The sequence below is a fragment of the Rhodamnia argentea genome, chromosome 8, assembly GCF_020921035.1.
Source record: "Rhodamnia argentea isolate NSW1041297 chromosome 8, ASM2092103v1, whole genome shotgun sequence".
Classification (NCBI taxonomy): Eukaryota; Viridiplantae; Streptophyta; class Magnoliopsida; order Myrtales; family Myrtaceae; genus Rhodamnia; species Rhodamnia argentea.
The window spans coordinates 15696317-15768405 of NC_063157.1; the positions used below are offsets into that span (position 1 = coordinate 15696317).

Consider the following 72089-nt stretch of genomic DNA (forward strand, 5'->3'; position numbering starts at 1 on the left):
CAAACCCTATTTCAAATTTTCAAATAAGCAGATCGGCTTTTGTCTCTCCAGCTACTCACCGTCCGAGAGGGTGCCATCCGAGGACCTAGGTTGACTAGTATACCTACAGAAGCTCAAACCCTATTTCAAATTTTCTAAAAAGCAGATCGGCTTTCGTCTCTCCAGCTACTCACCGTCCGAGAGGGTGCCATCCGAGGACCTAGGTTGACTAGTGTACCTACAGAAGCTCAAACCCTATTTCAAATTTTCAAATAAGCAGATCGGCTTTCGTCTCTCCAGCTACTCACCGTCCGAGAGGGTGCCATCTGTGGACCTAGGTTGACTAGTGTACCTACAGAAGCTCAAACCCTATTTCAAATTTTCAAATAAGCAGATCGGCTTTCGTCTCTCCAGCTACTCACCGTGCGAGAGGGTGCCATCCGAGGACCTAGGTTGACTAGTGTACCTACAGAAGCTCAAACCCTATTTTAAATTTTCAAAGTGGAGGATCCGAGGACACGGGGACTCTAGAAGACCCGCAGAAAATCCAAGTTAATCAAATCTTTAAAATGTAACTTTTCTGAGGATGCGGGATCACCAGGGAACCCGCAGAAAGTTTAATCAAACATCATTAGTATGACAACTTTAAGCTCTGGGAGGAACTTAAGAATTCCAAACAAATTTTCAAAGGGTATTTGCGAAGGAAATGTGTTCAATCACAATTTCAAATTTTCACTGAGGATGGATTTTAAATGACACATCCCGAGTGTTCTACAAAAAGGTTGTTTTAAAAGTTCTTCAAAAGGGTTTTCCTTCATCGAAGAGGGTTTCTCACCGTTTGGGAAGGCTTTTCTTAAAATTCAAATCCGCTCAAAGGAAACCTAACCTCGAGGTTTCGGGATCATTCGAGATGTATACAATCCGACTAATCAGAGAAGGCATTTTAAAAGGGACCGTAATTCGGGCCGGGTCAAAGGCTTATCAAAGGATATTTATTTTGAGGTTTAGAAATGAATTTTGATCAGAAATAGCTTCTTCGGGTCTACAAGTCAAGAACCCCGAAGACCGATAAGACGGGATTGTACTTACCTCTTTAAGCGGTAGCTTCCTGTATGATTTCTTACATCAACCTGAAACACTTCTTAGATCAGAAAAGTTCGGGTGACGGGTTGTATCTTGGCTTAAGGTGGGCTCTTTAAGAATGGCCATATTTTCAAAAAGAGGGGTGAACCTTGGTGATCACCTTGACATTTTTCCAGCATTCATTTGCTTGTGCAGTAGATTCATGATCATTCTTTCTTCAATTAACTTTGAGGACTTTCCTCTTTTCATCTTGCTGATTTTTCTTCAGAATTTGCCCCTTTTCGGGGTGCTCTTTTCATGGGCTTTGGCCTTGCTTTTACCAGGCACTTTGCTTTTTCTAGCCCTTTCATTCTTCATCATTTTTGCACTGACCGGCTCTTTTGAGACCAGTATCAAAAATTCTTCCGATCATGCTTTTTGACTCATTGCTGGTTATTCCTTTGTTTCCCCCCTAGTATGGGGAGGGTGATCACCAACAAGGGTTTAGAAATGAATATTTAATGGCTCAAATTGGCTTTTCAAAGGGTAAGTATTTGGGATATAGAAATGAAATGCTTTTCTTCACTTTGAGGTGTTCCGAGTCTCTGCCGTAAATTACCTGAAGCTATCACAAAAAGATTGATACAGGTTAGCACAATAAAGTCTTACCCGATCTTTTCTCCAAGGAATCATCCAATGAACCTCCAAATATGCCCCGGCGTGGGGTGGTTCTTGACGGGGTTATATTCAGAAAATTCTTCCTTTTTGGCTCTGGTTGGTTATCAAGGGATATAAATGTGTATGGATAATTTTGAAATGGAAATGCCTTTCATCATTTCAATCCATGTAATCACCGCGAATGATCCTTACGTCCCAAAATTAAGTTCCTTCGCTCCATCACTCTCACTCATCACTCAAGTGTATCGGGGACGTGTTTGAGGATAATGCTTGCCTCTTCTCATCCGAAGGATCATTCTTTTGAAAAGCTTTCAAAACATGCCCTTTTTATAGAAACTCAGGATATTTTCATCAAAATTCATCGTTTGCAAAATGTTCTCATCAAAAGATATATTCAAAAGATGTTTCAGTAATTTGCAAGGAATGTCTCTTTGAAAGGGCCTTATGGCTTTATAAATCCAAGTTTTTCAATTTCAAGCACGACGGTGTATGAAAATACTTTGTAGAGGAGGAGAACCTCAAACCTGTCTTCTTCAAATATTGACTTCTGTCCCTTGTAAAAACAAAAGGAAACAATCAGTTCAAGATATTCAAAATTTCAAATCCCGAAGCGATTTCTTCTTGTCTCCTTCGGATGCCGACTCCTGTCTCCTGTAAAAAACAAAAGGAATCAATTAGTCAAAGACATTCAAAACTTCAAATTCCGAAACGATCTCTTCTCATCTCCTTTGGATGTTGACTCCCGTTTCCTGCAAAAACAAAAGGGATCAATTAGTTCAAAGATATTCAAATTTTCAAATCCCAAAGCGACTTTCTCCTTATCTCCTTCGGATGTTGACTTCTGTTCCCTGTAAAAACAAAAGGAAACAATCAAAAGATATTCAAAATTTTAAATTCCAAAGGTGACTTCCCTCTTTGGTCCATCGCTCTATAGGATTCTTCGTGACTCCCAATTCACCCGCAAAATACAAACACATGCAAATGTATGTATGCAAATGTCATGTGAATGCAAAAATTCTATGTGACTCGGATCTGCTCATCAATCGCTTTGAAGCTCAATTTTATTTCAAGGATAATATCTCTTCACGGCGTCGCATTTTACTGGACTTGCCAATTCTTCTCCATCCATATTTACAAGTATAAGAGCTCCCCCGGATAAGACCTTCTGAATCACGTAGGGACCTTCATAATTTGGCATGAACTTGCCTCCCGGATGTTGGGCATTTAGGGGCATTTTCTTCACAATTAGCATCCCCGCTTCAAAATACAAACACATGCAAATGTATGTATGCAAATGTCATGCGAATGCAAAAATTCTATGTGACTCGGATACGCTCATCAATCGCTTTGAAGCTCAATTTTATTTCAAGGATAATATCTCTTCACGGCGTCTGCATTTCTTGGACTTGCCAATTCTTCTCCATCCATATTTACAAGTATAAGAGCTCCCCCGGATAAGACCTTCCGAATCACGTAGGGACCTTTATAATTTGGCATGAACTTGCCTCCCGGATGTTGGGCATTTTGGGGCATTTTCTTCACAATTAGCATCCCCGCTTCAAAATTTCTAGGCTTGACCTTCTTGTTAAAAGCCCTGGCTACTTTCTTCTGGTAGCTTTGACCATGGCAAATAGCCTTCAATCGCTTTTCATCAATCAGATTCAATTGTTCATGTCTCTGCCGATTCCACTCATCTTCCGTGAGTTCTACCCGAGACAAGATCCTTAAAGAGGGGATTTCCACCTCCACTGGTAGGACTGCTTCCATACCATATACCAAAGAGTAGGGCGTTGCCCCGGTTGAAGTACGAATCGAAGTTCGGTAGGCCATGAGAGCATATGGTAATCTCTTATGCCAATCTCTATATTTCTCAGCAGCCTTAGCTAATATCTTCTTGATGTTCTTGTTCGCCGCTTCCACGGCTCCATTCATTTGTGGGCGGTAAGGTGAAGAATTAAGGTGTCGTACCTTAAATTTGTCCAATAGGTGATCGACAACCTTGTTGTTCGGATTGGAGCCATTGTCGGTGATAATGGCTCTTGGAACTCCATATCTTGAGATGATATCTCGCTTGATGAATTTAGCCACGTTGCTCGCAGTGACATTGGCATATGAGCTAGCTTCAATCCACTTGGTGAAGTAGTCAATAGCCACCAGAATAAAGCGATGACCATTGGAGGCCTTTGGGTTGATAGGGCCAATCATATCAATTCCCCACATGCGGAATGGCCATGGTTCTGACATTTGATGTAGCTCGGTTGGTGGCGCATTTATCCTGTCGCCGTATACCGACATTGATGACATGATCTAACATGCTGGTTGCAATCCGACTCGATAGTCATCCAAGAATACGCGAGTCTCATAATCTTCTTGGCGAGGAGGTGACCATTCATATGCGGTCCGCATTCTCCTTCATGAATCTCTTTCATAATAAGATTGGCTTCTTTTGAGTTCACGCACCTCGGCAGGATTGAGTCAAAGGATCTCTTGTATAGGATTTGTCCGCTGAGGAAAAATTTAGATGCCATCTTGCTTATGTACTTCTTATCTTCTGGTTGATCGTCTCAAGGGAATTCGCCCTTCAGCGGATAATTCTTGATGTCGTGATACCACGGTTCTTCATCGAGTCCTTCTTCAATGACCATGCAGTATGCGGGTTGCTCCAATATGTCAATCCTTAACGGTTCTATCTCAAGGCCATCTTGCACTTGTAACATGGCTGATAATGTGGCCAGAGCATCAGCAAAATGATTTTGAGTTCTTGGCAAATACTCGAAGGTGATCTCCTCAAAATGTTGGATCAGCCCTTCGAGGAATTTATGATAAGGGACAAGCTTGGGATCCTTTGTCTTCCACTCTCCTTGAGTTTGTAAGATAATCAACATGGAATCTCCATATACCGGTAGCTTCTTTACCTTTAATGATACGGCCAACTGTAACCCAAGTATGCGATCTTCATATTCGGAAATGTTGTTGGTGCAGGGGAATACCAACTTGGCTGAAACTCGGATAATGTTGATCTTCGGGGGATATCGAATCGCTCCGAAGATTCGATCCAGTGAGGTTCACTGCGCCGTCAAAGTACATTGTTCATTTGTCTTCAGATATATTCTGGATTTGACCTCCCTTGTTTTGCTCTCAAACGTCCTTAGGAGGGTTCTCGGCTAGCATATCAGCAATTGCTCTTCCCTTGACAGACTTTTGGGGAGAGGTTTTGATATCAAACTCTGAAAGCAGTATTTGCCATTTAGCCATCTTCCCTAGCAATGTTGGCTTCTCCAAAAGGTATTTGATGGGGTCATTTTCAGTGACCAGCTCTATATGATAATGCAGCGTATACCGCCTCAATACGTGAAGGACCCAAACCAATGCCACGCACGTCCTTTCCACTACTGGGTACTTGGCTTCGGACGTTGTGAACTTTTTGCTCAAATAATATACGGCCCGCTCTTTACGATCCTTGGCGTTAGTTTGGGCAAGTAAAGCCCCCAAGGATTCATCGTTAACTGTTAGATATAGAGTTAAAGGAACGTTGGGGATAGGAGGTACCAACACTGGAGGTTGTACTAAGTATTCCTTGATCTTCTCAAATGCTTGTTGGCATTCCGCAACCCATTTCACCTTCGCACCTTTCTTCAAGAGCTTGAAAAAGGGTTTCGCCGTTTCTGATAATTGAGATATGAATCTGGATATATAATTCAACCTTCCCAGTAGGCCCCTTACCTCCTTAAGAGTAGAAGGAATCCCTATTTCCCATATAGCTTTGATCTTGGAGGGGTCGATTTCGATACCACGATTGCTCACTACAAATCCTAGCAGCTTTCCGGATCTTGCGCCAAATACGCATTTCGCAGGATTCAGCTTGAGCTTGTACTTTCTCAATCGATCAAATAATTTCTTTAACACTTTAATATGGTCTTCCCCGGGCTTGGACTTGGCAATCATATCGTCCACATAGACCTCAATCTCCTTATGTATCATGTCATGAAAAAGGGTCACCATAGCCCTCGATATGTTGCCCCCTGCATTTTTCAATCCAAAGGGCATTACCTTGTAAATGAAGGTTCCCCATTGTGTAGTGAATGAGGTCTTGATCTTATCTTCTTCCTTTAGCATGATCTGATTATATCCCGAGAATCCATCCATAAAGGAAAATAATTCAAAGCCTGCATGCTCGTCGACAAGCACATCAATGTGCGGTAAGGGAAAGTCGTCCTTGGGACTAGCTTTGTTCAAGTCCCGATAATCCACGCATATTCCGATTCTTCCATCCTTTTTCTTAATCGGGTACGATGTTGGCGACCCAATCAAGCATATGGGACAGCCTCGATAAATCCAACTTTAAGGAGCTTCATGACCTCTTCCTTAATCTTATCTCGCGATTCGGGATTCATTCTTCTAGGTGATTGATTTACGGGTGTGCAAGAAGGATTGTTGGGTAAAGCATGCTCCACAATTTCGCGATCTAAACCCGGCATGTCAAGATATGACCAGGCGAAAATATCTTGATATTCCTTGAGTAATGCCGTCATTCTTAAAACATCTGCTGTGACACAAATGTCCTCCTATCTTCACTTCCTTGACGCAATCGGAATCTCCCAAATTAATAGTAATGGGTTCTTCGGAGATAGGGGTTCGAGATCCTTCAAAACAATCCCACTCTTTCTTGATATCGCTCACATCGACCTCTTCTATATCCACTTCGCATGTATAATCATCGAGCTGATCCGAGTCACATATTAACCTGTTATGTATGGGTGGGATGACATGCCCGAAATGCATCATGAAAGGTTAGTATTCAAAGGTGATAAAATTGAAGAATGCATGATGATTTTTATCATGAAAACACTTTTCGAATTCGATTTTGAAGAAAAAGGAAAGAGAACTAGTCCATAATTTTCCGGACATCCTTGTTCTTAAAAAGCTATTTAAAACCCAAGATCATATGGCGGATCGGGCCTCATGTTTCATGGTAGAATCAATTGTCATCATCGGACCAATCCGTTGCTCCATATGTCTGTAATCAAATTTGTGATGATTTTCATTAATAGATGCAACTAAGAGCAATACAAGATCGCACTTCTCGGATCACAGCGTGCGACCCAAAGGGTGCTAAAACAACGAAAATATTAAAACAAATGCAGTAATCAAAATGCATCAAAAGATAAAGTTCGTAAAGAGCCTTTTACTCAGGGGTGGGGAAATCATCGTCCAGCCACTCAATTATCACGTTCACCCGATTATCCGAGAACAGGTTGAATATGTCCGGCTCTGCATCTTCAGAGATGTCCTCATCTTCCAGCCATTTGCCTCCTTTAGAGAACACTTCAAATAAGGGGTTTAGGAACATCTTCCCTTTGGTCTTCCATGCATCGGTGCCTATGAAATGGCCACCTTGGTGTCCACGGCGTCCACGGTCTCCATAACATTTGTTTCGACCTCGGCCTCGACCCGTATCATTCTTTATCACTCCCTTATAACCCAAACCAACCCCGTGGTCATTTGAGCCCAAATTCAAAGGGTTACGGATTCCCTGACCGTGTTTCCCTAATCCGGCACCCGGAATAAAACCGTTTGAGAGTAGCACTCTCCCCGCCATAGTCGCAGGTCTCGAAAGCTCCGGTGCAGCTATTTTTGCATCTGGTGATACATGCATGACAGATACAATGTCGAAGGTGTGATAACTCAGCTCCTCCTCCTTTGAAGGCTCGACGTATGGGACCATCCCTTTTAGAGCGGCTCGATGTCCCGTCTCGCCATGGACAGTGATCAACCGACCCTTAACCACAAATTTTAACTTTTGATGCAGAGAGGAAGGTACCGCTCCAGACACATGAATCCATGGTCTTCCCAGGAGCAAGGTGAAGGCGCTTGGAATGTCCAGTACTTGGAATGGTATAGAGAAAGTTACCGGTCCAATGTCAATGTCCAGCTCAATCTCTCCTACAACATTTTTGGAGACTCCGTCAAATGATCGGATGGTGGCTTTAGACGTCTTAACAAAGTCTTCGTTGATCCCCAAGCTTCTCAAAGTACTCGGAGGACATAGGTTGAAAGCGGAACCATTATCAATCAAGACGTGAGGCACTTCTTTTCCGTGACACCTCACAGCTATGTAAAGGGCTTTGTTGTGGACCCGCCCTTCTTTCGGGAAGTCTTCATCCGAGAAGGATATCTGATCTTTTAAGAGGATAGCTCCTACGAAGTCCTCTAGTTGAACCTCGTTGATGGTTTCTGGGACATGAACCTCATCCAGCACTTTCAAGAGGGCATTCTTATGCTTTTCAGAATTTTTGAAGAGATCCAGTAAGGAAATCTGTGGAGGCATTTTCCTCGGTTGATCAACGATCTCATATTCACTGGTCCTTACGACCGATTGCAACTTCTCTACATCTTCCGCAGTTGGGATTCTCTTTTCAGAATCTGCCTCTCTTGGTGGATAACACCTTCTGGATCTCATTATGGCGTCAATCTCGCCCATTCCATAATCCCAGTGAACTGCCCTTGAATTATACTCCTCCATGGGCGGCAACTTAATCTTCACCGGTATGATCTTTTCAGGTGGTGATTCAAATGTTGATGGTTTTTCCGAACTAGAAGCTTCCAACTCCCAACTATCAACTTTGTTCAAATCAATCACGAAACGAATCGGGGTATCTACCATCCCTATCATTTCATCCTCATTATGTTTCGGACCTGGCCTCACCAACGTGGCATTTTCTTCATCCGGATCCCTCTGCCTTTCCCTTCTGACTCTTAGGATAATCCCCTCAATTCTCATACCAATCTCCACCAGATGTTGGAATGATGAGTACGTGTATGCATACATGCGGTCAAAGTATTCGCGGAAGTGACTTCGATGCGAACTCCAGCATTTCTCTCTCTCGTCGGCGGTTGCACCATCACAAGATGTTTCTTCCATCTCCTTGCAAAGAGTTCAAAACTCTCGTCTTCACCTTCCCCGATATTCAGCAAATTGGCCTTAGTGAAATAACCCCTAATTCCAGCTTCAAAGTGTCGTATGAAATGCTCCGATAAATCTTCCCGGCTCGGGACCCGGCCTAGGTCAATTAACTGAAACCATGCTAGTGCGGGGCCTGTTAAACTATGTCCGAAATTCCGGATCAGCGTTTCGTCATCTTCATGGTGGCCAACCATTTGGAGAAGATAATATGAGATATGCGCCGAAGGACACCCAGCGCCATTATACTTCGTGCGGAAGACCACTCTCGGGTTCGCGCCTTGAGGCGGAACATTTCTTGCTTGGGTGAGTGGCGTAATCAGCTCCTTCAACTCATCCATTTTCCCCAAGACATTGTCTTCTTGCTCTTCCAATAGAGCGATCTTTCGATTTTGTGTGTCTATAACCCGCCGTATCTCCAGAATCTGCATATTCTCTTCTATTCTCGTGTCGCCATTCTTAGCCATCGGTTGTGATAATTCCGCTACCATGGTTGTTAAATGTCGCATATGGGTCTCCAAATTGGAAAGTCGCACGTTGGACTCCCGATTCACCTGTTCATTCCGAGGAGCCGCTTGGTCTTTGGCTTCGTTTACCGTTCCCACAAATTCTTCACTTTCGGGGTCGTCCATTCTACCCCATCCATCGGGGATTATTTCTCCTGAATTGATGAAAAAACTTGGGGGCGCTGAATACGAAACTTTGAAGTTGTAGCCACCACTATCTTCTCCGAGGTTATCCACTATTTCGCCCCTCTATAGGGCTTTTCGCATAAATCTTCTATCACCTCTGCGTGCTTTATCCAGACGGATCTCATATTCGTCTATCTCTTCAATTTCTTGGCCATCTTTAATATCCATCAAATATCTTGAGGGTATTTTCAAAGCAGCTCCCCTCGTAGGTTTCATCGCAAATTCCTCAAATAGCATGTCCACCGCCACGTAGGTCCCTTTAAAGGCAGTGTTTTCCATTCTTCCCATAACGCCCAGATTGATCAACTTTTCTAAGCAAGCTTCCTTTTGCTCCCGGGAAATATTTTCTCCTTCCGGGTATTATGAGGCCAATGTCAAGACATCCCGTATTTTACTCATATCCACTATGAACTCCAGAACCTCTTCCTCTTCACCTCCAAAAATCGCGTTCACCTTGCGATGCTCGGGTAATGGGTTCTGCTGCACATTTGGTTCAGCCTTATCGAACTCTAGAACTTTTCCATCGATCAATGCTTGCACCTTGAACTTGAGAGCGAGACAGTTGTCGACGTTATGTCCCCTTTCTCCCATATGGTATACGCACGTCCGGGTCTCATCATACCCAGGAAATCTTGGCGGGTGAGCTCTAGGTGGCTCTTTTGCAACTAAACGGTTTTCCAACAGCATGGGTAATAATTTGGATAAGGGTCGGGGTAGTGGGGTGAAAACAACTTGGTTCTTTTTTCCGAATTCTCGTGGTTTGGAAGCAGTCCGGGAGGACGTTCCTTGGGTAGGGATTGCGGGCGAGAAATTTCTGGGCTTTGGCGGGTTAGGGATAAAGGCTACTTCTCCGGTTTGCTCCCTATTATCCCTTCTCAAAGGGTATTGGCATTTGAAAGGCGCCTCGGGTATTTTCTTCTCTCTTAGTGCCCACTCGTGGCGTTACGCCGCCTTGATCGGGTGCGCAAACGTCCGACACCCGGAGGTGTTCAGCTTGTCGAAAAACTCAAAGGGAAGGGCCTTAAGAAACAAGTCTATTAGTTCTTCTTCCGGGACGGGCGGCTTTACCTGTACAGCCAACGATCTCCATCTTTGGGCGTAGGCGCGAACGGCCTCGTTCTTTCCTTTCACGGTCCTCGGAAGGTCCTCTCTAGTGAGGGCGGTCAAAGTGTTAAACTTGCATTGCCGAAGGAACTCGTGCGCCGGCTTGTCCCAATCGGCGAGCCTTTCTGGCTCCAATTCAATGAACCACGCCAGGGCGCCCCGAGATAGGCTCTCCTGGAAAGTGTTGACCCGTAATGGGATGTTGTCGGAGAATTGCGACATTCGGCGCAAATAATACTTCAAGTGCGCCTTGGGACACCCGGTCCCATTATATCTCCTTACAAAGTCCGGTTCCTTATAGTCGGCGGGAACCTCTATCTTTTCGAATGGTGCAACCTTGTCGAACCTCGAAAGTTCATAACCCCGACTCGCCAAACACTCTTCGATCTTAGCAAGCCTTCTTATCTCCTCTTCCATTTTGAGGACCTGTTTCTCCTTCTTTTCCAAATCTATCACAACAGGAGGATCCTTAGATGGTCGCTCCGGATTCACGGTGGGATCGGCGGCGGGCGCCGGATTAACATTCGCTCCATCGGAAGAGCCCGCAGGGGCTTGAGAATTAGGATCAACGGGGTATCTCCCTTGACTAGCGATCATCATCGCTTTCATCTCTGCCACCATTGTGGCGGTCACGTTCATTTGGTTCTCCAAATTACCCACACGAGGTGCGAGCTCTTCTTGTTCCATCCTCAATTTGCGCATTTTGCTACGAGTCATCGTATTTGTTACTCACCTGTTTTTCAAAACATCAAATCAATATGGGAAATATTAAAGGATTTGGAGACATTGATCCGTGGTAATTGACTTTTCTATATGTATGCATGAAATGCTCATAAAAGAAATAATATGTATTTATTACAAACCAAATTGTTCAAAAGTATCTAAAAGATAGCAAATATGCAAAATCTAAATGGGGGAATGGATCTATCCAAGTCGGGGACGCTTCCACTCTTCTTTTTCTTCTGATCCATCGGAATCCCACTGGTATGGGTCTTCCCCTTCCTCCGACATCCACTGCTCTGGATCTTCGGGAATGTACGGCTCTACTCCCGGTACGTATGGTACTATGTACTCCGGCTCATATGACTCCACCTCTTCAATCCGAGGAGATACGCATTCGGGGTACATATGGCTCGACCGTTGATTGGCGATACTCCTTAAACTTCTTGATATACTCCTTAGAGGCTCTATGAATGTTCATCTCATCATCCAAATAATCCGGCCATTCAACTTGTTGTAACGGGGAGTTCTTCAAAGCGTGAAGAATAAGCTTGATCCGAGCCCGATATAACTCCTTAGCTTCCTTTGTAAGCTTTCCTCGTGTCATATCAAACGAGAAGATCCCGAGACGGACATCCGGTGGTATCTCTTGTAAAACTCCAAATTGCCTCACCACTCGAATGGGGTAATATGCCACAGCGCCGGTACACCCTAATAGGGGGATAGGGTTATCTTCAACACTCGAAATGCGAGCCTCCACGATCTTGGGCCAAGTCGGACGCCACCTAATATGTTCGGCTTTCAAATTGTCCAATAGCTCAACCCACTTTTTAAATGAATATTTAGGTACAAGGGATTGACACTTAAGGAAGGATCTAAGAGGGTGAACGTGCTCATTGATCTCATAGCACCCCACTCGGAGTTGGAAAGTCTTTATATGAGAGGTGAACCACAAGTGGAGTAATCCGCTAGACGCTTGGAAAACAGCCTTTTTTGAAGATTTGGAACGGTTTAGGGAGAGAAAGGTCTCGGCTAAAATCATGTACGAATAATCCCAGCGACAACATGCTTGTACGGCTATGTGGGCTATAGAAGGGTCAAACGTGGTCCTAGAAGTTGGGAATAGGACAAATGCAAAGAAAGCCAAGATAAACACCTTTCCCGATTTATGACCGGTTTCGGTGGGTAAAGAGGAATAATTGTCGAAAAGGAATGAGAAAGTGAACTTGTCGGAATTGGACTTGTAAACTTTTTCAATCTCAGAAATTTTAAGATGGAGAAAACTCGATAACGAACGAGTGGAGTCCATATCCAAAGGGGGTTGAGCTATACGTTCTTCAAATTTGGCCCCGATAATAGCGGTATACTCCTCAAGCGTAGGAGTCGGTTCTAATCCTCGGAAGCTGAATGTCATTGTGCGCGCGTCCCATGCCTTGACTAATGCTTGAATGAGAGCCGGTTGGTATTCCACTTTGATCAAATCTACAAGTCGTCCCAAGCGTCCTTCCACGTAGGCTTTGTTGACGATGTCGAGGCGATCCCACCATATAGCGAGTTCCTTGCGCGGTATTGGGATGACTTTGATGTCTCCATTCCCCATGATCTAAAAATGCAAAAATGATGATCCTAAAGTCAATTACCACAGTTTAATATGCATATGCATGAAATGTGATGCAAATGTGCTAACCAAATTCCATGTCATCTTTTGGTAACATGAGGTCAACTACTCCCACTTGACCCAAATAAGCCAAATAGGGTAGTTACGGACCTAATCTCACCCAAAGATTGCATGTAATTTGATTAGGATCGTTTAAGTGTAACCGGGGTAGAAAGTCGCTCACAAATTGATGACTCATGGAATTTACAAGTCTAATACAAGAAAGTCGAAAAAGATAGGACATAATAGCATCTAAAGATGTTCGGACAATAAATGTCAATGAAAGTACATAATAGACTCAAAATATAATAAAATCTAGAAAATGCCCCAAAGTCGTACTAATCTAGACAATCGGAACGGTATCCTCATCGGATGAAATCTCCACTATCTCGGGAAGCTTGACATCTTCTTCATCATCGGAGGATATGGTGATGACTTCCTTCTTCTTAATCGGGGAGTGTTTTAGGGCCGTCTTGGTCGCACGAGGCTTCTTTGCCAATTTCATGTACAACTCCCAAATTCTTTCTTTCTCGCGCTCGAGTTCCAAATATCGTCCGCATCGGGTATAATCGCAACTCTCGCTACTGATGTGGTTCTGTCCATTGAGCTCTCGTCCATGAACAAATCCAAAGACTCGGAATGTAGCGGGTACTCGGTCCTCGCGTCGAATGGTCCTCCGCTCCCATGTGAATACATCGGGTACATCAACACGACCTCGGGGCGCCATCTATCCTAAAAAAAGGAAAATTGACCTTCAACCCCGATCACTTAAACGATCTTACAAATTGTGATGATATGTAATGAAAATGCATGATATGCAAAATTTAAATTTGCAAGTTCAAAATAAAGAGGGTAGAAAGCCTTACCAACCGATGTTACTCTTTTTTTTTGGTTTTTGGTTTTAGGTATACCAACCGTCCATTTCACATGCGCATGAGACAAGTGAGGTTCAACTCTAAAGAAATCAAAAAGGCTCAGGTATGGACCTAAAAAGGCTCCCGCTATACAAATCGATGGGCCGCCCACAAGCGCAATCAAACAACAAGTGGGTAGGACCATCAATCTTACATAACGAGCGGGATCAAATATGGTCAACCCAAGTGCAATCAAACACAAGAGCTTCGCATACCGATCCCTATCTATGGCGACCTATAAGGTGATTTCGCGGCTCGGGTTTAGGCGCTTGTGTGTGCAGTGTCGTGATCCTCAAAATATGCAAGACATGCACAACAATTTATATTCAAAACACCGCTTCAATATTTGCATAAATAAACAAACAACCCGAAACTCCAAATTTGCATCAAAAAGGGTTAGCACGGACGTCACCCCTTATAACTCCCATCCGCATCAACATTTAACACTTTTTGTTAGTGGACGTACCTCATCTTCAAGAGCATCTGCAGGAAACTAGGTTAGAAAACAATCAACATTTTTATCGGCTTAAGTCCTCTTAGAAACAAGTCCCCGCCGGAGTCGCCGGTCTGTCGCGACCCTTCGGAGGTTTCCCTTCCGGGACGAGGGTTAACGAGCCAATCCACCTTTTATATTCCATATATGAGGGATCGCGGGTCTCTCCCAAGACCCATTACTCGAATCGCGATGTCGGGTAGAATTTATCGAATATCGAAATTGACCTTGTGTGGTCGGGTGGCATGTGCGATGTGTACATGCAATTTGGAGTCGCCACCGATCAATTTATTGGAAGGTACGATCGGAAAACCTTACCGAGCGGTCGGGAGAAACCGTTCGGTTCCGCGAAAAACCGTAGATTTTTGGGTCCGGGGACTTGGTTACGCCAAATTTCAAATTGACGCCCTTTCGGTTACCGATGTCGAGTGTTTTTCTAACCTAAGAATTCATGCAAATGCAATATCGGGTGGGGTAGGTCCTAAAAGTTCTAAGTGTACATGCAGATGGGAATTTTCTATCCTAATCAATCACAATCAAAGAATTTAATGCGCAATCAAAATCATTACAAGCAAACAAATCAATCAATCAAGGTTTGATATGTCTAAAATGGCCCTATCGGCCCACACAAAAATTTGGTAAAAAGTTCTGAGTGTCGGGGTGATTTGGTAAAAATTTGGGGCGGAAGACCCGGAAGGGTAGAATGGTCATTTTGGGAGTTCGGGACCCGAAAATCACAAAATTTTAATTTGGCCAGTTGAATGTGGCCATTTCTCATTTTTTGTGATTTTATGGAATTTTTCTAATTTTTTCTATTTTTTTTGGAATTTTCATTTATTTTTCAAAAATATTGGAAATTTTCCGGATCGAAATTAATCGACCCTCGAAGTCTCAAAATTCTCGATTCAGACTTTATGAGTCCCGAATCGATCTACAAATTTTTAGAAATTTTTTGTGAAAATCTGGGAATTTTTGTAAATTTTCTATGTATTTTTGCAATTTTTTGGATTTTTTTGAAAATTTCTTTTTATTTTTTTATTATTTTTTTATTAATAGTCCGGACCGGGTCAACCCGGTCAACGGCCGGTCAACCCGGTCCGACCGTCCGCGGACCTGTTCTACGTACAAACGACACCGTATATGTATTTATCTATTTATTTTTTATTTTTTTTATATATTTTCTAATATCCGAATATACAAAAAAAAAATGAAACGGACGGCCGAGATCAATTGCAGATTTGATCTCAGCCATTGACTCGCGCCCTGCCAAAAACGATGACGTTGCAGTCTATCTACTCAAAACGACGCCGCATTATCGAACAAATAAACGGCCACGATCTGCTCTCAAATCTAATCTAGGCCGTCGACTTGCTTGGCCATAAAACGACGCAGTATTACTTAGAGGTATCAATGGTCTCGATTAAATCCTGAAGTTCAATCCGGGCCGTTCATTCGCCCACAACAAAACGACGCCGCACGAGTTAACACTTTGAAAGGCTACGATTAATTCTAGACTTGATCTCAACCGTTCACTCCACCTAATATCAAAACGATGTCGCCTAGACACGAACTAAACGGCACCGTTTTACATTTTCTATTTTCTAATCTAATATATCTAATATCCAAAAATATAAAATAAAGATCCAACGGTCCGGAATCAAATTCACCTAATTATCCGGACCGTTGGATCGGATCTGAGTCGGCTCGCTCGCGCCAACGGCCGAGTTGACTCGGATCCGAGCCGGCCTAATGGGGAAGTGACACCTGGATGTTTGACCCGTTGACCACGCCATGTCGGCTCATCGTCTTCAACCTTGCGACGACAGAACGGACGGCCGACAGGCGCCGGCGAGATCTGACGGTGAGATCTCGCCGGATCGACACGAAACCAACACCGCTTGACTCGTCTGTTCATCCGGATCAACATATCCGAGAATTACACGATTTCATCCACGTAATCATTATGAATCTAACTTACACGGACCTCGGCCATGAACAATGAAGTATACAAACCAGAGCATAACTATTCGATCAAAGCTGCATAAACACTCAAATCGGGTTCGGGATACTTACCTCGGACTACGATTGAGTCCGGAATTGCCAGATTCACCCGGCCGAAGTCCGACCAAGCCACGAAATGTTGGAGGTTTGACTCGTGAGATTCAAAGCAAGTCAATGCAGAAATGAAGTGCGGACATGGTCGGTGAAGCTCAAGGATGAAAACGCACACCATAATTTCATCAATCATGCTCAGAACGGGAGGATGCCATGATCGTGCAGCATAGAAAACGAGAGCTCACCTTGTCGTTTTTGAATGTCGCGAGTCAATCGGAGTGGTACGATAGCTTCCCGGTGGCTCAAGCTAGCTTCCGGCAATGATCTTCAGGCTCGATTTGATGTGGATCGGCCGGGCGAACGTTGTGCGGTTCGAACTCCAGCGAGCTACGGTAAAGCTCGCGAAAATCTCTCCCACCTCTCGCTCTCTCTTTCTCTCTCTATTCTCGCGTGTGTGTGAACGAATGAGCCCCCTCTCCTTTCTAGAATCCTCTTCGGCCCTTTTATATTGGTTTTTGAAATCGCGCGCGCATTGGAGCTTGAGTCGGTGATGCTTCGCACGTGGCAATCTCACGCGTTTTGGTCGCCGGACGGTGACGGAATCGGTTGTGATTCCGTCAACGTCCGTTAGACCCTTAATCGAGCTCAAACAGGCATGAATTTGTCACGGTTTGAGAAACGTTGACTTTTCGGACGCCGGCGCCTTTGACCATCGATTCCGGCCGTCTCCGGCAAGCATTGGCCTCGCTGCAGGTGAGGATTGACGCTCCTCAACCCGCTGAATAAAAACCCTCAACCAATTAGTTCAATTAGGCACAAATTGGTCCTCAATTTGACCATTGAAACTCGGCGCTCAAACCTGCAAATGGCTCGTGTTCGTGGGGAAGACAACACTATTTGGACCGGTCCGACCGGTTCTACCGGCGGTCAGACCCGCTCGAACCGATTCAAACAGTGCAATTCTCATAAATTTCAAAATTAACCACAATTGACTGGGAATTTTTGCAATTAAACCTCAAAATTGAACTTAAGGGCCTGGATATTATCTAAAAAAGTGGTTTTGCCCAAAAATTTTCATCAATTTGCACAAAAACCTCAAAATTTTCAAAATTGCCAATTTGGGGAAAACCCCAATTGGATGTCAATTCGACCAAATTGGACTACGAGACCTATGCCAATTGATTTGAAATGTATGAAAACATAGGGGGACGGTCCAATTTTACCATGAAAGTCCCTCAATTAAAAGTAATTTTAAAGGTTGAGAAATTGAGGGACTAAATTGCAAATAATTTGGGGATTTGGCCTAATTCATGCAATTCATGCAATTGATGGTGCAATTGATCAAATTGAAGTTCAAAGGGACTGCAATTGAATGTCTAGACTCTAAATGTGCAAAAATTGCAAATAAAAAGACTCGATTTGTATTTTTTATGCCAATTCAACCTTAGGCATTGTGAAGAAACACCTAAGATTGAACTCAATTTTTGATTTTTCTTGAGGTCAATATTAAAAGGGAATTAAAAGAAAAATATTGGACATTTTTGTGTATTTTTGCGACCTCGAAAAATATTTTTTATGATTTTTCAAAGATTTTTCTATTTTTCGAAAATATTAAAAAAAGTGAAAAATATGAAAAATTATTTTTGGTCCCAAATTGGTTCCTCATGCTTGGCCAAGGCTTCCAATGTTGATTTTTAATTTTTTGATTTTTTTGTGAATTTTTGAGAAATTTTAGAAAATAAAACTAAAGGAAAACCGACTAAAAATTCGGGTGTCAACTGAAGGTACCGCTCCGGACACATGGATCCACGGTCTTCCCAGAAGCAAGGTGAAAGCGCTAGGGATATTTAACACTTGGAACGGTATAGAGAAAGTTACCGGTCCAATGTCAATGTCCAACTCAATCTCTCCCACAACATTCTTAGAGACTCCATCAAACGACCGGATGGTAGCTTTAAACGTCTTAACGAAGTCTTCGTTGATCCCCAAGCTTCTCAAAGTGCTCAGAGGACATAGGTTGAAAGCAGAGCCATTATCAATCAAGACGTGAGGCACCTCTTTTCCATGGCACCTCACGGCTATGTAAAGGGCCTTATTATGCACACGCCCTTCTTTTGGGAAGTCTTCGTCAGAAAAGGATATCTGGTCCTTGAGAAGGATGGCACCCACAAAGTCTCCTAGTTGCACTTCGTTAATTGTCTCCGGAACATGCACCTTATCCAGCACTTTCAAGAGGGCATTCTTATGCTTCTCGGAATTCTTGAAGAGATCCAAGAAGGAAATTTGTGCCGGCATTTTCCTTAGTTGATCGACGACCTCATACTCACTGGTCCTTACGACCGATTGCAACTTCTCTACCTCTTCCGAGCTTGGGACTCTCTTTTCAGAATCCGCCTCTCTTGGAGGATAACATCTTCCAGATCTCATTATGGCGTCAATCTCGCCCGTTCCATAATCCCAATGGACTGCCCTTGAATTATATTCCTCCATAGGCGGTAACTTAATTTTCACCGGTCTGACCTCTTACGGTAGTTCGGATGTTGACGGCTTTTCTAAAGTGGATGCTTCCTAATTATCCACCTTATTCATATCGATAACAAAGCGAATCGGAGCATCTACCATTCCAATCATTTCATCCTCATGAACATCCTCAAGGTTATGTTCTGGACCTGGCCTTACCCAGCGTGGCATTTTCTTCATCCAGATTCCTCCGCCTTTCCCTTCTGACCCTTAGGATTATCCCCTCAATTCTCATACCAATCTCCACCATATGTTGGAATGACGAGTAAGTGTACGCATACATGCGATCAAAGTATTCCGCCGAAAGTGACTTCAGTACGAACTCAAGCATTTCTCTCTCCGATAGCGGCGGTTGCACCATCACGGCGTGTTTCTTCCACCTCCTAGCGAAGAGTTCAAAACTCTCATCTTCTCCTTTCCCGATGTTCAACAAATTAGCTTTAGTGAAATAACCTCTGATTCCAACTTGAAAGTGTCGTACGAAGTGTTCTGATAAATCCTCCCGGCTCGGGACCCGGTCTAGGTCAATTAATCGAAACCATGCTAGCGCGGGCCCCGTTAAACTACGTCCGAAGTTCCGGATCGGTGTTTCGTCATCTTCATGGTGGCCAACCATTTGGCGAAGATAATATGAGATATGCGCCAGAGGACATCCAGCGCCATTATACTTCGTGCGGAAGAACACTCTCGGGTTCGCGCCTTGAGGCGGAACATTTCTTGCTTAAGTGAGTGGTGTAATCAACTCCTTCGGTTCATCCATTTTCCTTGACACATCATCTCCTTGCTCTTGCAGTAGGGTGACCTTTCGGTTTTGTGTCTCAATGGCCCGCCGCATTTCCAGAATCCGCATGTTCTCTTCTACTCTTGTGGCGTCATTCTTGGCTATCAGCTGTGATAATTCCGCTACCATAGTCGTTAAATGTCGCATATGCGTCTCTAGATTAGAAAGTCGCATATCGATCTCTTGGTCTTCCCGTACATTCCGAGGGACCGCCTGGTCTTTAACTTCATCGACCGTTCCTACAAATTCCTCACTTGCGGGGTCATCCATGCCACCCCACCCATTAGGGACTATATCTCCGTAATCAACAAAGAAACTCGGGGGCGCTGAATATAGCACTTTAAAGTTATAACCGCCACTATCCTCCCCAAGATTGTCCACTATTTCGCCCTTCTCTAGGGCCCTCCGCAAAAACCTTCTATCACCTCTGCGTGCTTTATCCAGGCAGATCTCATATTCGTCGATCTTTTCAATTTCTTGGCCATCTTTAATACTCATCAAATATCCCGAGGGTATTTTCAAAACAGTCCCCCTCGTAGGTTTCATCGCAAATTCCTCGGATAGCATGTCCACCGCCACGTAAGTCCCCTTAAAAGCGACGTCTTCCATTTTTCCCATGACGCCCAAGTTAATCAGCTTTTCTAAGCAAGCTTCCTTTTGCTCCCGGGAAATACCTTCTCCTTCCGGGTATTGTGAGGCCAATGTCAAGACATCCCGCATTTTACCCATATCGACTATGAACTCCAGAACCTCTTCCTCTTCACCTCCAAAAATCGCGTTCACCTTGCGATGCTCAGGTAACGGGTTCCGCTGCACATTTGGTTCAGCTTTATCAAACTCTAGCACCTTTCCATCGATCAACGCTTGCACCTTAAATTTGAGAGCGAGGCAGTTGTCCACATTGTGCCCCCTTTCTCCCATATGGTATATACGAGTCCGGGTCTCATCATACCCAGGAAATCTTGGCGGGTGGGCTCTAGGTGGCTCTTTTGCAACTAAGCGGTTCTCCAACAGCATGGGTAATAATTTGGATAAGGGTCGGGATAGTGGGGTGAAAACAATTTGGTTCTTTTTTCTGAATTCCGGTGGTTTGGAAGCGGTCCGGGAGGACGTTCCTTGGGTAGGGATTGAAGGCGAGAAATTTACGGGCTTTGGCGGGTTAGGGACAAAGGCTACTTCTCCAGTTTGCTCCCTAATATCCCTTCTCAAAGGGTATTGGCGTTTGAAAGGCGCTTCGGGTATCTTCTTCTCCCTCGGTGCCCACTCATGGCGTTCCGCCACCTTGATCGGGTGCGCAAACGTCCGACACCCGGAGGTGTTCGGCTTGTCGAAAAACTCAAAGGGAAGGGCCTTGAGAAACAGGTCTATTAGTTCTTCTTCCGGGACGGGCGGCTTTACCCGTACAGCCAACGCTCTCCATCTTTGGGCGTAGGCGCGAACGGCCTCGCTCTTTCCCTTTGTAGTTCTCGGAAGGTCCTCTCTAGTGAGGGCGGTCAAAGTGTTAAACTTGTATTGCCGAAGAAACTCGTCCGCCGGTTTGTCCCAATCGGTGAGCCTCTCTGGCTCCAATTTTATGAACCACGCCAGGGTCGCCCCAGATAGGCTCTCCCGGAAGGTGTTAACCAATAGTAGGATGTTGTCGGAGAACTGGGACATTCGGCGCAAATAATACTTCAAGTGCGCCTTAGGACACCCGGTCCCATTATATCTCCTTACAAAGTCCGGTTCCTTGTAGTAAGCGGGAACCTCTATCTTTTCAAATGGTGCAACCTTGTCGAACCTCGAGAGTTCATAACCCCGACTCGCCAAACACTCTTCAATCTTAGCAAGCCTTTTGATCTCCTCTTCCATTTTGAGGACCTGTTTCTCCTTCTTTTCCAAAGCTATCACAACAGGAGGATCCTTAGGCGGTCTCTCCGGATTCAAAGTGGGATTAGCGGCGGGCGCCGGATTAGCGTTCGCTCCATCGGATGACCCCGCAGGGGCTTAGGGATTAGGATCAACGGGGTACCTCCCCTGGCTTGCAATCATCATTGCCTTCATCTCCGCCACCATTGTGACGATCACATTCATTTGGTTTTCCAGATTACCCACACGAGGTGCGAGCTCCTCTTGTTCCATCCTTAATTTGCGCGTCTTGCTACGAGTCCTCGTATTTGTCACTCACCTGTTTTCGGAACATCAAACCAGTATGGGAAATATTAAAGGATTTGGAGACATTGATCCGTGGTAATTGACTTTTCTATATGTATGCATGAAATACTCATAAAAGAAATAATATGTATTTATTACAAACCAAATTGTTCAAAAGTATCTAAAAGATAGCAAATATGCAAAATCTAAATGGGGGAATGGATCTATCCAAGTCTAGGACACTTCCACTCTTCTTGTTCTTCCGATCCATCGGAATCCCACTGGTATGGGTCTTCTCCTTCCTCCGACATCCACTGCTCTGGATCTTCGGGAATGTACGGCTCTACTCCCCGTACGTACGGTACTATGTATTTTGGCTCATATGACTCCACCTCTTCAATCCGAGGAGATACGCACTCGGGTACATATGACTCGACCGTTGATTGGCGATACTCCTTAAACTTCTGGATATACTCCTTGGAGGCTCTATGAATGTTCATCTCGTCGTCCAAATAATCTGGTCATTCAACTTGTTGTAGCGGGGAGTTCTTCAAAGCGTGAAGAATAAGCATGATCCGGGCCCGATACAACTCCTTAGCTTCCTTGGTGAGCTTTCCTCGTGTCATATCAAACGAGAAGATTCCGGGACAAACATCCGGCGGCATCTCTTGTAAAACTCCAAATTGCCTCACCACTCTAATGGGGTAATATGCCACACGCACAAGACATCCCAATAGGGGGATAGGACTATCTTTGACACCCATAATGCGAGCCTCCACAATCTTGGGCCAAATCAGACGCCATCTAATATGCTCGGGTTTCAAATTGTCTAATAGCTCAACCCACTTTTTGAATGAATATTTGGGTACAAGGGATTGACACTTGAGGAAGGTTCTAAGAGGGTGGACGTGCTCATTGATCTCATAGCACCCCACTCGGAGTTGGAAAGTCTTTATATGAGAGGTGAACCACAAGTGGAGTAGTCCACTAGACGCTTGGAAAACAGCCTTTTTTGAAGTTTTGGAACGGTTTAGGGAGAGAAAGGTCTCAGCTAAAATCATGTACGAATAATCCCAGCGACAACATGCTTGTCTGGCTATGTGGGCTATAGAAGGGTCAAAAGTGGTCCTTGAGGTTGGGAATAGGACAAATGCAAAGAAAGTCAAGATGAACACCTTTCCCGATTTATGACCGGTTTCGGTGGGTAAAGAGGAATAATTGTCGAAAAGGAATGAGAAGGTGAACTTGTTGGAATTGGATTTGTAAACTTTTTCAATCTCAGAAGTTTTAAGACGAAGGAAACTCGATAACGAACGAGTGGAGTCCATGTCTAAAGGGGTTGAGCTATACGTTCTTCAAATTTGGCCCCAATAATAGCGGTATACTCCTCAAGCGTAGGGGTCAGCTCTAATCCTCGGAAGTTGAATGTCATCGTGCGCGCGTCCCATGACTTGGTTAATGCTTGAATGAGAGCCGGTTGGTATTCCACTTTGATCAAATCTACAAGTCCTCCTAAACGTCCTTCCACATAGGCCTTGTTGACGATGTCGAGGCGATCCCACCATATAGCGAGTTCCTTGCGCGGTATTGGGATGACTTTGATGTTGCCGTTCCCCATGATCTAAAAAATGCAAAAATGATGATCCTAAAGTCAATTACCACATTTTAATATGCATATGCATGAAACGTGATGCAAATGTGCTAACCAAATTCCATATCATCTTTTGGTAACATGAGAGTCAACTACTCCTGCTTGACCCAAATAAGCCAAATAGGGTAGTTATGGACCTAATCTCACCCAAAGATAGCATGTAATTTGATTAGGATCGTTTAAGCGTAATCGGGGTAGAAAGTCGCTCACAATTTTGACAACTCATGGAATTTACAAGTCTAATACAATAAAGTCGAAAGAAATAGGATACGACAGCATCTAAAGATGTTCAGACAATAAATGTCGATGAAAGTACATAATCGACTCAAAATATAATAAAACCTAGAAAATGCCCCAAAGTCGTACTAATCTAGACAATCGGAATGGTATCCTCATCGGATGAAATCTCCACTATCTCGGGAAGCTTGACATCTTCTTCATCATCGGAGGATATGGTGATAACTTCCTTCTTTTTGATCGGGGAGTGCTTTGGGGCCGTTTTGGTCGCGCGAGGCTTCTTCGCCAATTTCATGTACAACTCCCAAATTCTTTCTTTCTCGCGCTCGAGTTCCAAATATCGTCCACATCGGGTATAATCGCAACTCTCGCTACGGATGTGGTTCCGTCCATTGAGCTCTCGTCCGTGAACAAATCCGAAAACCCGAAATGTAGCGGGCACTCGATCTTCGCGTCGAATGGTCCTCCGCTCCCATGTGAATACGTCGGGTACATCAACACGACCTCGGGACGCCATCTATCTAAAAAGGAAAATTTGACCTTCAACCCCGATCACTTAAACGATCTTACAAATTGTGATGATATGTCGTGAAGATGCATGATATGCGAAATTTAAATTTACAAGTTCAAAATAAAGAGGGTAGAAAGCCTTACCAACCGATGTTACCTCTTTTTTTTGGTTTTTGGTTTTAGGTATACCAACCGTCCATTTCACATGCGCATGAGACAAATGAGGTTGAACTCTAAAGAAAATCAAAAGGCTCGGGTATGGACCTAGAAAGGCTCCCGCTATACAAATCGATGGGCCGCCCACAAGCGCAATCAAACAACAAGTGGGTAGGACCATCAATCTTGCATAGCGAGCGGGATCAAATATGGCCAACCCAAGTGCAATCAAATACAAGAGCTTCGCATACCGATCCCTATCTATGGCGACCTATAAGGGTGATTCGCGGCTTGGGTTTAGGCGCTTGTGTGTGCAGTGTCGTGATCCTCAGAATATGCAAGACACGCACAACAATTTATATTCAAAACACCGCTTCAATATTTGCATAAATAAACAAACAACCCAAAACTCCATATCTGCATCAAAATGGTTAGCATAGACGCCACCCCTTATAACTCCCATCTGCATCAACATTTAACACTTTTGTTAGTGGACATACCTCTTCTTCAAGAGCATCTGCAGAAAACAGGATTAGAAAGCACTCAACATTTTTATCGGCTTAAGTCCTCTTATGAAACTATTCCCCGGTGGAGTCGCCGGTCTGTCGCGACCCTCCATCGGTTCGATAGGTCCCGGCGGGGCGAGTAGGGTTAACGAGCCGATCCCCTTTTTATACATATTTATTTATGTGGGATCGCGGGCCTCTCCCAAGACCCATTACTCGAATCGCGATGTCGAGTAGAATTTATCAAATATCGAAATTGATCTTGTGTGGTCGGGTGGCATGTGCGAGGTGTACATGCAATTTTGGAGTCGCCACCGATCAATTTATTGGAGGGTATGATCGGAAAACCCTACCGAGCGGTCGGGAGAAACCGTTCGGTTCCGCGAAAACCAGAGATTTTTGGGTCCGGGGACTTAGTTACGTCAAATTTCATATTGACGTCCTTTCGGTTACCGATGTTGAGTGTTTTTCTAACCTAGGAGTTCATGCGGATACGATATCGGGTGAGGTAGGCCCTAACAATCTAAGGTATTCATGCGGATGGGGATTTTCTATCCTAATCAATCACAATCAAAAAATTTAATGCGCAATCAAAATCATTACAAGCAAACAAATCAATCAATCAAGGTTTGACATGTCTAAAATGGCCATTTTGGCCCATATAAAAATCAAACTCGGGTTTTGGGGTGATTTGGTGAAAATTTGGGGCGGAATGCCCGGAAGGGTAGAATGGTCATTTTTGGGGTTCGGGACCCGAAAATCACAAAATTTCAATTTGGCCAGTTGAATGTGGCCATTTCCCATTTTTTGTGATTTTCTTGAATTTTTCTAATTTTATCTAATTTTTTTCGAATTTTATTTATTTTTCAAAAATATTGGGAATTTTTCGGATCGACACGGATCGACCCTCGAAGCCTCAAAATTTTCGATCCAGAATTTATGAGTCCCGAATAGATCTACAAATTTTTAGAAATTTTTTGTGAAAATCTGGGAATTTTTCTGAATTTTCTAAGTATTTTTGGAATTTTTTTGATTTTTTTTTTTTGGAAATTTCTTTTTTATTTTTTATTTTTATTTTTTTATTATTAAACCGGACCGGGTCAACCCGGTCAACGACCGGTCAACCCGGTCCGACCGCCTCGGACTCGCTCAAAACACTAAAACGGTGCCGCATCTATTTTTCTATTTATTTGTTCGATTTTCTAAGCAATTTCCTAATATCCGAATATACTAAAATGAAACGGACGGCTAAGATCAATCCCGCATTTGATCTCGGCCGTCGACTCACACTTATTCAAAACGACGCTTCAAGCTAATCGAACGAACGGCTAGGATCCGAACTTAGATCTAATCCCGACCGTCAACATAACTAAGCTAAAACGACACCGTATCCAATAATGAAACAGACGGCCACGATCTAACCTGGATTGAATCCGAGCCGCTCGTTCTCTACACCCTCTAAACGACGCCGCATCACTCTAATAAACGGACGGTCACGATTAAAACTAAACTAGATCTCGACCATCTATCCTACTTAAAGCCGGAAACGTCGACGCTTTATCCTCCTTATGCAAAACGATGCCGTGTCGGTTAAAGCATTAAACGGTCACGATTGACTCCAGATTTGATCTCAACCGTTCATTCCTCATATAGCAAAAACGACGACGTAACTCCTAGGCTAAACAGCGTCGCTTTTCATATTTTCTATTTTCTAACAAATAATCTAATTATCTAAAATACGAAAATGAAGATCCGACGGTCCCGAATCAAACCTATCTATTAATCTGGACCGTCGGATCGGAGCCGACTCGGCTCGCTCGCGCCAACGGCCGAGCTGAGTTAGCGACGCTCCGGACCAATCAAACGATGACACGTAAGCCGCTGACCCGTTGACCGTGCCGGGTCGGATTTGTCTTCCCCACGGCGACGAGACCGGACGAACGGCCGAGGGACTCCGGTGACGATCTGACGGTGAATTCTTGACCAAATCTGATGAAACCAAGTCCTATCGACTCATCTCGACCTCTATTCTAACATATCTAAGAATCACAGCGTTCTATCCATGGAATCATGAATGATAAGCTTCACACGGTATCAACATCGCATAGTTCAATCACATGAAATAGAGCATAACTATTAAATTCAATCACGGGATTCACTCGGAGGAGGTTTAGAAACCTTACCTGCAGGTCGGATCGACCTGGTTTGGTCTAGATTAGTCTAGACAAGCTTCGGCAGTGGACGGCCATGGAGGTTGGATTTCGCGGACTCGATCGGAGGTATTTATGCAAAATCGAGGCAAAATGGATATGCGGAAGTGGTCGGTGAAGTTCGGGGAGCAAAACGCACACAACAATTTAAAGAATCATGTTCGGAACAGTGCGATGCCATTGATGCACAGTGGAGGAATCGGAAGCTTGACTTACCCGATTTGGAGATCGCGGGTTAATCCAAGTGGCTCGGTCGCTTTCTGGAGCCTTTGTGAAGCTTCCGAAGTGGATCGCGAAGCTCGATTTGCTCTAGATTGGCTTGACGAGCAATCCACGATAACCGCTCGAACCTTCGTCAATGGCGGACGTCGAGAGCTCTCTCTCTCTCTCTAACTCTCTCTCTCTCTATTCCGTTTACTCTTGCGAATCAAATGAGCCCCTTTCCGCGTCCGGAATCTTCCTCGCTATTTATACTCACTTTTCGAAAAAAATGGCGCGTCGAACGAGCTTGGTTGAACTTCCTTCGCACGTGCCCAAGCGTGCCAAAAGGTCCAAACGGCGTCGAGAACGGAATGCCATTCCGTTGGACCCCGTTTGGTGCTCCGACGATCGCAAATGAACAAGTATTCAACCAAATTTGTGAAAGTTTGACTTTTTGGGCTTTGAATATTTGACCGGCCGTCCCGCCGTGCTCCGGCGACGATTGATCGCGCCATCGGAGGCAAAAGATACGTCTTGACACGAAAAATAAAAACCCCACGTCAATTAGATTAATTAAGCACAAATTGATCCCCAATTTGGCTGTTGAATCTCACCGTTCAGACCTGCAATTCGCGCACACCTGTGAGGGAGACGACATCATTCTGGACCGGTTCAGCCGGTCCGACCGGCTGTCGACCGGTCCGAACCGGTTCGGACAGTAAAATTCATAGAATTTTCAAAATTAATCAAAATTGAATGGGAATTTTTACAATTAAACCTCAAAATTGGACTTAGGGGCCTAGATATTATCTAGAAATACAATTTTGTCCAAAAGTTCTTATCAATTTGCATAAAAGCCCCAAATTTTTCAATTTGCCCAAATTGGGGAAAAGTTTAATTGAGTGTCAATTTGACTAAATTGGACCATGAGACCTACGCCAATCGATTCAGAATGTTCAAAAACCTTAGGGGTAGCCCAATTGTGTATAAAAAGTTCCTCAATTGGAAGTAATTTCAAACATTGCAAATTGAGGGACTAAATTGCAAATAATTTGGGGATTCTTGTCTAATTCGTGCAATTTGTGCAACCGAGGGCGCAATTGATCAAATTGAAGTTCAAAGGGACTGCAATTGAATGTTTAGACTAATAATGTGCAAAAATTGCAAATAAAAAGACTCAATCGGTATTTTTTGTGAAAATTGAACCCTAGGCGTTGTGAAGGAACTCCTAAAATTGAACTCAATTTTCAATTTTTCTTGAGGTTGATATGAAAAGGGAATTAAAAGAAAAATATTGAACATTTTTGTGTATTTTTGTGACCTCGAAAAGTATTTTTTATGATTTTTCAAAGATTTTTCCATTTTCCGAAAATATTAAAAAATGCGAAAAATATGAAAAATTATTTTTTGTTCCAAATTGGTTCCTTAGGCTTGGCCAAGGCTTCCAATGTTGATTTTATAATTTTTTGATTTTTTATGAATTTTTAGTGAATTTTGGAAAATAAAGCTGAAGGAAAACCGACTAAAAAAATTCGGGTGTCAACACCCACACGAGGTGCGAGTTCTTCCTGCTCCATTCTCAATTGGCGTGTCTTGCTACGAGTCCTCGTGTTTATCAATCACCTGTTTTTCATAAATCAAATCAGCATCAAGAGTATTCAAAAATTTGAGAGGATTGATCCGTGGTAATTGCATTTTCTATATGTATGCATGAAATGCTCATAAAAGGAATAATATGCATTTATTACGGACCAAATTTGTTCACAAGTGTTTAAAAGATAACAACTATGCAAAATCTAAATGGGGAATAGATCTATCCAAGTCGAGGACGCTTCCATTCTTCCTGCTCCTCTGATCCATCAGAATCCCACAGATATGTGTCTTCTCCCTCCTCAAACATCCAAAGCTCCGGATCTTCCGGAATGTACGGCTCCACTCCCGGGACATACGGTACTATGTACTCGGGCTCGTAGGACTCCACCTCTTCAATGCGAGGAGATACGCACTCGGGTACATACGGCTCAACTAATGATTGTCGGTACTTCTTAAACTTCCGAATGTATTCCTTGGAAGCCCTATGGATGTCCATCTCATCATCTAAATAATCGGGCCATTCAACTTGTTGTAATGAGGAGTTCTTCAAAGCATGGAGAATGAGCTTGATCCGAGCTCGATACAACTTTTTCACCTCCTTGGTTAACTTTCCCCGTGTCATGTCAAATGAGAAAATCCCGGGACAAAAATCCGATGGCACTTCTTGTAAAACTCTGAATTGTCTCACCACATGAATGGGATAATAAGTCACGATATCGGTACACCCCAATAAGGGGATAGGGCTATCTTCAACACCAATGATGCGAGCCTTCAAGATCTTAGGCCAAGTCAAACGCCATCGAATATGTTCGGGTTTTAAATTATCCAATAGTTCAACCCACTTCTTGAAAGAGTATTTGAGCACGAGGGATTGACACTTGAGGAAGGATTTAAGAGGGTAAACATGCCCATTAATCTCGTAACACCCACTCGGAGTTGGAAAGTTTTTATATGAGAAGTGAACTACATGTGGAGTAGTCCGTTGGATGCTTGGAAAATGGCTTCTTTGGAAGTTTTAAAACGATTTAAGGAGAGAAACGTTTCAGCGAGAATCATATAGGAATAATTCCAACGACAACATGCTTGTCCGGCTATATGAGCTATAGAATGGTCAAAAGTGGTACTTGAAGTGGGAAATAGAACAAATGCAAAGAAAGCTAAAATGAATACATTTCCCGATTTATGACCGGTTTCGGCGAGTAGGGAGGAATAGTTGTCAAAAAGGAATGAGAATGTGAATTTGCCGGAGTTGGACTTACGGACTTTCTCTATTTCATAGGTTTTGAGACGAAGAAAGCTCGATAGAGAACGAGTAGAATCCATGTCAAGAGGGGGTTGAGCTATATGGTCGTCAAACTTGGCCCCAATGACAGCGGAATATTCCTCGAGTATAAGAGTCAATTCAAGACCTTGGAAATTAAACGCCATCGTGCGCATGTCCCATGCCTTGGCCAAAGCTTAAATAAGGGCCGGTTGGTACTCAACTTTGATCAAATCCATCAATCGTCCCAAGCGCCCTTCAACGTATGTTTTGTTGATTAAGTCGAGGCGATCCCACCATAGAGAGAGCTCCTTGCGCGGTACCGGGATAACTTTGATATCTCCATTCCCCATGATCTAAGAAATGCAAAATGATGATCCTAAAGTCAATTACCATGGATTTAACATGAATATGCATGATATGTGATGCAAATGCACTAACCAAATTCCTTGTTATCTTTTGGTAACATGGGGGTCAACTACTCCCATTTGACCCAAATAAGCCAAATAGGGTAATTATGGACCAAATCTCACCCAAAGATGGCATGTAATTGATTAGGATCGTTTAAGTGTAATCGGGGTAGAAAGTCACTTTTACAACTTTAAAATTTGACAACTCGCGAAATTCATAAGTCTAATACAATAAAGCCCACGAAGATAGGATATGAAAGCATTAGAAGATGTTCGACTAGTACATGTAAATGGAATATACATAATCGACTCAAAATGTAATGAACCCTAGAAATGCCCCGAAATTCAACTAAAACTAGGTAGTCGAAATGGTGTCCTCGTCTGATGATATCTCCACTATCTCGGGAAGTTCAACATCTTCTTCATCATCGGAGGATATGGTGATGATTTCCTTCTTCTTAATCGGGGAGTGTTTTGGGGTCGTCTTGATTGCACGAGGTCACCTGGCCAATTTCATGTATAACTCCCAAATTCTCTCTTTTTCGCGCTTGAGTTCCAAATGTTGTCCATAATGAGTATAATCGCAACCCTCGCTACGAGTGCGGTTCCGTCCATTGAGCTCCCGCCCATGGACAAATCCAAAAACTTGAAAAGTAGCGGGCACTCGGTTCTTGCGTCGAATGGTCCTCCGCTCCCATGTGAATACATCGGGGACATCAATATGACTTTGGGGCGCTATCTATCCAAAAAAGGAAAATTAACTCTCAACCTCGATCACCTAAACGATCTTATAAATTGCGATGCTATGCTTATGAAAATGCATGATATGCGAAATTTAAATTTACAAGTTCGAAATAAAGAGGGTAAAAAGCCTTACCAACCGATGTTACTCTCTTTTTTTGGGTTTTTGGTTTTAGGTATACCAACCGTCCATTTCGCATGCGCATGAGACAAGTGAGGTTCAACTCTAAAGAAATCAAAAATGCTCGGGTATGGACCTAAAAAGGCTCCTACTATACGAATCGATGAGCCGCCCACAAGCGCAATCAAACAACAAGTGAGTAGGATCATCAATCTCGCATAGCGAGCGGGATTAAATATGGTCAACCCAAGTGCAATCAAACACAGGAGCTTCGCATACCAATCCCTATCTATGGCAACCTATAAGGGTGATTCGCGGCTCGAGTTTAGGCGCTTGTGTGTGCGATATCGTGATCCTCAAAATATGCAAGACATGCACAGCAGTTCATATTCAAAACACCGTTTCAATATGTGCATAAATAAACACAATCCCAAAACACCATATCTGCATCAAAAAGATTAGCATAGACGCCACCCCTTATAACTCCCATTTGCATCAACATTTAACACTTTTGTTAGTGGACGTACCTCACCTTCAAGAGCATCTGCGAAAAACGGGGTTAGAAAGCACTCAACATTTTTATTGGCTTAAGTCCTCTTAATGGTTTAGTAACCAAATTCTTCCCTAGGGGAGTCGCCGATCTGTCGCAACCCTCCGGAATTTTTCGTCCCATCGAAAGCGAGATGAGGTTAACGAGCCAATCCTTTGTATGACCCCGGTTGTCGGCGGAATTCTAGGATCGCGGGTCCCTCCCAAGACCCATTACTCGAATCGCGATGTGAAGAAAAATTTTATCGAAATCGACCTTAGTATGGTCGAGTGGCATGTGCATAGTGTACATGTATTTTGTAGTCACCACCGATCAATTTATTGGAGGGTATGATCGGAAAACCCTACCAAGCGGTCGGGAGAAACCGTTCGATTCTACGAGAACTAGAGATTTAGGTCCGGGGACTTGGTTACGCCAAGATTTATATTGACGCCCTTTCGGTTACCGATGTCGAGTGATTTTCTAACCTACGAATTCATGCAGATGAAATTTCGAGTGAGGTAGGCTCTATCAATATAGGGTGTCGTGCGGATGGGAATTTTCTAACATAACAATCACAATCAAAAATTGAATGCGCAATCAAGATAATCTCAATCAACGTAATCAATCAGTCAAATGGAAAAGTCTAATATGGCCCTATCGGCCCATAGAAATATCAAATTTGAGTTTCGGGATGGTTCGGGAAAATTTGGGGCGAAAGGCCCAGAAAGGGTAGAATGGTCATTTTTGGGGTTTGGGACCCGAAAATCACAAAATCGAGGTCGGGCTAGTTGAATGTGGCTATTTCCCATTTTTTATGATTTTTCAGAATTTTTCTAATTTTCTCTATTTTTTTGGATTTTTTTATTTATTTTCTAAAAATGTTGGGAATTTTCTGGATCGATGTGAATTGACCCTCAAAATCTTAAAAATTTTCCATCCAGACTATAAGAGTCCCGAATCGATCTAGAAATTTTTAGAAATTTTTTTGGGAAAATCTGGGAATTTTTGTGAATTTTCTATGAATTTTTGGATTTTTTGGAAATTTTTATGTATTTTTTATTATTTTTTATATTATTTCCGGACCAGGTCAACCCGGTCCAGACCGCCCGCGGACCTACCAGACTCAAAAACTACACCGTTCCTATTTAATGCCTATTTTTTTGATTTTCGAAATTAATTTCCAAATATTCGAATATATCTAAAATAACGGATGGCCAAGATCTACTTTGGAATCCATCTCGACCGTCAACTCAATCCCACTAAAACGACACCGCTTCTTAACATTGAATGGACGGCCGGGATTAAATCCCTAGACTTCATCTCAGCCGTCGACTCGCCTAGGCTAAAACGACGCCGCATCGTTTAAATGTATCAACGATCACGATTAAACCCTAGCCTTGATCCGGACCGTTCACTCGCTTATAACAAAAACGATGCCGCATGAGTTAATACTCGGGACGGCCACGATCTATTCTAGACTTAATCTGAACCGTTCGACCTTATTTACCCTAAACGACGTCACTTCGTTTGATGCTTCGAACGACCACGATTGACTTCAAACTTGATCTCGACCGTTCATTCTTCATATGACTAAAACGACAACGCATCTCCTAGACTAAACGGCGTCGCTTTTCACACTTTCTATTTTCTAACAAATAAACTAATTATCTAAAATACGAAAATGAAAATCTAACGGCTTAGAATTGAGCTCTTCTATTTATCGTGGCCGTTGGATCAAGGCCGATTCGGCCTCTTCGCGCGCACGACTAAGGCGACCCGGCGCCGGCTCGGACCACTCATCTCTCGCCACCTCAAACACGTTGACCCGCGGACCGCTACCTCAGCTCGTCTTCTTCCTCGCGCCACCGAGCGAATGGACGATTGAGAGGCTCCGGCGAGATGTAACGGTGAGATCTCGCCGGAATGACCCCAAACCAACGCCGATCGACCCGCACAGACTTCCCGATCAACATATTCAAAGATCAAATCGGTTCATCGGCTAAATCATGAATATTAAGCTACGCACGTAACGGCATCTCAGAATTCAATCACGCGATATAGACCATAACTATTCAATTGGAGCTTCAGAAACACATAAATCGAGTTCAAGATGCTTACCTCGAGCTCCGATTGAGCTCGCAGAAGCTGGAATCGCCCGGTCGAAGTTCGACCAAGCCGTGATTGGTTAGAGGTCAGACTCAAGGTTTTCGAACGAGATAGATGCAAAATAGAGATGCGAACCGAGTCGGTGATGCTCGGGGAACAAAACGCACACGATAATTGAGATGATTATGTTCACAGAAGCATGATACCATGAACACACAGAGAGAGAATCGAGAAGGTGACTCACTGTTTCTGGAGATCTGAAGCCAATTGAGCAACTGCGATCACTTCTCCAAGGTGCTAGAGGACTTCTGGAAGTGATTTGGCGCTCCAATTTGGTCCGGATCGGCCGGGCGAAGAACTTGCGGACCTCGCTCAAGCTCTTGTCAATGGCGGACGACGAGAGTTTCCCTCTCTAGTTTTCTCTCTCTCTCTCTCTCTCTCTCTCTCTCTCTCTCTATTCTGTTGAACTTAGCAAGCACGAATTAGCCTCCCCTTGATCGAGAACCTTCCCAGCCTTTTACACTAAGTTTTTGAATTGGCGCGCGCACGGGAGGGGCTCGCCGACTCAATCACACGTGCAATCAAGTGCGATTGGGTCGTCGGACGGTGACGAAATCGGTTATGATTCCGTCCCAATCCGTTAGACCTCCGTTGGACGCAAAACGAGCACTAATTTGGCGCAGGCTTAGAAATGTTGACTTTCTGGCCTCCGAGCCCTTGACCGGCTGCTCCGCCGTGCTCCGGCGATCATTGGTCCCACCGCGGGTGGCCATCGGCACTCCTTGACTTGATGAACAAAACCCCTAAGTCAATTGGACCGATTATGGGCGAATTGATCTTCAATTTGAGCGACAAATCTCGGCCTTCAAACCTGCAAAAAGTGGCCCGTGGTCGCGGAGAAGATGACACTGTTTGGACCGGTCCGACCGATTGTCAGACCGGTCTAAACAGGTTCAAACAGTGAACTTTTCTAAATTTTTAAAATTAATCAAAATTGACTGGGAATTTTTGCAATTAAACTTCAAAATTGGACTTAGGGGCCTGGATATTATCTAGAAATGCAATTTTGCCCAAAATTTTCCATCAATTTATGCAAAAGCCCCAAATTTTTCTAATTGCCCAAATTAGAGAAATGTTCAATTGAGTGTCAATTTGATCAAATTGGACCATGCGACCTATGACAATCGATTCAAAATGTGTTAAAACCCTAAGGGTAGTCCAATTTTGCAAAGAAAGTCCCTAGATTAAAAGTAATTTCATAAATTAAAAACTCTAGGGACTAAATTGCAAAGAACTTAGGGATTTTTGTGCAATTCGCGCAATTCGCGCAATTGAGGGTGTAATTGACCAAATTGAAGCTTGAAAGGCCTACAATTGAATGTCTAGACAATAAATGTGCAAAAATTGCAAATAAAAAGACTCAATTGGCATTTTTTGTGCAAATTCAACTCTAGGCATTATGAAGAAACACCTAAAATTGGATTCAATTTTCAATTTTTATTGAGGTCAATATGAAAAGGGAATAAAAATAAAAATATTGAACATTTTTATATATTTTTGTGACCTTGAGAAGTATTTTTTCTGAATTTTCAAGTATTTTCCTATTTTTCGAAAATATTAAAAAATGTGAAAAATATGAAAAATTATTTTTTGTTCAAAATTGGTTCCTTATGCTTGGCCAAGGCTTCCAATGTTTTTTTTTTAATTTTTTGATTTTTTGTGAATTTTTGGTGAATTTTAGAAAATAAAACTAAAGGAAAAGCGATTAAAAATCGGGTGTCAACAATGACCGAGCAACCCAAGAAATGAAATTAATGTGCCTAAAGCATGAATGTCAGCTTTATATCCAACAAAGCTATCATGTGATCTATTGTAAATATGAGCATGAATCTTTAATTGAAAATCATGAAATGCGTGGAGTCCACTATATAACTTTTGTTCAAGATAATAATGCCATGAACACATCAATTCATGCAATTCACATCAAACGGCCATTCTTAGCTTGCCAATTTGTGCCTATCCGAGCCATAAATATTTCGTATACGTGCCGTAAATAATTACCTATCCGGGCTATAATAGTTGCCTATCCAGGCCATAAATATTTGCCTATTCGGGTCATAGTAGTAAGTCTTATCCGAGGAGCGCTCACTTGTGGGTTCAACGTCACCAAAAGGCGAACGTCTCGCATAATCACCTTCACGGGAACAACTACTCAATATACCCACAATACAAACCCTTGAGATTTTAAGGGAACGTTTACCTATTTGGACCATAATAATTGCTTATCCAGGCCATACATCATTCCTCGAATGATTTGCACAAACACATTCTTGCGAGTGCATGCATAAAATCATTTTAATGCAAAAAAAATGTCATTGTGGCATGATTCAAATCATCTTAATGCAAGAAAATATCATTGTGGCATGATTCAAATTATTTTAATGCATTGTTGTTGCTTAATGCAATAATACTCGTATTGCACACAAAATGCGCACAACTCATGTCAATCTAATGCAATACTTCGTTTAAGTAACAAATGGATGTTATCATGTTAAATCTAGTAATCCCATTACCTGGTACCCGAATTATGGTGCACTATGTTAAGCAACAAGAAAACAAGATAAGAAGTAGCGTGACGGTAGCGGCAACACGAGGCGGTGGCGTGCGTGGGGGTGACCGAGAGTAGAAGGTTGGCATGAGGGAGAAGGGGAGAGTAAAAGGGAGAGGGATGGTATGTAAGGAAGAAGGAAAGGATTGGTGGATGATGGAATGAAGAAATCATACCTCTATTTATAGGAATTTTCTAGCATTAATTACTTGAAAAGCGACATTGATCTTATTCTATCATTAATTACTTGAAAGCGAAATTGACCTTATTATATTACTTGAAAGCGACGTTGATCTTATCCTATCATTAATTACTTGAAAACGTCGTTGATCTTATCCTATCTTTAATTACTTGAAAACGACATTGATCTTATCTTATTACTTGAAAGAGACGTGGATCTTATCCTATCATTAATTACTTGAAGCAATGTTGATCTTATCCTATTTTTAAATGCTTGAAAATGACATTGTTCCTATTCTTTAGAAAAACTTAATTGACTTAGCATTGACTTTATTATTATCCTTTAGAAATTTGACTTGTCGTTGACTCAATTGACTTATCATTGACTCCCTTATTCTATTTGATTTATGAAAATCAATTCAAGAACTCTTTCTTCATATTATATTTTCTATTACAATTTTTCGAAAAACTTCTTAAATAAGTTAAGGAATAACTTCCACAAGAAATTTCGAAATAACTTTCTCAAAAAGTTACGAAATAGCCTCTCCTAAAGGTTTCTTAAAGAACGTGTTAAGAACATTTATTTTACTTTCTAATTATTTCTAGTCTAATGAAAATTTGGGATGTCACAAGAGTAGTTACCGAAGTCAACCAGGGAATTTAGGGATAGAGTGCACGGAGCTAATCGTAGTTAACGGTTATTCTTTCTTCTCGGCTATATATAGTCGGAGACAATTCTTTGTAAAGGATCGTTAATCATCCAAATAATCAATGAAACTTATATTTTTCTTTGTAATTGATTTTACTTGTCTTTACCCTTTTAGTACATTTACCTTTATCGCATAATTTATTTTCTAGTCATTTACTTTATTCATGTCTGGAATAGCCATAGAACCTGTTTCTCATCAAATCCAAAGGCTCAACAGATTTGGCCAAAGATCTTTTGTTGTGGACATTTCCGGTGAAACAACTAAAAAAGTGAACAAACTCTTAAGGGCACTACTAAAGCAGTGGAGTCAACTAAAGCCATCAATCCGTGAAACAATGAGAATTCAACCCATCTCTATGGATGAATTGATAGGAGCCGTGATATCTTATGATGACCACTTAAATGAATAAATCAGCACCAAAGGTAAGAAAGCTATTGCTGTTAAAGCTGATTATAATCATGCAGGTGAATTGACATCATCTGAGGATGAAGATGATGAAGACTTGACACTCATAATGAGAAAATTCAAAAGCTTGATGAGAAAATGGAAGAACTTCAAAGAAAGAAGGCAAATGAGGAACACCGAAGAGAATAGATTCTCCGAAGGAAAAGATGAAAACAAAAGGAAAGAAGTTGTTTTCTACAAATGCAAAAAGTGTGGTGGCATTAATCAAGGTGTCCATTTCTTAGGAATAAAAGGGGAAAAGCAGAGAAAAAGAAACGTGCATTGAAAACAAAAATTTAAAGTGACACCAAATGCAAAACGAGTATAAAAGATATCGACCAAGCAAACATATGTCTCATGGCCGATGCAGAAGTCGATGAAGAAATTGAGGTAAATACTCGTGAATTAATTTGTGAGGAAATGCAGAACTTCTTAAAAGAGATCTTCAAGGAACATAAAAAGGCTTCAAAAAGTTAAGAAGGGATATTTCAAAACTAAAAAGATGAATGTGTCAAAAGGGCATCTTAGTTTACGCTAATTAAATAATTAACGTAATCAAGTTCACGAATCCAAATCTTTAGTTCGTGAAAGGAAAATGATGTCATGTGCTTTAGTTGGCTCTTAACTGGCCTCCAAAAAAATTTGTCCAAAAACATAAAAAAAACTGGCCTCCGAAAGATAATAATTTTTAGGGCTTTAATAGAGAAAAAAGAAAAATATAAAAAGAAAATCCCAATGGCCCAATGACAGCATTCCCCATCGCAACACTCGAAAAGGGTATCTCCAAGTACTAACCCTTCTATCCCTTCGTCCCTCAACCCCACAATCACTGGACCAACAAACGTACTGTTAATTTTTTTTATGGCTACTCTAACCCTAACCTCATTGTCAATGAAAAATACTTCGTTGCCCTCTAAAGCCATGGTGGATGGGGGACCTTCTCCTTTTCATAAAAATTCCATTTTTCATTACCATATTTCACTACAACATGCACAACATGTGCCTATCTTTAAGGCCATCTAGGAAAGTTTTCCACATCTTAAATTATCAAAGGATAGTACAGTCTCCGAAATTGCAAAGGCGAAGGTGTACCTGCCAAACCTTAAAATGATTCATGTGCCTACATTTTCACTTTCTAGAACTTTTTCCCTAACACGCACTTGGACCACAACAAACATACGCCAAACTCGGTCGGCTCGAGTACACTAAATACTGACACGAGAGATAGAATTATTTTTAAGAAAAATGAAATCTACAGTACCCAGACAAATGAGTACGTGTCTTTGATGTTGTTTAGCAATATTTGTCACTTTTACACAAGTAAGGAAGAGCTCGAGACCACAAGAAAGGAGGGGCCCGTTGGCCATGAGATAGCGAGAGCTCTAGCTAAAAACCTCGCCCTAAGTTTTTTCTTTCCATTCCCAGGACATAAAGAAGGCGTCGCAAGATCCTCAGCTCAATGTCTCTAGCAACGAGCTGCTCGTGGTTCAAAACCGGAGTTCGGCACTTGAACGAAGCGTTTGTCCGTTGAAGAGATTGTACCGGAAACATTACCCTCCCGTTAAAGATATCTTATGATGATCACTTAAATGAATAAATCAGCACCAAAGGTAAGAAAGCTGTTGCTTTTAAAGCTGATTGTAATCATGCAGGTGAATTGACATCGTCTGAGGATGAAGATGATGAAGACTTGACACTCATAATGAGAAAATTCAAAAGCACGATGAGAAAATGGAAGAACTTCAAAGAAAGAAGGCAAACGAGGCTCTCCGAAGATAATAGATTCTCCAAAGGAAAAGATGAAAACAGAAGGAAAGAAGTTGTTTGCTACAAATGCAAAAAGTGTGGTGGCATTAATCAGGGTGTCCACTTCTTAGGAAGAAAAGGGGAAAAGCAGAGAAAAAGAAACGTGCATTGAAAGCAAAAATGTAGAGTGACACCAAATGCAAAACGAGTATTAAAGATATCGACCAAGCAAACATATGTCTCATGGCTGATGAAGAAGTCAATGAAGAAATTGAGGTAAATACTCCTGAATTAATTTACAAGGAAATGCAAAACTTCTTAAAAGAGATCTTCAAGGAATATAAAAAGGCTTCAAGAAATCCTCTGAGTTAAGAAGGGATATTTCAAAACTAAAAAGATGAACGTGTCAAAAGGGCATCTTAGTTTACGCTAATTAAATAATTAGCGTAATCAAGTTCACGAATCCAAATCTTTAGTTCGTGAAAGGAAAATGATGTCATGTGCTTTAGTTGGCTCTTAACTGGCCTCCAAAAAAATTTGTCCAAAAACATAAAAAAAACTGGCCTCCGAAAGATAATAATTTTTAGGGCTTCAATAGAGAAAAAAGAAAAATATAAAAAGAAAATCCCAATGGCCCAATGACAGCATTCCCCATCGCAACACTCGAAAAGGGTATCTCCAAGTACTAACCCTTCTATCCCTTCGTCCCTCAACCCCACAATCACTGGACCAACAAACATACTGTTAATTTTTTTTATGGCTACTCTAACCCTAACCTCATTGTCAATGAAAAATACTTCGTTGCCCTCTAAAGCCATGGTGGATGGGGGACCTTCTCCTTTTCATAAAAATTCCATTTTTCATGACCATATTTCACTACAACATACACAACATGTGCCTATCTTTAAGGCCATCTGGGAAAGCCTTCCACGTCTTAAGATATCAAAGGATGGTACGGTCTCCGAAATTGCAAAGGCGAAGGAGTACCTGCCAGACCTTAAAATGATTCATGTGCCTACATTTTCACTTTCTAGAACTTTTTCCCTAACACGCACTCGGACCGCAACAAACATATGCCAAACTCGGTCGGCTCGAGTACACTAAATACTGACACGAGAGATAGAATTATTTTTAAGAAAAATGAAATCTACAGTACACAGACAAATGAGTATGTGTCTTTGATGTTATTTAGCAATATATGTCGCTTTTACACAAGTAAGGAAGAGCTCGAGACCACAAGAAAGGAGGAGCCCGTTGACCCTGAGATAGCGAGTGCTCTAGCTGAAAACCTCGCCTTAAGTTTTTTCTTTCCATTCCTAGGACATAAAGAGGGCGTCGCAAGATCCTCCGCTCAATGTCTCTAGCAACGAGCTGCTTGTGGTTCAAAACCGGAGTTCGGCACTTGAACAAAGCGTTTGTCCGTTGAAGAGATTGTACGGGAAACATTACCCTCCCGTTAAAGATATCTTATGATGATCACTTAAATGAATAAATCAGCACCAAAGGTAAGAAAGCTGTTGCTTTTAAAGCTGATTGTAATCATGCAGGAGAATTGACATCGTCTGAGGTTGAAGATGATGAAGACTTGACACTCATAATGAGAAAATTCAAAAGCATGATGAGAAAATGGAAGAACTTCAAAGAAAGAAGGCAAATGAGGCTCTCTTAAGGAAAAGATGAAAACAAAAGGAAAGAAGTTGTTTTCTACAAATGCAAAAAGTGTGGAGGCATTAATCAGGGTGTCCACTTCTTAGGAAGAAAAGAGGAAAAGCAGAGAAAAAGAAACGTGGATTGAAAGCAAAAATTTAGAGTGACACCAAATGTAAAACATATGTCTCGTGGTCGATGCAGAAGTCGATGAAGAAATTGAGGTAAATACTCGTGAATTAATTTGTGAGGAAATGCGGAACTTCTTAAAAGAGATCTTCAAGCACTACCAAAAAACACGGATTTAGCCACGAAAAAATTTGCGACGAAAAATGTTCGTCGCTAATTTCCAATGAAAATAGTGACAAAAGTAAGATTCGTCGCTATTTGTGACGAAATTAGTGACGAAAAATTTCCTCACTAATTAGCTACAAATATAGCGGCGGAAAAAAATTTCGTCACTAATTTGTGACGAAAATGGCCACAAAACAGATTTCGTCGCTAATTTGCAACGAAAATAGCCACGAAAAATATTTCGTGGCTAATTTGCCCCAAAAAATGGCCACAAAAAAAATTTCGTCGCACATTAGCGACGAAAATGGCCATGAAAATATTATTCGTCGCTATATCTTTTGCTACGAAAATAGGATTTGTCGCTAATTAGCGACGAAAGGCCACGTTTTGTCGCTAATTAGCGACGAACGTCTTTTTTCGTCGCAAATTCTTTTCTTAAAAGTTAGCGACGAAAATCAACGTTCGTCACTAATTAGTGACACACTATTATTTTCGTCATGAAATTAGCATTATGAATAAAAATAAAAAAGAAAAAATTAAAATTAACAATGAATAAATATTTTTGTGGGTAATTTAGCGACGAAGTGTATTATTCATCGCTAATACGATAAAAATAAAAATAAAAATAAAAAAATAATTGGCGACGAACAATGTTTTTCGTCCCTAACCTCCTATTGAGCAATTAGCGACGAAAACCAAATTTCGTCGCAAATTTGTTGCTAAGCATTTAGCGACGAAAACCTTGTTCGTTGCAAATTAGCCACGAACCACGTTTTGCGTCGCAAATTCTTTTTTTAAAAGTTAGCGACGAAAATTGTCATTCATCGCCCTTACCAAAAAAAAAAAAAATTGTTGTTCTTCGCTAATTAGCGACGAACGTTGATTTCGTCGCAAAATTAGCACTATGTAGCGACGGATCATGGTTTTCGTCGCGAATATAATTTAGCGACGAATCACTATTTTCGTCACTAATACGATATAAATAAAAAAAATTAGCGACGAACAATGTTTTTCGTCACTAACCTTATTGAGCAGTTAGCGGCGAAAACCAAATTTCGTCGCAAATATGTTGCGAAGAATTTAGCAAAATTAGCGACGAAAGTAATAGTCGTTGCTAATTAGCGACGGAGTTCGTTCGTGGCAAAATTTTTCGTAGCTAATTGTGTCGCTAAATGGCCACAAATAAAGGTTCGTCGCTAATTTTGCCCTAATCTCTGCCGCGCTCTTTCTTTTCCTTTTCCCTCTCCATCCCCAACCAATTGACCCCGCGCTTCGACTCCCTTTGCCGAAACAGCCGTGGAGAGTTGGTGGACGGCTTCACGCGGTCAGTAGCCTCAACTCTCTTCCCTCTTCCTTTGCCTCTCGGGCTTTAGTCGTCTCCTCCGCCTCCATGTTGGACGATAAGGAGCTCGCCACTGCCAAGAAAGCCGCCTCTCTCGCCGTTTCTCTCTCCAAGGTCCCATCTCTCTCGGGGTCGCATTTCGTTCGTTCAATGTGTCCGAAGGTCGAATTGGGTTGTCAAAATGTATGTGGGTGCGGTTGATTTTGAGCTTCGAGTCAATTCGTCATTGTGGAATCGATGCCTCACCTACCCATTTAGGTGATTTCGTAATGTCAGGTCGGATTGCTTATGCTTGGTCACTGAGCTCATGAGTGCAGCTAAGACGTTCGTGCTATTGATCCCTCATGCTTATGGTCTGTTTCAATCGAAACGAATTTGGAAATTGTTCTTTTTTTCATGGAATATATGTGGATAATCATTTGTTCTTGTGCTGGCTGTTCTGCTGATAGAAAGGCTTACTTGTTATTGGAATTCATCACTATTTCATGTTGTTTCTATTGTATTCATCAGACTTCAGTAACTTCTTTCTTTGTTCATTATCTCTAAAGCTCTATGTTTTTATCCTGTTGTGGGGTGATGTTCTCTTTTCAATACATACATACTAGTACGCAGGTATTTGCTTTTTGTTCTATCTACTGCAGAAAATGCAAAAAGAACCATTGAAATTAGATGTTCAATCGAAATCAAACATGGCTGGTCTTTAATGCAATATTTTGTTTTTCCCTTGCTGGTTATTTTGATCAACAAAACTTGCTCTCTATTTTGGTAGGTTGTATATATATCTTCTTAACGAAAATACAAACAAAAGAAGATGTCTATATGGACATGGGCATTTCTAAATGACTATGAAAATTAGGTTGTTTAGTGGAATCACAAGCCCCTAATAACTCTTTTTCTAAATGACTCTTTTAGGTTGACCAAGTGTTTGGTTAAATTTGGAATTAGAAAAATCTTATAATTTGCATTTTGTAACTGGTTAACTAGCCAGTCCTCTAACCTTTCTAACACTGGAACAAGCCTTGTGTTTCTAATTTGTGTTTCAAGAGCTCTTTAACCTAGTATATCTCTCTTAGTTGAACTTTGCTTTTTTTTTTTTAATTGTTCAATAATTCTACCACTGGCTTGATGATCTCCAAGATTATATACGAGAAATAATTCTAGATGCAAAACGTTCCATTACTCTAGTGAAGTCAGGAGAATGCAGGCAATTGTCATGACATTGCTCCTTATGTGTCCTTCTGATCGAGATGGCTTACAAAGTTCTCTTTTTTCACATTTGCCTTGAGAATCTGTGCACTCCAGCCTCATTTCATTTCTTATTCTTCTTTGCTATTGTGTTTATTTTCACAAAAATTCTGGTTAGGAAAAAGATCATGCTCTTTAGGTTCTCGGGTGATGAATTACCCCGAATACTTGGTGCATCGTTATTCACTCGTCTTCGTGTGATCGTATTGAGTCTCCACTAGTTGATTCCAAGAGATGGGCGCTTTAACAAGCGCAGGGGCTGCTGAATTTTCTGGTTTTGTTTCTGAGTTTCAAGCTTCTGTTGACTGTTAGGGTATCTTTAGTACCTCCTAAGAAACTTATTTGTGTAGAGGGAGGTTGAATTTGAAATATGCAGATTTGTTTTTGATATTTTCTTGAAGGCAAGGCCACTAGTATATTTTCAGTTTTTAGCATTGTCACCTTCAACTGAGGCAGTATTATTGCAGGAAAATAACTGGACTGAACTTGAATGGCTACATAAGGAAAGGCATGCAGACTTCATGAATGTGCTGAAGGGCTTTGTTGTGAATCAGGTACATTGTCTCTACTGCTCCTGTTAAAGGCAATTTGGTTTCGATGTCTCCTGATGCAAATTTGGTCATATTCTCTTAGTTGTCATTGCAACTATTCTTGATGATAGCATTGGCCGTCCATACAAGAATTGCCGAGGCACTTCTGGTCATCATATCCAATTACGAGTTCTTACCTTTATGCGACGGTAAATGTTTGGTATTACTCCTCGGTCAGTAGCAGGGGTTCAATAAAAGGTCAAACAAACAGTCAACATACTACAAATGTGATAGGTGATTTTTGTATGTATGGAAGTCAGATGCTGCTGTTGAGGTTACAAGTATCACTAATTTAGTGGCGGCGGGGTTTGACAACAAGCCCTAGTAGATTTCTCTCTTTAAACTTCATGACTACCAGTTGTGGCCCTCCTTGTCTGTTACAAGCAAAAGGATAGGACACAGGTAACAGGTTTTCGTGTGCCATTTCCCTTGAAAATTGCTCAGTTGGTCAAGTAGGTGGAGGAGCTGAATTAGGATTAAGATGCAGCCGTTGCCAAGGAATGAAATACTCATAATAATACCCATCTTGTAGAGGTTCATTGTTTTTATTTTACGTAAACATGTAAATTAATATTCAGTTCCTAAGAGGCAAGAAGGACGATTGATTAACATACAAGTCAATTATAACCATTACATGGCAAACGACGTCATATTATTCTTGATTAGTGTTTTTTTTTTCCAAAACCAATTTGACTCATCTCAGTGGATTTTAAAACATTGTGTTATGGGTACTCATTAGTCCTTATTATAAGTACATGCTCTATTTATCTTATTTGCACCCATGATTCTGATATTAGTCCTTATTATAAGTACATGCTCTATTTATCTTATTTGCACCCATGATTCTTATATGTGTTTGACTTATAGTTTGTTTTTCTTTTTTTAGTTTTCCATGCCACAACATTTTATTATAATGCTTTGACTCATTGCATTGGATGTGGGAGATCTTTTGACAAGCAAGCAGTTCCATATATGTTCTCATCAATAGTTTGATATCATTTTGGTAAGCTTGTATCATCTACATCTACTCATATATGTCTCTTTCTCGCCCATGTATAAAATGGCTATAAATGGAGAAGCATGAATTTTATTTTATAGTTTTTTTCTTCTTTTGGCAGGCTATAATCCTTCAACGATGCCTTCAATGGTTCCACCGCCTGGTGCTCCCTCTATCCATCAACTGAATGGCATGCCAAGGCCTCCTGCATTCAACATCCTTCCTACAGTTCCTGGGAATGGACCAATCCCAAACTCTTCTAGTAGTGTCCCCTCAATGGCTCCAATTCCTGCCTATCAAACAAATCCTGCAGGATCAAATAGTGGAGGTTTCGACAGTTTTAATGTCAATTCTAAGCTCCTGATGCTAGTCATTAGTTTTGCTTAGTAGGTACTTTTGCTTCTCATATTGAACTTCTTATGCTAGTCATTGGTTTGTGTTTTTTTAGGGGGGTTCGTCTCTTTTGATTTCATTTTTCATTTGACATGGTATTTACTAGTATATATTCTTGAAATAGGGTGCATATTTGTCCTCTCTAATTTGCTAGTATTTCATTTTTCATTAGATGCCTTTTGGACCGTTGGAGCGTGCATATTTGACCTCTTGTTCACTTGATCATATATAAAAGATTCTCCTAGCTATGGCGCAGCCGCCCACGTTTTGAATATTCTTTAATATCTTTGTTGTGTGCAATCTTATCTCAAAACTCGTCGCCAAAAGTTGTCGTTGAACAATATTCGTTGCAAAATTCGTCGCTAAAAACGTATGACAAAAACAAAATCTCGTCGTTTAATACAATATTCGTCGCAAAATTCATCGCTAAATAATTAATAAAACGTCATCATTGAATAACATTTGTAGCAAAATTCGTCGCTAAATTATTTATAAATTCGTCGCAAATTAAATTATCAACAAAATTTGCGACGAACTTGATTCGTCGCAAATTCAAATTAGTGACAAATACTTTTAGTCGCTAATTTGCAACGAATAAAGTTCGTCGCTAATTTCGTCGCAAATTTGCGACGAACTTTAATTTTTCGTCGCTAAATTGCCACGACCAATTGGCGATGAATTATTTATTCGTCCCAAAGTTCGTCGCTAATTAGCTACGAAAAATTTAATTTCGTCGCAAATTTGTGACGAACTAAATTCATCGCAAATGTCATCATAAATTGGTGACGATAGGATTTCGTCGCAAATTGGTGACGAACTACATTCGTCGCAAATTAGCGACAAAATTTCATTTTTCGTTGCTAATTTTTTGCGACACCGTATTAGCCACGAATTTTTTTTCGTGGCAAAATTCGTCATAAAATCCATTAGCGATGAATTTTGCCAAAATTTTCGTAGCAAATTTCGTGACTAAAACCTTGTTTTTCTGTAGTGAAGGAACATAAAAAGGCTTCACGAAATTTTCTGAGTTAAGAAGGGATATTTCAAAACTAAAAAGATGAAGGTGTCAAAAGGGCATCTTAGTTTACGCTAATTAAATAATTAGCATAATCAAGTTCACGAATCCAAATTTTTAGTTCGTGAAAGCAAAATGATGTCCTGTGCTTTAGTTGGCTCTTAACTGGCCTCCAAAAAATTTAGTCCAAAAACATAAAAAACTGGCCTCCAAAAGGTAATAATTTTTAGGGCTTCAATAGAGAAAAAAGAAAAATGTAAAAAGAAAATCCCCATGGCCCATTGACAGTATTCCCCATCGCAACGCTCCAAAAGGGTATCTCCAAGGACTCACCCTTCTATTCTTTCGTCCCTCAACCCCACAATCACTGGACCGACAAACATATTGTTAATTTTTTTTATGGCTACTCTAACCCTAACCTCATTGTCAATGAAAAATACTTCGTTGGCATCGTTGCCCTCTAAAGCCATGGTGGATGGGGGACCTCCTTTTGATAAAAATTCCATTTTTCATGACCATATTTCACTACAACATGCACAACATGTGCCTATAATTAAGGCCATCTAGGAAAGCCTTTCACGTCTTAAAGTATCAAAGGATGGTATGGTCTCCGTAATTGCAAAGGCGAAGGTGTACCTGCCAAACCTTAAAATGATTCATGTGCCTACATTTTCACTTTCTAGAACTTTTTCCCTAACACGCACTTGGACCGTAACGAGCATACGCCAAACTCGGTCGGCTCGAGTAAGTACTGACACAAGAGACATAATTAATTTTAAGAAAAACGAAATCTACAATACACAGACAAATGAGTACGTGTCTTTGATGTTGTTTAGCAATATTTGTCGTTTTTACACAAGGAAGAGCTCGAGACCACAAGAAAGGAGGGGCCCATTGGCCATGAAATAGCGAGAGCTCTAGCTGAAAACCTCGCCTTAAGTTTTTTCTTTCCATTCCTGGGACATAAAGATGGCGATGCGAGATTCTCAGCTCAATGTCTCGAGCAACGAGCTGGTCGTGGTTCAAAACCTGAGTTCGGCACTTGAACGAAGCGTTTGTCCGTTAAAGAGATTGTATGGGAAACATTACCCTCCTGGTTTCCACAGAAAGGTAAAGTTTCCATCGTCCGCCGCCACTGCCGCGGTGCTTATTTTCTGTGGTTTTCCCATTTCATCTGAATTTGTGGCCACTCATTGCCCAAAAATCTATACATGTTTGCTTAGTTAGAGATAACACTTCGCGCGTGACAAAACTTGCAGGTGGCGGCTGAGATAATAGCGACGTATCTGCTGGTGTTCGTCACTTGCGGGTCGGCGGCGATGAGCGTGAGTGACGAGCGCAGAGTGTCACGGCTAGGGGCGTCTGTTGCGGGCGGGCTGGTGGTGACCGTCATGATCTACGCAGTGGGCCACATCTCCGGGGCCCACATGAACCCTGCCGTCACCCTCGCTTTCGCCGCCGTCCGCCACTTCCCATGGAACCAGGTAATAAGCTACGAAAAGGAGAAGACTTTAGCAAAGGTCGATCGTCCTGTAATCCCTATGCCATGCATTTTTCTCATCGTCACACCCGTTTTCTTTTGGCGAATTCAAAGAATACAATCACTACTGCTTTTCGTGACTTCGGATGCATTTTTGAACTCATGGATTCATGCCATGCGGCTCTTTTGAGCTTTTCGGTTCAAAGAGTCTTTTTGCCCCCTTGGACTGTTTTTGGGGGTGTGAAAACAGACTCCACCCGACTCATAATAGATGCACTGAGCCTTTATTAAGGAATAACTAACTGTCGGGTATAATCTTAACTGAAGATCCACACATTAATTAAAAAATTGTGTGATAAAAAATAACCATTAATACTTGTCAAATTATCGATTAGCGGTTTCCTTTGCAAATTCTCGTTGGCTAAGAAATTTTGCATGACAACCTTTCTAATGGGGAGTGAGTCCTACAAATTTTCCTAATTAGAGAATGGACGTCATCCTTATCATTGGGACCTATGATTTTAAAACTAGAATACTCCAATTGAAGAGGCCATAAAATAGGAATTAAGTGCAACAGAAATAACTGCATTTGAAATTGAAAAATTGAAAATTTTATGTCTGAAAAAGAGATGTGATTTTTTATGTGTTGAGTTATTATTTGCAAATAAGATAGATGTAATTTTCTGATATATGTTAGCAGAAGAATATGAAAGGTAACACGACTTTAAGGAAAAACACCAAGTACGACACTGGGGCTTTGCTTCGGACGATGGGACTCGCGTTTGGGCTTTGAGAGAACCAGGTATGGCACCAGGTCCCTTGGTTTGGGCCATGGTGAGCCGAGATCTTGTCTCAGGATCGACTCTCTGGGCCATCGAAATCTAAGTTCGGGTGCCATGAACCCGAGTCATCACTTGGTCTTCACTCAAAATAGCAATTACGGTCCCGCTAATTCTAATGTTGGTTTAGACCCGGGTCATCCCTTGGCCTTCCACCCAAAATAGCCCGAATCAAAGTCGGAAAAGTATTCCGATTTCCGACCAAAAAGAAGATGTTGGAAAAGCATGGACTTGGACGCCCATGTGTCGCTTTTCCCGAATACGGATCTACTGATTGAATGCACGTGTATTTCCTGTCACTTTGGAACAAATTGAGATGACTGATGCAAGGGAAGTTGATAAATATATGTGGTAGAGAACATGCACTGTGCGACGCAAATTATCGTGGGAGAGGACACGAAGTTCTGTCACCTGTGCCGGTGGGGGACCCATGGCCCGACTCTCCGGACCATAAAGCTACGAGGCCACACAGGTTGGACTCATCCCTCTTGATTGAGAAAGGAGTGGACGGTGTCAATCCATCTGATGACATCCACCCCTAATTTTGCGCATTCTCCTCCACTCCCCCTGGTATTCTACATGGTAGGGGTAAACATGATTTTTGGGTAGAACTTAAAATTGACCAATTGAACTGATGAAAAGAGGGTAGATTTCAGGTTTCAAAGTATATACAGTAGATTCCAGATTCCAACATATGAGGAATCGATTTTAATAGATTGGATTTAGATTTCAAGATATGCAGGATATATTTCAAATTTAAAAAATTGGGAAAGCAATTTTGATGGGTAGGTTGCACGTTCCATATTTTAGGTTCCAGGAAGTAAAACATGGAACAAGTCTTTGTATTTTTTTCTGTCTTCTGTGATCCTATGGTATTTCATGGTGTTCGATGATAAGTGTGTAATCCAGAATAATTAGTCCGAACTTCCATTCTCAACAATATCGATGACGGAGACTTTTAGTTTGTTAATATTTCATATATTCATGCGTCTAAATAAGAGTTATTGTTGGTGAATTGTAGTGAAGGGAGTGATAGACGTATCTCAGCTTATTTGGCTTGTCCTAGTTAATTTTTAATGAGTATTAAAATCCTTTGAGGAGTGAGATAACTTGAAAAGATGATTGATTATCTTCCATTTCTCTTCTATGCTAATCGTCCCTCCCACTTGGCAATGAAGTCAATCCACTCTCTTCTTTCCTTTTCGCTAATAAGTACCAGAATGTATTTTCCTTTCAATCAAAGTACAATGTAAGAACACGAATGTGGGTAACTCTACTTAGTATCCAGTGTCCCTCGGAAAGGATAACTATCAACAAGCCTCGTGGGACATGTCGAGTGCTCTGAGATTCTCCAGAAATCCCAGTTTTGATATGGAAAAACGAAACGTGTGGTCCTCCTCCATCCGAGTTGGTTCTGTGCATAAAAGGCATTTCTTTCCTTTTTTGGATGAAAATCCTTTTCCAATTAAAATTGGAAATGTTAAATTCTGCCTTCTCTTTTATTGTCTGAGGCAATTTTTCGCACACATGATTTCAAGAAGTCAGAAACATATTTAAGTTTCAGAGTATTAGAAAACAAAATTTAGGTATAATAATTATTTATTGCAAAATAATATATTGTGAAGGCTTTCTGGTGTTTCCCGTTTGATGAAATTTGACTTATGAATACCGCGGGACATTCAAAAGGCAAAACGGCAAAAGTGAAAAGTCAACAAACAGACTCCTTTTTTTTTTTTTTTGGTTATAAACAAACAGATTCACATGGGTAGAATTTGATTTGTAACGGAAGAACGTTAATTAATTTTCAGCTGTATGATGGACTTAGCATAACATTAGGGGTGAGCACTAGTCTATCCCGGTTCAACCCAGGAACCAAACAAATACGGCCGGTTCTGAGCAGTTCTCGATTTCAAAATTTGGAATCAGCAATAATCGCTTTGGTTCCAGGTTCTTTGTGTGAAACCAGAACGACAGACTGAATCTGAGGAACTCTCTTGCTTGTTCTCATGCTTTCTGTGTCTTATGTTGAAGCTTCCCTTGGCCGTTCCTTATGTTGGCTCTAAGAGTAAGAATATGGGCAAAATGTAAGAATTAGTCCAAGACCATGGGCTGTCTTTCGGGCTGTGTTCTTGAATATACTTTTTGACATACCTTCGTCGTCTGGGCTCCAACCAAGTACTTTGTATTAACGCCATCTGCTTTCAGCCATTCTGCACCAGATTTAACTCATTTTGGCCGTGCTGAGTCCCATTGTTTCCTGGGTAGCATTCAGTGATTGTCCCCTTGACAGGTTATTGTCCAGGAGCGTGGAGATTTGCTTATTGTTGATTCTTAATCCAAGTGATGTAGCCAAAAAAAATAAATAAATAAAGACCCTCCTGTTCTCTGGTTGACCTTGTAACCGGCCCAGAATCGGAACCGGCCAGTCCGATTCGGTCCGGTTCTATGGCCAATAGGGTGGGTTCCTGCGTCCACAAAATGTGAATCAATCTGGACTAGGTAGATTTCAGGCTGGGAACCTATCTACTTTGAAATTGATCGCCCACAACATTACCCTTTTCGTTTGAGAATTAAGGAAAAAGATCAGTGATGAAACCCCATATGGAATGCCATAAGCAGTGAAGACAAGCAAGCCCAATTGTAGTTCAAAGCCATTACAAATTCAATTTTTATTTCAAGTAACAAAAAGGAACTGGCTTCTCAAACAACTGGTTTGGCACTTTCATGTGTGTTGCAGCTCCCGTTTTATGCTGCTGCTCAACTAACAGGAGCAGTCTCCGCTGCATTCACTCTACGCATGCTCCTGCATCCTATCAAACATGTTGGTACCACTTCGCCTTCAGGATCGGATGCCCAAGCCTTGACCATGGAGATTGTGGTCACGTTTTCCATGATGTTCGTCACTTCGGCTGTGGCCACTGACACCAAAGCTGTAAGTATCACAACACTGCTTTACTTGCAGCTACAATTAAAACTGTAGAGCTTTTCATATGAATCCATTCCATTTGCAGATTGGAGAGCTCGCAGGTATAGCAGTTGGCTCTGCGGTATGCATAACATCAATATTGGCTGGGTAAGAAATAATATCACTATGCGTACTGTAAAGTGAAGTCTAGTAATTGCATTTTCGAAGCAACTAACAAATATTAGATAGGTTTTGCTAGGTCAAACCAGAACAAAGAATAATTTGTCTTGAATGGGCAATCTCTACAGCAAGTACTGTGTTCCGGTGGGTTGAATCTTATAAATATGACATGGGGTCCCGTGTCTAAGAGACTGAATTGAACACCAGTAGGTTGTGGAACCTTAGCTACTTGACCATTGTCATAGGTGCTAAAAAGCCATACCAAAAATTGAAGGGACTCAATAACAGCAAATTGGTCCACAAAAAATTTGAAATTCTGCTCTGCAATTGTTTGACCAAAGTCCAAATTAGTCATGACGATAGCTGAAGTTTAGCTCACATTGTAATCCTCCTCTACATGCCTGTAATACTAATAGAATCCTGATCATTTTATGCTTTCTGTCTAACACGGAAATTAAGCAAAATGACCCGACTTCACTGGGAAAACATGCTCCAAAAAATTCAAACAAAAGAATGTATCACTGAAATGTGATATGCAGACCGATATCAGGTGGATCTATGAACCCAGCAAGGACCATAGGACCAGCACTTGCCAGTTCATACTTCAAGGGACTATGGGTGTATATAGTTGGGCCGGTGACAGGGACGCTTCTTGGGGCGTGGTCTTACAGTCTTATCCGAGTCTCATATAAGCCGGCACATGAGATCACACCATCGTTTTCTTTCAAAATTCGACGAACAAGGAGCTCCGATGGCCCGGCCAACAATGAACTCTCTTAATGCTCTGTTTAGAAAGGGAAAGATTGCATTGGTTTCTAGGAAAGCCAGTGTCATATTTCTGCTTGTATCCTTATCATGGTTGTATTTCCCGTCATGACAATGGATGCACTAGTGTTCTGATATCTAAAGTCCGGGCACATATGTATTTTTCTCTCTTAATGTTAATACGGAATGCAATGTTCAGGTTGCCTAGTTAGGCGAAAGCTCATTTTTGATCCCTCGACTTCGGCAACTTCTTCCTATCGAATGCTTAAACTGTGTCTAACTTTTCTAATCTAGCGCCCCCAGCACCAAATTCGATAGATTGGAGTTGCATGTCCACTGGAGCTGATAAGATGCCGACATTGAAAAACACTTTCTCTTATCATGGACTATCGGTTATCACATAAGAATGAAAATGAGGAAGGTGGAGACAACAACCTGACTTTGAGAAATGATGTTTCTCAAAACGAATAGTACAAGTGGAGCTATTAATGTCAGGCTGACTGTCATGCCCCGATCCCCAAGCCCGCAACAACTCTACCAAAACACCTCAGGTCAAAATGGACGACGTCTCGTGCACGTCATCGACCCATTATTTTTATCTTATTATTAAGCACATGTGGAACGTATAACGCCCAGACAATTGTAACAATCAATGGGGATAGAAAAGCAGGATGCCAAACAAACAGTCATATCAATCAACATCAGCAATTATGATTTTTACTTATTTACTATTAATCCTGGAAAGTATATATATACAAGCCCTACCTCATGGTCACTTTCTATAGTCCTCAAAAATACCGGTTCGGGATTGTGGGATAACACTACTCCATACTATTGAAAAAGAAACCACGCCCACTTCCCGCTTTCCACGCCTAAGGGCCTGAAAGAGGTTCCAACAAAACAGAGTGACAAATAAATCTCGGTGAGTAAATACCTAAGTCCGAGTAGGACGCCGACTCGCTCAAGGCAATCTAAACATACATGATAATATCAATAACGGATCGATAGCGTGCGACTCACGCCACGCTCTAACTACCACATGATCAAGTAAAATACATCAAAGCGAATCATCAATCACATACAATCTTACCCCACCTTGGCTCATACATGGACAAATTATATACATGTAATCAATTGTACATTGCTAGGGCAAATAACTAGAACACTCATCACAGTCTCATACACAATGTATCACACGTATTCCAGTTATTAGAGGCCATTAAGCCTGGCACACTAGCCAATTGATGCTCTATTGGCATGACTAGGCATCGTCCCATTCCTTCGGCGATGACGACAGCGACTTTTAAGCCGTGCGATTCCGGTCGTTACGGCATAGCTAATAAGCATTCCTTTAAGAAGCATCGGTCCGTCACAAACTGCGACCGACATCCGATCAATTCGGCGTCACGAACTGTTGTACATCCAATAAGTTATGTAGATTTGATCGTCACAGCACGAGCTTATCAGGTTAGCCCTTATGTGACCACATAAGCACGCTAAATAATCAAGCCAATTTAAATCTTTGCATTTAATTCAATACACATACACAAACAATCATGCCCAAAACTTGGCTCAAGGCCATTTTAAAGCTTAAAATTCGGTCCACACATGGTCACATAGTCGCAATTTATCCATCGGACTTTGCATCTATATACGGGGTAATCAATCATTAAATACACATCAATCATAACATTCCACAATCATTAGGTAATCACCCAGTAATAATGTAGTAATTACACAATAATAATCATCTAATAAATAATTAAAAATTATTTATATACCCAAACCATACTTAATTAATCCGACTCGATTAATTAATCCCAATTCTAATTAATATAACCAAAATAATTAGCAAGCTCGATTTGGGATAAACAATTCCATCGCAGGCAATTAAATTATTCGGCCATTTAAATATTCCAATTAACAAATAATGATAATAAAACTAATCCTTAAACGCAGTTAACGCCCTATTCAGAGTTTAGGGGTTAACTCACCAACTCCCTATGGTGGGTGTCGGGTTGGATACGAACTCCCGCATCGAGTCGATGTTGATACCTAATTTTTAGTTAAGTTTTCTTTAGTTTCATTTTCTAAAATTCACCAAAAATTCACAAAAAAATCAAAAAATTAAAAAATCTAGTTTGGGAGCCTTGGCCAAGCATAAGGAACCAATTTTGAACAAAATTTTTTTTTTCATATTTTTCACTTTTTTAATATTTTCGAAAAATAGGAAAATACTAGAAAATTCATAAAAAATACTTTTCGAGGTCAAAAAAATAAATAAAAATGTTCAATATTTTTATTTTAATTCCCTTTTCATATTGGCCTCAATAAAAATCAAAAATCGAGTTCAATTTTAGGTGTTCCTTTATAATGCCTAGAGTTGAATTTGCATAAAAAATACAAATTGAGTCCTTTTATTCGTAATTTCTGCACATTTAGAGTCTAGACATTCAATTACAGTCCTTTCAATCTTCAATTTGATCAATTACACCTCAAATTGCTCGAATTGCATGAATTGGGCAAGAACCCCCAAAATTTTTGCAATTTAGTCCCTAAGATTTGTAATTTTTGAAATTATTCTTAATCTAGGGACTATCATGGCAAAATTGGACCGTCCCCTAAAGTTTTCACATATTCTAAATCGATTGGCATAGGTGGTTTGGTCCAATTTGGTCAAGTAAGCGTCCAATTGAAGTTTTCCCCAAATTGGGAATTAGAAAAATTTGGGGTTTTTGTAGAAATTGGGGAGAACTTTTGGGCAAAACCATATTTCCGGATAGTATTTAGGCCCCTAAGTTCAATTTTGAGGTTTAATTGTGAAAATTCCCTACGGATTTTAAGTAATTTTGAAAATTAATCGTCTGAACAGGTTCAGACCGGTCTGACCATCGGTCGGACCGGTCGAACCGGTCCAAAGTGTCATCTTCCCTAATTCATTCGTGCAAGTTGCAGGTTTGAGAGTTGGATTTCAATGGACAAATTGGAGGTCAATTTGGCCATAATTGGATCAATTGACCCGGGGCTTTTGTTCCTCGGGACAAGAAGCGCCGATTGCTACCGGTGGCAGGGCTAATCGTCGCCGGAGCACGGTGGAATTTCCAGTCAAGGGTACGATGGCACAAAAAGTCAACATTTGTAAAGCTGAGTACAATTCGCGCTCGCTTGTGAACAACGGAGGGCCAAACGGACGTTGACGGAATCATAACCGATTTCGTCATCGTCCGGTGACCAAAAGTCACGTGCCAAGGCACGAGGGAGAGTCGGTGAAGCTCTTCCCGTTCGCGTGCGAATTTCAAAAGCAAGTATAAAAGCTTGAGGAAGATTCGCGAAAGAAAGGGGGCTCATTCGTGCTCGCAACCAACTCAGAAAGAGAGAGAGAAAGAGAGAAAGCGAGAGAGAACTCATCCTCCCGCCCGTGCGATCGAGGATTTGAGCTCGACCGTGAGAGCTTTGTTCGAGCAATCCAGAGCAAATCGAAGCCTTAGATCAAGTCCAGAAGCTTCGTAGTAACTCCGGGAGCCGATCGCACCAGCTCAATCAGCCTGTGAACTCCCGAATAGGTGAGTCGAGCTCTGAACTTCATTATCGTGCATCCATGGCATCTCACTCTCACGGGCACGATTATTGAAATTGTTGTGTGCATTTTACTTCTTGAGTGTTCCCGACCACAATCGCATCTCCGTTTTGCATTGATTTTACACGATTACCGCGAGTCGAACCTTCAACCCGCTCGGTCGCGGTCGAACTTCGGCCAGGCCATTCCGACCACTGCAAGCTCGATCCGAGCTCGAGGTAAGTTCCCTAACTTTCCTGTGGTGCTTTTGTATGAAGGAATTGCTCTGATTCGCCTTGGATTTACATGATCGAACTCTGTGATGTTACTCTGTGCGTAGTTCATAACTCGAGATTAGCTTGGTGAAATCGCTCGATTTTTGGATATGTTAAAGTAGAAGTTGAGACGAGTCGATCGGTGTTGGTTTGAGGTCATTCCGGCGAGATCTCACCGTTAGATCTCACCGGAGGAGCCTCAGCCGTTCATTCCGTGTCGTCCCGAGGAAGACGACAATGCTGAGGTGGCGGGTCAATAGGTCAACTAGCTTAGGTGTCATCGCGTGATAGACCTAGCTCGGATTCGAGTCGGCTCGGCCGTTGGCGCGAGCGGGTTGACTCAGATCCGATCCAACGGCTGAGGAAATTAGATAGGTTTGATTCTCAGCCGTTGGATCTTTATTTTGTGTTTTCGAATGTTCGTTTATATTAGATAGAAAATATAATAAATCAAAACAGCACCGTTCGGTTTAGAAGGGCACGACGTCGTTTAGTAGGTTGAACGAATGAACGATCCGGATTAAGTTTAGGATTGATCGTAGCCGTTCATGGTACTAATTGATACGTTGTCGTTTTGAATAAGGATGGATCGACGGTCCAGATTAGATCTTGAGTTTAATCCCGATTGTCCACACACTAGGATGATGCGGCGTCGTTTAAAGGGAATCGCCAAAGCGTCGTCGTTTTATGTACGGGAGGGGCGAACGGCTCAAATTGAGTCTTAGGATCTAATCGTGGCCGTCCATTCGAGGCGTGATACGGTGTCGTTTTGTTTAGAAGGCCAGAAGCGTCGTCGTTTCATTTAGTGAAGGGTCGACGGCTGAGATCGATTCCATGATTAATCTCAACCGTCCATTTATTTTCTATATTTCCGAATATTCGGAAATTAGTTAGAAATTCAAAGAAATTATAATAAAATAGAAACGGTGCCATTTTGGTGCCAAGGGGTTCGTGAGTTGGTCCGGACCGGGTTGACCGGTTTGCTCCAATCCGAAATATTAATTAAAAATAATAAAAAATACATAAAAATTTCTAAAAAATCCAAAAATTCATAGAAAATTCATAAAAATTCCCATATTTTCCCAAAAAATTTCTAAAAAACGTTTAGGTTGATTCGAGACTCTTATAGTCTGAATCGAGAAATTTTAAAGTTTTGAGGGTTGATTCATCTCTATCCGGAAAATTCCCGACCTTTAGAAAATAAATAAAAAATTCAAAAAATTAGAAAAATTAGAAAAATTAAAAAATTCTAAAAAATAACAAAAAATGGGAAATGACCACATTCAACTGGCCCGACCCTAATTTTGTGATTTTTGGGTCCCGAACCTCAAAAATGACCATTTTACCCTTCCGGACCTTTCGCCCTAAAATTTTCCCGAACTATCCCGACACTCTATTTGATCTTTCTGTGGGTCAATATGGCCATATTAGATGTGTCGTGTCTTGATTGATTGATTGAATGGATTGAGATTACCTTAATTGCGTACTAAATTTCTGATTGTGACTATTAGGATAAAAAATTCCCGTCCGCATGATACCTTAGATCGTTAGAGCCTATCTCACCTAAAATCTCATCTGCATGAATTCTTAGGTTAGAAAATCACTCAACTTCGGTAACCGAAAGGGCGTCAATGCAAATCTTAGCGTAACCAAGTCCCCCGAACCCAAACCTCGGCTTTCGTAGAACCGAACGGTTTCTCCCGACCGCCCAAGAGGGTTTCCGATCATACCCTCCAATAATTGATCGGTGGCGACTCCATATGCATGTACACTACGCACATGTCACCCGACCATACTAAGGTCAACTCCGATAAAATTTTCTCGACATCGCGATTCGAGTAATGGGTCTTGGGAGAGACCGGCTGTCAACCGGGTCGGAAGGATCAGCTCGTTAACTCTCGCTCGTATTCGTCGGAAGAGGGTCGCGACAATCAAATCTACATGCGACCTCGAGTTGGCTCAACCTTGGATCGGGATTGTGGCGGCGACGATGACAATCGAGATTTGCGGATACGAACCACAAGTTCGAATCCGCGGAGTTATGGGTCGGGGTTCAAAAACAACGGTCTCGGGTTGTTAAGCTTGGCGTCAAGCCGACAAAATCTCGAGTCAATACTACATTTGTTGCTCGGATGGAATTGCGGCTAATTACGGGGCTTTAGGGGTGGCGTCGGGGGCTCGGGACAGCGGAGATAGGACCGACCATAGGCATCGGAGGCTGGTAGAGGCTTCGTGGGGCCTAGATTCGAGGATGTTCGTGGCTAGAAGGAGCTTGGGTGGGGTCGCGACAATGGAAGGGATCGGTGACAGATGAAGGCAAGGCGTGGGATGGAGTTTTGTGAGTGACCCGAGTCACGAAGCCGGAAGGTTACGACGGCGAAGCTCAAGTCTTAAGCTACGAGCTCATGGGTCTCTTGGCCTTGAGCGGTTAGGTGAGCTTAGGTGGTGGCGGGAACGAGCTATGGCTAGAGGCGATGGCGTCCGTTGACACCCGATTTTTGATCAAGTGTTTTTTAGTTTTATTTCACAAAAATTCATAAAAAATCAAAAAATTGAAAAATAAAGTTTGGTAGCCTTGGCCAAGCATAAGGAACCATTTTTGAACAAAAAATAATTTTTCATATTTTTCGTATTTTTTTAATATTTTTGGAAAATAGGAAAATGCAAGAAAATTCCCAAAAAAAATACTTCCCGAGGTCACAAAAATATAGAAAAATGTTTCATATACTTTTTTAATTCCCTTTTCATATTGATCTCAAGAAAAATTAAAAATTGAAATCAATTTCAGGTGTTTCTTCACAACACCAAGGGTTGAATATGCCTAAAAAATACAATTTGAGTCTTTTTATTTGTAACTTTTGCATATTTTGAGTCAAGACATTCAATTTCAGTCCTCTGCAACTCCAATTGGATCAATTTCATCCCCAATTGCACGAATTACCTGAATTGGGCAAAAATCCCCAAAATCTTTGCAATTTAATCCTTGGGATTTTTAATTTTTGAAATTACTTTTAATCTAGGGACTTTCATAGCAAAATTGGACTACCCCCTAAGGTTTTCATATGTTACGAATCGATTGGCAGGGGTGATTTGATCTAATTTGATCATTTGAGCATTCAATTGAACTTTTCCTCGATTTGCAATTTTAGAAAAATTTGGGGTTTTCATAGAAATTGATGGTAACTTTTGGGTAAAAACACATTTCTAGATAATAGCTAGGCTCTTAAGTTCAATTTTGAGGTCTAATTACAAAAATTTCCCATAAATTTTGACTAATTTCAAAAATTGCACGTCTAAACCGGTTTAGACCGGTCTGACAGTCACTCGAACCGGTCGAACCGATCCAGAACAGTGTCGTCTTCTTCCTCAGAGCTCCCGCGCGAGTGAATAGTACTTAGACCGATTTTAACGACCAAATTGACAGGCCAATCGGTGATAATTGAACCAATTAACAGGGGCGTTTTGTTCCTCGGGTTGATGCGCGTCGATTGAACTTGACCTTGAGATCAATGGTCGCCGGAGGAGCGCCGGCGAAGCGATCAAAGCTACGGTGGCCTAGAAAAGTCAACATTCTTGAAATTGTGTGAAATTTTCGCTCGTTTGAGCTCGACGGAAGGCCTAATGGACCCGGATGGAATCCCAATTGATTCCGTCGCCATCCAACGACCCAATTACACGTGTGCGCACGTGTGAGAGGGTTGGCGAAGCTCCTCCCGTGCGCGCCAATTTTCAAAGTTGGTATAAAAGGCTCGAGAAGCTTCGTAATGAGGGGGAGGCTTATTTGGTTCGCAATGTATTCGTAGAGCTAGAGAGAGAGAGAGAGAGAGAGAGAGAGAGAGAGAGAGAGAGAGAGAGAGAGAGAGAGAGAGAGAGAGAGAGAGAGAGCGAGAGAGAACTCGTTCTCTCGCCCTTTGGTCGAGAGCTTGAGCTCGAATTGTGAAGAGTTCGTTCGCTCAATCCAAACCAAATCAAAGCTAGTGATCAAGTCTAGAAGCTTCATATAGGTTCTAGGAAGCGATCGCACCAGCTCAATAGATTTGCGATCTCCAAAATTGGTGAGTTTACCTCTCAAACTTCACTCTGCACGTTCATGGCATTGCATTGTTACAGGCACGATTGTTGCAATTGATGTGTGCGTTTTGATCCTTGAACATCACCGACCACATCCGCATCTTCGTTTTGCATCGATTTTGTATAAAATCGCATAATCGAGTCTCCCGAGCTCCGCCGCTATAGCTTGAATCGTTGAAGCCTACCTAGGCAATTCTAGGTCACGCGAGCTCAATCTGAGCTCGAGGTAAGTTTCTGGAACTCCTATTTGTGTGATTGTACGAAGGAATTAGCTTGTTGTGCTCTGTATTGCTCGATTGAATTCTCGCAATGTCATTCGTGCGTAGCTTGATACTCGTGATTTAGCCAAAGAAATTGCATGATTCTGAGATATGTTGATCTGCATGTTGAGTCGAGTCGATTGGAGGTGTTTTCACATCATTCCGTTGAGATCTTGCCATTATATCTCGCCGGAGAAATGTCAGCCGTTGGTTCTGTCGTCGTCGAGAGGTTGAAGACGAAGCCGAGCCGGCAAGTCAACGAGTCAAAGTCTTAGGTGGCGAGCGGTCATTGGTCCAGAGTGTCGCCGAGTCAGCTGGCCGTTAGATCGGTTTGGTTGACTTAGCAGATCGGACGACTAGGATAAATCGAGTCATTTAATTGTAGATCGTCGATTAGATTTTTTGAATTTTTGTTTATTAGTTAGAAAATAAAAAAATGCAGAAATGGTGTCGTTTGTGTAAGTGAGTATGCGACGTCGTTTTAGGGCAGAGGTAGATCCGGTGTCGTTTAGGCTTTAGGAGGAACGAACGGTCCATATCGTGTCTAGATTTAATCGCGGCCATTCGTTTATTTCAGATGCGGCGTCGTTTTGATCTAAGGTGAGCGAACGACCGAGATTAGTTCTAGGTTTAATCCCGGCCGTCCATTCAATTTCTATATTTTCAGATATTAGGAAAATAGTTTTAAAAATAAAAAAAATGTCCAATAAATAGATCCGGCGTCGTTTTTAGGTAGAGCGGGTAGCGAGTCGGGTCGTGGTCGGGTTAACCGGGCGTTGAATGGGTTGACCTGGTCTGAAAAATTAATAAAAAATCAATAAAAATTTTCTAAAAATCCAAAAAAATTAATAAAATTCATAAAAATTCCTAGATTTTGCCAAAAAATTCATAGGGAATGTTTAGGTCGATTCGGGACTCCTATAGTCCGAATCGAAATTTTTTGAAGTTCCGAGAGTCGATTTACATCGATCCGAAAAATTATCGATTTTTAGAAAATAAATGAAAATTCCAAACAAACTAGAAAAATTCCAAAAAATTCTAAAAAATCACAAAAATGGGAAATGGCCATATTCAACTGCTTGACCGTATTTTGTGGTTTTTGAGTCTCGAACCTTTAAAAATGACCATTTTACCCTTCCGGGCATTTCGCCCCAAAAATTTTTCGAATCATCCCGGAACTTGAATAGGTCTTTCTCCGGGTCGATTGGGCCATATTAGATGTGCCATGCTGGATTGATTGATTGATTTGATTGAGATTATCTTGATTGCGTCTTCATATTCTTGATTGTGATTGATAGGTTAGCAAATTCCCGTCTGCATAATATCTTAGATCGTTAGAGCCTACCTCCTCCTAATTTTCATCTACATGATTTCCTAGGTTAGAAAATCACTCAACTCCGGTAACCGAAAGGGCGTCGATGTAAATCTCGTCGTAACCAAGTCCCCGGACCCATTTCTCTGGTTTTCGTGGAATCGAACGGTTTCTCCCGACCGCTCGATAAGGTTCCCGATCATACCCTAAAAAAAAATTTGATCGATGGCGACTCCATATGCAAGTACATTGTGCATATGTCACCCGACCACACTAAGGTCGATCCCGATATTTGAAAATTTTCTTCACATCGCGATTCGAGTAAGGGTCTCGGGAGGGACCCGCGTGCCAAGATCCACCGCTAACTGGGTTGGAAGCGTGGCTCGTTAACCTCGCCTTGATCGCCGCTATAGCCGTTGAAGAGAGAGGGTCGCGACAGCCTGGCGACTCCGTTGGGGACAAAATGGTTGCAAAATCATTAAGAGGACTTAAGCCGATAAAAAAAGTTGAGTGTTTTTATAACCTTGTTTTCTGCAGATGCTCTTGAAGGTAAGGTACGTCCTTTGGACGTTGTGTGTTTATTTATGCACATATTGAAGCAGTATTTGATATAAACTGCTGTGATTGCTTTGCATATTACGAGGATCACGATACTTGCACACATAGCGTCTAAGCCCAAGCCGCGAATTACCCTTTCAAGTCGCCTTAGATAGGGATTGGTATGCAAAGCTCTTGGGTTTGATTGCACTGGGGTTGACCATACTTAATCCCGCTCGCTATGTGAGGTTGATGATTCTACCCACTTGTTGTTTGATTGCGCTTCTAGGCGGTTCATCAATTCGTATAGCGGGAGCCTTTTTAGGTTCATACCCGAGCCTTTTTGATTTCTTTAGAGTTAAACCTCACTTGTCTTATACGCATGTGAATGGAAGGTGATATATATACCGCTGTCTAACAGATGTGTAGGTTGATGCTCCGGTCCAGCCAGTGTTGTCTTTGTATAGCTATCCTTTTTGCCTATATAACCTTGCACCTATTGACACATGTTTGTGTTTCTGCAGGTACAAGGGTTGTATATGGTTTTTATTGTATGTAGCGCTTTTGAAAAGTCAATATACACCTTACCTTACCAAAAAAAAAAAAAAACCTCACTTGTCTAATGCGCATGTGAATGGAAGGTTGGTATACCTAAAACAAAAAATAGAAAAAAAAAGAGTAACATCAATTGGTAAGGCTTTTTCCCTTTTTATTTTGAACTTGTAAATTTAAATTACGCATAGCATGCATTATCACGAACATATCATGGAAAATTGTAAGGTCATTTAAGTGATTGGGGTTGAAAGTCGTTTTTTTTTTAGACTAGATGACGCCTCAAGATCGGACTAACGTTTCCGATGTGTTCATGTGGGAGCGAAGGAGCATTCGATGAAAGGATCGAGAGCCGGATTTATTCCAAGTCTTCAGATTTTTCCAAAGGAGGGAACTCAATGGACGTAACCGCATCCGTGGTGGAAACCGTTACTATACAAGTTGCGTACGACATTTGGAGCTCAAATGGGGAAAAGAAAGGATCCAAGAGTTATACGCGAAATTGATGAAGTGGCCTCGTGCAATCAAGATGGCCCCGGATCACTCTTCAATCAAGAAGAGGGAAATTGTCGTCATATCCTCCGATGATGAAGAAGATGTTAAGTCTCCCGAGTTGGCAGAGATATCGTCGGATGAGGACGTCACTTTGACTAGTTAGTTTTAGTTTGACTTTGGGACATTTTTTAGGGATTATTACACTTCCCCCGGCTTGTCTTTGTATTTTCCTTCGACATGTATTGGTTGAACATCTTTAGATGTTTTTATATCTCGTTTCTTTGAATTTAACTGTATTAGGGTTGTGAATTTTGTAAGTTGTCAGATTCAAAAATTGTAATAGTGACTTTCTCCCCCGATTACACTTAGATGATCCTAATCAATTACATGCCATCTTTAGGTGGGATTTGGTCCATAACTACCTCATTTGATTTCTATTAGTCAAATGGGAGTTGTTGACCCTCATTTTTCTAAAAGATGACATGGAATTGAATTAGTGCTTTTGCATCACATTTCTTGCATATCCATCATAATCCGTGGTAATTGACTTTAGAATCATCATTTTGCATATTCAAGAGTATGGGGAATGGAGATATCAAAATCATCCCGGTGCCGCGCAAAGAGCTCTCTCAATGGTGGGATCGTCTCAACCCGATCAACAAAGCATATGTTGAAGGACGTTTGGGCCGACTAGTGGATCTCGATCGAGTAGAGTATCGGGCAGCTCTTATTCAAGGTTTAGCCAAGACATGGGATGCACACACGATGACTTTCAACTTCCAAAGCCTTGAGATGACCCATATACTTGAAGAATATTCTGCTATCATCGGGGCCAACTTTGATGATCATATAGCTCAACCTCCTTTAGTTATGGACCCTACCCTTTCTCTATCGAGTTTCCTTCGCCTCAAGACCTACGAGATAGAAAAGTTTTACAATTCCAACTCCAGCAGATTCACTTTCTCATTCCTTTTTGATAATTACTCTTCTCTATCCGCCGACACCGGTCATAAATCGGGAAAGGTGTTTATCCTAGTTTTCTTTGCCTTCGTCTTATTTCCTACTTCTAGGACTACTTTTGATCCCTCCATAGTCCACATAGCCCAACAAGCATGTTGCCGATGGAACTATTCCTACATGATCCTAGCTGAAACCTTTCTTTCTCTAAATCGTTTTAAAACCTCCAAAAAAGCCACTTTTCAAGCATCCAACGGACTACTTCATATGTGGTTCGTTTCTCACACGAAGACTTTCAAACTCCGAGTAGGATGCTATGAGATTAATGAGCATGTACATCTTCTTAAATCCTTCCTCAAGTGCCAATCCCTTGTACCATGGATTAATCCTTTCGAATTTTGAATGCTCTCGATACTGATTAGCGTCATGAAAAACAGGTGACTCATAATCACGAGGACTCGTAGCAAGGCATGCCTTATAAGAATGGAGCAAGAAGAACTCGTGCCTCGCGTGGGTAATCCGGAGAACCGGATGAACATGATAGCCACAATGGTGGCAGAGATGAAGGCAATGCTGACTGCTAGTAAAGGGAAATACCCTATTGATCCAAACTCTCAAGCTCCTCCGAGCGCATCGGATGGTACTAGTGCTAATCCGACTCCTGCTGTAAACCCCTCTCCAAATTTGGAGTGGCCATGTAAGGACCCTCCGGTTGTAATTGATCTGGAGAAGAAAGAAAAACAAGCCCTTAAGATAGATTAAGAGATTAAGAGACTCGTCAAGATTGAGGAATGCTTGGCCGGTCAAGGATACGAACTCTCACGATTTGATAAAGTGAAATTGTCTGAGAAAATCGAGGTTCCTTCTAATTATAAGGAACCTGATTTTGTGAGGAAGTATAATAGGACCGGGTGTCCCAAGGCGCATCTGAAGTACTATCTACGCCACATGTCTCAATTCTCGGATAATATCCCGATGTTGGTCAATACTTTCCAAGAAATTCTATCTAGAGCAGCCTTGGCATGATTTATTGAGCTGGAACCCGAAAGGCTCGCTGATTGGGACAAGTTAGCGGATGAGTTCCTTAGACAGTATAAGTTTAACACTCTGACGACCCTTACTAGCGAAGACCTCTTGAGGACCGCTAAAGGGAAGAATGAGGCTGTTCGCGCCTATGCTCAAAGGTGGAGGGCCTTAGCTGTGCAAGTGAAACCACCCGTCCCCAAAGAAGAGTTGGTGGATATTTTTCTCAAAGCATTACCCTTTGAGTACTTTGATAAGTTGAACACCTATGGGTGTTAGACGTTCGCGCACTTAATTAAGGTAACAGAGCATCATGAATGGGCATTGCGGGAAAAGAAGATACTCGACTAATCTTTTAGACGCCAATACCCCGTAAGAAGAGATAGATAGCAAACTGGAGATGTAGCGTTTGTCCCTAACCCACCTAAACCGAAAAAGTTTTCACCTTCTACCCCTACCCAAGGAGCTTCTTCTTGGACCGTCCCTAAACCGCCAAAGCCAAGAAAGAGAAACCAACCTGTTTTTACCCTACTGCCTCGACCTTTATCTAAATTACTACCCATGCTACTAGAGAACCGATTGGTTGCGAAGGAGCCTCCTAGAGCGAATCCTCCTAGGCTCGCTGGGTTTGACGAGACCCAGACATGCGTGTATCACATGGGAGAAAGGGGGCACAGTATTGATAATTGTCTTCCTCTCAAGTATAAGGTGCAAGCCTTGATTGATGGTAAAGTCCTGGAGTTTGATAGGACAAAATCTAGCGTGCAGCAAAACCCTTTGCCGGAACATTGCGAGGTGAACGCGATATTTGAAGATAGTCCAGAAGAGATTCTAGAATTCATAATGGACGTGAGTAAAATGCAAGACATCCTAATGCTAGCTTTGCAATACCACGATGGAGTGACTATTTCCAGGGAACAAAAGGATGCATGTCTGCAGTGGCTGATCAATCTAGGCATCATTGGAAGAATGGAAGATATTACCTTTAAGGGAACTTATATAACCATTGATATATTAGCAGAGGAGTTCGTGATGAAAGCTACGAGAGGAAAGACCTGGAAAGTTCCTTCGGGATATCTTATGAATGTCCAAGATAACATAGAGACAGAAAAGTTAGATGATTATGAAGTCCGCCTTGAAAAAGCCGGTCAAGGTGACAGAAGGTTCATGCGGGAGGCTCTTGAAAGAGGCGAGATAGTTGACAATCTCGGAGAAGATAGTGGCGGCTACAACTTTAAGGTCTTATATTCGGCACCACCAAGCTTTTTCATTGATTCGGGAGATATAGTTCCCGACGGTTGGGGCGGCATAGACGGCCCTGAGAGTGAAGAGTTCGTGGGAACGATTGATGAAGTCAAGAATCAGAAGATCCCTCATAATGAATGGAAGAATCAAGAGTCCAATATGTGACTTTCCAATTTGGAGACCCACATACGTCATCTGACAAGTATGGTGGCAGAGTTATCTCAGTTAGTGGTCAAGAACAATACCACAACAATGGAAGAAAATATGCAAATCTTAGAGATACGACGGACCATGGAAACGCAGAATCGACGGATCGTGTTGTTTCAAGAACAAGGCGATGATATTTTGAATAAGGTGAACGAACTGAAAGAGTTAATCGTGCCGATCACCCAAGTTAGAAATATTCCGCCAAATGGTTGGTCATCATGAAGACGATGAGACGTTAATCCAGAATTTTAAACATAGTTTGACCGGTCTGGCATTGGCTTGGTTCTAATCAATCGATCTGGATTGGGTCCCAAGCTAGGAAGAACTATCGGAACCCATTGTACGGCACTTCGAAGCTGGGATTAGAGGATACTTCACCAAAGCCAACTTGTTGAATATCGGAAAAGGGGAAGATGAGAGTTTTGAATTCTTCGCCCGAAGGTGGAAAAAGCATGCTATGATGGTGCAGCCACCGCTATCAGAAAGGGAAATGTCGGAATTTATGCTCAAGTTGGTGTCGGCAGAGTATTTTGATTATATATATGCATACACATATTCCTCCTTCCAACATATGGTGGATGTTGGTATGAGAATTGAGGGCATACTCATGAGAGTGGGGAGGGAAAAGCAAAGACGCTTTGATGAAGGAAACGTCACCGATGCAACACCTGCGAGACCATGTCCCGAACATAATCCTGAAAGCATTCATGAGGATGAAATGATTGGGATAGTAGATGTCCCGATCCGTTTTGTGATTAATCTGAATAAGGTGGATAACTGGAAAGTTTCCAGTTCGGAAAAGCCGCCGACACTAGATTCTTCTTGTGAGGAAGTAACGAAAGTCTCAAAAAGTTAGGATAATAGAATCAAGCCGGTAAAGATTAAACTGCCACTCGTAGAAGAATATGACTCGAAGGCGGTACATTGGGATTACGGGACCGGTGAGATTGACGCCGTAATGAGATCCGGAAGATGTTATGCTCTAAGGGAGGTGGAGCCTGAGAAGAAGGCCCCAACGTCCAAAGAAGTTGAAAGACTCTAATCTGTTGTGAGAACTAGCGAGTATGAAGTCGTCGACCAACTCCGGAAGATGCTTGCACAAATATCCTTGCTTGACCTCTTTAAGAATTCAGAGAAGCATAAAAATGCCCTTCTGAAGGTACTAAACGAAGTGCACGTTCCCGAGACTATCAACGAAGTTCAGTGGGAGGCTTCTAGGGGGGCCATTCTATTGAAGGATCAAATTTCCTTCTCGGACAAAGATTTCCTGAGGGAAGGGCGCGTTCACAACAAGGCTCTCTATATCGCCGTAAGGTGCCATGGAAAAGAGGTACCCCATGTTTTGATTGATAATGGCCTAGCTTTTAATTTGTGTCCTCTAAGCACTCTGAAGAGCTTAGGGATAAATAAAGACTTCATCAAGATGTCCAAGGCGACTATTCGTTCATTTGATGGAGTTTCCAAAAATGTGGTGGGCTAGATCGAACTAGATGTCTCCATCGGGCCGGTAACTTTCTCTATACCATTTCAAGTACTAGATATCCCTAGTGCTTTCACCCTGCTTTTGAGAAGACCGTGGATCCATGTATCTGGAGCAGTACCTTCTTCTCTACAATAGAAGGTTAAATTTGTGATCAATGGCCGGCTGATCACTATTCACGGTGAAGTGGGACATCGAGCTTCCTTAAAAGGAATGGTTCCTTACATCGAGCTACTAGAGGAAGATGAGCTTAGTTACCACACCTTTGATGTTGTATCCGTTATGCATGTACCATATGATGCAAAGATAGCTACCCCAGGGTTATCTAAGTCTGCCACTATGGCTGGAAAAGTACTCCTCATGAATGGTTTCATTCCTGGCATTGGATTAGAGAAATATGGCCAAGGAATTCGTAATCTCTTGAGTTTTAACTCAAATGATCACAAGGTTGGTCTGGGATATAAGGGAATGATAGGACATGATATAGTTCGAGGCCGAGGTTGAAACAAATGTTATGGAGACCAAGGACGTCGTGGACACCGAGGTAGTCGCTTTATTGGCACCAATGCCTGGAAAGCTAAAGGAAAAATGTTTGAAAATCTCTTATCTGAAGTATTCTCCAAGTGAGGCAAATGACTTGAGGATGAAGATATTTCTGATGCTGCGGAGCCGGACTTATTCAACCCATTTCTGGACAATCGGGTGAATGTGATCATTGAATGGCTCGATGACGACTTTCCCACCCCCGAGTTGATGACTACTCATATGAGATTGATGAAGAAGAAGCCGATGTGAGTGATATCAAGAGAGAATGAGATTGTTTTGAAGAGTCCAATCCTCCTATTTCCGAAGAACCTATTGTTGTCAACCGGGGAGACTCAGTTTGTATTAAAGAGGTAAAAATAGGGGGGCATTTATCTACAACTGACATTTTGAGAATGACAGGGTTACTTAAAGAATATCAGGATATCTTTGCCTGGTCATATGCTAATATGCCTGGATTAGACCGAGATATAGTGGAACACGCTTTGCCTACAAATCTTGCATGCAAACCAGTTAACCAGCCATGCAGAAGAATGAACCTTGATTTGTCTGATAAGATCAAAGAAGAGGTGATGAAGCTTCTTAAAGTGGGATCATCGAAGCCGTCCCGTATGCTGATTGGGTCGCTAACATTATACCGATTAAGAAGAAAGATGGGAGAATTAGAATATGTGTGGACTATCGAGACTTGAACAAAGCCAGTCCAAAAGATGACTTCCCCTTACCGCATATTGACGTTCTCGTCGATAGCACCACGGCTTTGAATTGTTCTCCTTCATGGATGGCTTATCAGGATATAATCAAATCATGCTAAAAGAGGAAGATAAGGTCAAGACTTCGTTCGTCACCCAATGGGGGATTTTTTGCTCTAAAGTCATGTCCTTTGGATTGAAAAACACAGGGGCTACCTATCAAAGAGCTATGGTGACCCTCTTTCACGACATGATACATAGAGGTAGAAGTCTATTTGGATGATATGATCGCCAAGTCCAAACCTGGAGAAGATCATGTTCAAGTACTAAGAAAGTTGTTTGAACGACTGAGAAAATATAAGCTCAAGCTAAATCCTGCAAAATACGTATTTGGCGCCGGATCTGGAAAGCCGCTTAGATTTGTCGTAAGCAGTTGCGGTATCGAAATCGACCCTTCTAAGATCAAAGCCATATGGGAAATAGGAACTCTCTCTACTGTTAAAGAAGTAAGGGGTCTACTTGGAAGGTTGAATTACATATCCAGATTCACATCGCAATTGTCGGAGATAGTGAAACCCTTCTTCAAACTACTAAAAAAGGGCGCGAAAATGAAGTGGGAATCCGATTGTCAACAAGAATTCGAGAAGATCAAGGAATATTTGGTACAACCTCCAGTACTGGTACCTCCTATCCTTAATATTGAGAAAAAATCCTTAGACGATTTTGAAGTTGACAAAACAATCCTAGTACTCTTGTATTTTGAGATAATGCTGTGATTTACTTGTTTTGCAGATTATCCTTTGGTGCGGGGATGCACAGGATTGAATCTAGCAAAAGGATTTGGCTTAGATGTTGTTTCTGAGAGTCTCGGATGCTGGTTCGAGCTCGGACGTTGAGTGGGGATAGCTCGGACGTTGGAATAACGCTCAAGCTCTGAGAGAAGTACTTCACTAGCAGTAATCAGAATTTCAAGAGGAATACAAATTAAGCTTAATTGATGTATATTAATGGACGCCATCGAGCTAGATCATTCTTGTAGATTTTCAGTGACTAAGATCAATCAAGGATGCGGAATCAAGAAGACAAACCAAGACTTTCAAATGGAAGAAACCATCTATGGAAACTCGAGATCATAATTGTATGGGCGATTTGATCCAAACGGGGAAGAATTTCCTTTGGCAATCCCCAACGGCTAAGAGATCTTCTTTTTGCAAACATGTCGTCCAAAAGGGTAGATTTGGAGAGATCTCTTCTGGATGCCTTGCAACGGCTAGTTTGGAGGCGGAAGAGTATAAAAGACATCTCAAAGACGAAGGGAATAGAGATCGGCGTAAAGAGGGAAAAGTGTTCATAATTCCTAGATAGAGTGTACTCCATTTTAAACACACTTCTTGATCCATCCATTATAATTGTGAGAAGATGTACACAAGAGTGTTGAACGCCAGGTGTGAAGTCCTGCGTGTCAAGGAGATCACTAATCAGTAACCTCTGAATAGATTAATAGTGGAATCCAGCCGATT

General features: G+C 41.8%; 1 protein-coding gene across 1 annotated transcript; it reads left to right on the top strand.

Moving 5' to 3' along the window:
• The first annotated feature begins 42785 nt into the window (after positions 1-42785).
• LOC115728625 (aquaporin NIP2-2-like) lies at positions 42786-53379 on the top strand. Its single transcript, XM_030658954.2, has 6 exons — positions 42786-42801; positions 48178-48305; positions 48455-48679; positions 52252-52446; positions 52526-52587; positions 53139-53379. The coding sequence occupies exons 1-6, from the start codon at positions 42786-42788 to the stop codon at positions 53377-53379; spliced, it is 867 nt and encodes a 288-aa protein (XP_030514814.2).
• The last annotated feature ends 18710 nt before the right edge of the window (positions 53380-72089 follow it).

Excerpts from the sequence above, each read along its gene's own strand:
- LOC115728625 (XM_030658954.2), top strand. Across the intron at positions 48,680-52,251 it reads GCCACTTCCCATGGAACCAG|CTCCCGTTTTATGCTGCTGC; the intron begins GTAATAAGCTAC and ends TGTGTGTTGCAG. Across the intron at positions 52,447-52,525 it reads TGGCCACTGACACCAAAGCT|ATTGGAGAGCTCGCAGGTAT; the intron begins GTAAGTATCACA and ends TTCCATTTGCAG.